At 43.5% G+C, this 64,609-nt stretch overlaps 1 protein-coding gene across 1 annotated transcript; it reads left to right on the forward strand.

Moving 5' to 3' along the window:
* Positions 1-24,229: 24,229 nt before the first annotated feature.
* Positions 24,230-60,070, forward strand: FSD1L (fibronectin type III and SPRY domain containing 1-like). Its single transcript, XM_015414573.1, has 14 exons — positions 24,230-24,402; positions 32,454-32,549; positions 33,945-34,076; positions 37,025-37,126; positions 41,196-41,218; positions 43,921-44,042; positions 47,455-47,664; positions 48,338-48,436; positions 49,947-50,076; positions 52,262-52,294; positions 54,665-54,765; positions 55,176-55,427; positions 56,613-56,701; positions 59,225-60,070. The coding sequence occupies exons 1-14, from the start codon at positions 24,388-24,390 to the stop codon at positions 59,345-59,347; spliced, it is 1,527 nt and encodes a 508-aa protein (XP_015270059.1). The 5' UTR covers positions 24,230-24,387; the 3' UTR covers positions 59,348-60,070.
* The last annotated feature ends 4,539 nt before the right edge of the window (positions 60,071-64,609 follow it).

Here is a 64,609-nt window from a genome sequence, read left to right on the forward strand (position 1 = left end):
GTGAGCTAGCTCACGCTAACTCAGCTTAGAGGGAACATTGCTCAATACTACAGAATTCACATGATCACAAAACCCCAAATCTTACTCTATTCCCCTACCTAACTTTTCTAAATCTGACTGAAGTATATTCCTCTTTTCAAGAGAGACCTGGAAATGATTTATTGCACACGGAAAAGGCCACCAAAATGTTGCCAAAGGTCAGCTCTGTTAAACGAATAACTGATGAGAGGCACAGGTAAGAGTGGCACTGGTGTCTGGAGATTAGTGCTAACCACAGCTTGCCAATTCAGACCTTATGTCAAATGAAGGTAGGAATTTGCTCAGAGACAAGAAAAATATTTTTACAAAGTAGCTTTCCCACAACAGACCCTAAGCCTCAACACTGGCAAAGGGTCTGCCATGAATGCCAACTTCACATTCTATCAGTCACCACACAGACTAAAGACTGTTGTGAGGGAATTTCCTTCATGTCATGAAAACCTTCACCTGCCCACGTTAAGCTTCTGTTAAGAGGATGGGACAATTTTCTCCAGGCCGGCTTGCAATCCTAGTGGGATGTTGCCCTCCCTAACAGTCTAATCATTGTATTCTGAGAAGTAAATCCCACTGAAATAAATTGGACTTACTCTGTAGAAAGTGTATTTAGGATTGCAGCCCACACTGCCCAGCAAACCTTCACCTACCCCCTTGAAAACTTCCTTAAATACTTCCAAGTGAAAAAGAAGTATTATATAATTGCTATAGAACAAAGTTTTAATCCAGTGGTACCTTTAAGACCAACAAAACCTCTGTTTTCTCCCAGAAGAACTCTAGCCCATCTAGAGATGGTATAGGACATAACAGGACACCTGTGTGTCCAGTTGACATTGACAGGAAAGTTGTGGAGAAGCACCTGGCTACACTGGATGAATACAAACACCCTGGGCCAGATGGTGTGCACCCAAGAGTGCTCAACGAACTTTCTAATGAAATTGCAGAGCCTCTGTCCATCATCTTCAAGGCCTCCTGGAGGACTGGGGATGTACCACAAGATTGGAGAAGAGCCAATGTTATCCCAATCTTTAAGAAAGGGAAGAAGGATGACCTGGGAAACTACAGGCCGGTCAGTCTAACTTCTGTTGCTGGGAAGATATTAGAGCAGATTTTAAAGGGATCGATCTGTAAGCATCTGAAGGACCACTTAGTGATCCAGGGAAGTCAGCATGGTTTTGTCCCCAACAAATCTTGTCAGACCAACCTGGTTTCCTTCTTTGATCATGTGACGAGCATAATGGATTGTGAGAACTCTGTTGATGTGATTTCACCTGGATTTCAGTAAAGCTTTTGATAAGGTTCCCCATGACATTCTGATGGGAAAACTGGAAGATTGTGGACTGGACTATAGGACAGTTTGGTGGACAGGGAACTGGTTAGAGGACCGCACCCAAAGAGTAGTGGTCAATGGTGTTTCATCAGATTGGAGGGAGGTGTCCAGTGGGGTGCTGCAAGGCTCGGTTTTGAGCCTGGAACTTTTCAATATTTTTATCAATGATCTGGATGAAGGGGTGGGGATATGTTTCTGGGGAGTAGTGTATGCAAAAGAGATCTTGGGGTGAGAGTGGACTGTAAACTAAATATAAGCAGTCAGTGTGATGCAGTGGCAAAAAAGGCAAATTCAGTCTTGGGTTGTATTAAAAGGGCCATAGCATTGAAATCACAGGAGGTTATATCCCCTCTGTATACTGCTTTGGTCAGGCCACACCTTGAGTACTGTGTGCAGTTCTGGAGGCTTCACTTCAAAAAGGATGTGGACAAAATCGAGAGGGTGCAGAAGAGAGCAACGAGGATGATCAGGGTCTGGAGACTGAGCCCCACGAGGAAAGGCTAAGGGCCTTGGGAATGTTTCGTTTGGAGAAGAGGAGGTTGAGGGGGGACATGATTGCTCTCTTTAAATATTTGAAAGTCTGTCATTTGGAGGAGGGCAAGGAGCTGTTCCAGTTGGCAGCAGAGGATAGGACCCGAAGCAACGGGTTCAAATTACATGCGGAAAGGTATCAGCTGGATATTAGGAAAAACATTTTCACAGTCAGAGTGGTTCAAAGGAGGAATCAGCTGCCTAGGGAGGTGGTTAGCTCCCCTTCACTGACAGCTTTCGAGAAGAGGCTGGACAAATATTTGTCAGAGATGCTTTAGGCTGGTCCTGCATTGGGCAGGGGGTTGGACTAGGCGGTCTGTAATGGTCCCTTCCAACTCTATGATTTTATAATTCTGGTTACAAGCTTTTGTGTGTATAAAATATCAGTCTTGAGGCAGTTCTTAAACAAGTGATTCAGCTTTATTAACAAGAACAATCAACAACACCACCACAGAAGCTAGTTCAATTTATACTCTTTGGGCCTATACAACCACGCCCCTAGGATGTTAAACACCAATCATAACTTGTAGATAACGACCAATGGTTGTTGCTCCCTCCAAAACCAAGCCTAAGCTCTGAATGGCCCACTGTGCAAAGTAGCCAATCAGAACTTGCATTTTAGGATACCAGGCCTCTATGGAGCTATGACTGAAGCATACATAACAGTGTGCATGCACACTTTGTCAGATACATACATGAAGTGTGTATGCACACAAAAGCTTATACCCAGAATGGACTTAAAGGTGCCACTGGACTCAAACTTTGTTTTATTGCTTCAGACCAACATGGCCACCCACCTGAATCATAATTGCTATAGTTATTTTATTGTGGAATATAGGAGTGTGAGACTTTCTAATTCTCCTGGTTCAAGGTGGAAACTATAAGAATCTTCAAAAGCACTACAGCAGAAAAATAAATGGGCAAAAGGATACTTGACACGCTCGAATGCACAGGGAGAAAGAAAAGGTTAAACTCGAATCCAGAAACATAGCCACACTCCCTGGACGAATGATCAAATGATTTTCTGTTTCAATTACAGTTCTGACAGAATGATTTCCATTTTTCAAGCAGGCTCCTTAGCCAACAAAACCACAAGAGTCAGGGCCCAAATAAGATATGCAGAGAAACTGAATGATTTCAATTTTGAGAGGCCACATACCTCTCAAATGATAATTCAGTAATTTTAAGGGTTTTTAAAAATTATTTACCTGTCCCTCATAATCTGAGGTTCTAAACTTTCATCTACTTGGTTTGTGCATAAATCTAGCTTTGCATAAAGTGAAACTAGGCCTAAGGGTTATCATCCAAGCCCTGGCTTGCCACAAACCAGTGGAATGCTGGGAGAAAAAGCCTGCTTGCGGGATGGGTGGGGTATAAATATAATAAATAAATAAATAAATAAAAAGGGAGGGAGAAATGTTGTTGCAGCAACAACACATCATCACTTCTGGTCATGGAACCAGAAGTGACAGCATGCAGCAATAGGGTTGCCAAGTCGTTTCTCAGCCGCAGCGGGGGACTCCCGGGCGCTGCACGCACATCACCTGGAAGTGACGTTACGCCGGGCACGCTGGGGGCGGGGCCACGACCATCGGAGGGAAAACCATAGAGTTTCCTAATGTCACTTCCTGGTGACGCGCACGTCGGGGTGGGGTTCCCCCCGGGGCCCGATCCGCCAGTGGCGGGGAACGGGCCTCTGGGGCGGTGGTTTCCCCGCCCCCAGGGGGGACTTGGCAAGCCTATGCAGCAATGCAACACTTTAGCAATCCCCCAAATGTCTACCGTAGAACCATACAGATTTAGGAGATGCATGATGCCTATTCCTACCCCTGAAAGCACTACTAGGCCACTACCTCAGGAGCAAGATTTCCAGGGACTACTGCTCAGCAATGTAAACACAACAACTTGGAGGGAGAACTGGAGACTGCTTTTTCCCCCCTCCACGAGGCACACAGAAACATCTGAGCATCAGTTCATCTTCAGCTGGGTTGATCTGTGCCACATTCTGGTATGTGATCAAGTGCTTTCTGATTTCTCTTCATTGGCCAGGCTAGACACAGTGGTGATGTGACAGATTTTAAAAGTGGTCCCCTGAGAACTCTGGTGGCATTGGTCTGAGGCTCGGGGGGGGGGGGGGGGGGGAGAGACAGACAGACAGACAGACAGACAGACAGACAGACAGACCTTTAACTTTCCGAAATGAGAAGTGCAGATAGGAAAAATGCTTATTAAGTTTTTGGGTATTGGAGAAGTGAGTTAATAGACTGAAAATGTTTCTAACCAGAGTCTGCATTCATCTACTCTTTCCAAGTGCTTGTAAATGGACCGTCCCATTAATATTGAAGGCTTCAGCCTTGTTCCAACATATTCTTTGCATAATTTTCACATAATAACCTGAGGTTAGCTCAAGCATTCGATGAAGGTTCTAGGACTCAGTCTGAGTCCAAAGTAAGACCTAGAATCACAGTACTAGGATGTCTGATGAATGCTGAAGAAGTCCTTTTACATCCTGTGGATATATCCAGGCAGTGCTGCACAACCAAGCCCTCTCTGCAATATGGGAACATCTGCTTGCATGCTGTCACAATGTGTTAATGTAAGTCAACAGAGACAATCCCTTTGGAATCAATGTGATTCTTCTTCTTGTCTCACACCCCTGTATGCTTCTGCCACACATTAATACTCTGGGGTAGGGGGAGGAGAGTGTGAGCAGGTCTGCCAAGCGCTTTGTGTGAGCAGAGAGTGTGACTTCAAATAAACAGTCTCTTGTGGCTCCGCATTGCAGGGGTTGACCCATAATAAAGGACTAACCAGCAGAGGTCATTTCGGGGGGATTGCGGGGGATCGCAGTTCCCCCGGGTGAGGTACAGGGGGGCAGGGCACATGATGAAGCCCCGCCCCCTGCTTCCGGCCGCCGGCCCTCATTCAGCCAGGAGGAGGCAGGAGAAGAGGGAGGGTAAATTGCTTCCTCCCTGCCTCTCCCCACCCCTGCCTGCCTGGGCCACGGAGGGCCTTCGCGGGGCTTCCTTGCACTCCCGCCAGCCTTGCAGGTCCACTGCCGGGCCCCTTATGGGGCTCGGCAGTGGAGCTGCAAGGCCGGCAGCCGGGACCGTTGGGAGCGGGGTGTGTGGCCTTATGGGGCTCGGCAGTGGAGCTGCAAGGCCGGCAGCCGGGACCGTTGGGAGCGGGGTGTGTGGCCTTATGACACACTTCCGGTGATGTCAGGGGATATGGCCTTATGACACACTTCTGGTGATGTCAGGGGGTGTGCCATATGCTAATGAGTTATGCTAATGAGTTCCCCTAGCTCTTTTTCTACGAAACGACCCCTGCTAACCAGGTTTCAAGTAAGCTTGTCCATCAATACTAATAGTTCTACTCTATTCTGCACTACTCATCTCGAGTACACCCACAAAGCCACCTTGGACTGAATCAGAACCTTTGTGCATCAAGGTCGGCATTGTCTACTCAGACTGGCAGCGGCTCTCCTGGGTCTTCCACATCTCCGGAAGTCTTCCACATCACCTACTACCTGATCCTTACCCAGAGATTGAACCTGGGACCTTCTCCCATCCAAATACTTGCCTTCTGACCTCACACTTCCTCTCACTCATACACACAAAGGAGGAGCACATTTTCTCTATCTTTGAACAATGGATGTAGGGGCACTCTTCCCTGCATCCACAGCCATCCTGGGTAGTTAGAATAGATTCTATCCCTGTCTCTCATCTATACCCTCTAGAATGGAGTTCCATAAAATAAAGAACTCTTATTAGCTTTAAATCTGACAACTGGCTCTATGTAACTTTGTAAGGCTGCTGGCACACTGAGGACCTAAGCTTTGCTGCGTGGAAAGAGTCACTCTGCTTCATTGATAGAGATTCCTGGCTGTCCAAAACCAGAGAATCCAACACCTATGACATAGATTAGTTTGAGAGAGAAAAACTGGCCCAAGGTCACCCCAGCAAGCTTGATGGCCAAGTGGGGACTTCAGCTCAGGTCTCCCAGATCTGTCAACCACTAGACCACACGGGGCCTCCTTTCTGCTGCAGTGTTATGGCAACAATGCCCATCTGGAACTAAAAACTATATATTTCATGCCTGCTGGCAAGACAGTGATTAGTCAGTCAAAAACTATCCTGCATCAGAATGATATGCTTTTTGTCCAAGAGGGTTAATAGCCCCGACTCCACCAGCTGACGGCTGCCAACTTGTGCCACGGAAGATCTGACAAAGCACCCTGCACCGTTGTGCTTTCAAATCGGCACAGCTTAATCTCTTATCATTTCCTTGGTCCGGTAATCGCAGTGTCTGGTGATGATAAAAAAAAACCCAGGAGAATTACAGAGACTCTAACTAAATTGCCCGATTAACCAATCGCTGCCTTGCAAGTGGGCGTGAAATAAATAGCTTTTAGCTAGAGATGGCAATTATTGCCATAACACTGAAGCAGAAAAAAGGGAGGACGTGATTGTGCTCCAAAGAGGTTTCAGAAACACTGAGCAATGCAGAAACAGTTGGCCTGCCTGCATGGAAGATGTTGTGCTTGGTTGTTTGGGGTTTTTTTTTTTTGTGTTGTTGTTTAATGGATGTTTGCAATGTCAAAGTTTCAAAAGCAGCTGTAACTGAGTTGCTTCAAGACAACTGGCGGAGATAGCCACTAGTTTTTGGGGGTTTTTTACATTATTAAGGGAAGACAGAGCTATCACTGGATATTGTTCAGGAGAAACCAAATGGAGCCTCCGTTACAAGTAGCAGAATATCTCTGATAGCTGAATTCTAAGGACAAAGTATAAGACATGGCTATTCCATCTGACCCTGCCTATGAACTCAAGGTATCTGGTCACTGTTGGAGAAAGAATGTTGGACTAATCAGGGGTTCCCAACATGGCGACCACCAACACCTTTCCTGGCATCCACCATGTGTTCTTAGAAAGTGGTGGAGCTAGATGGGACATTGGTCTGGCAGGGCTTCCGACTGGCCACTGGAGATCTGATTGGCTGGGCAGAATTTTTAAAACGTTGCTTTGACAGCAGCTGACACCACAGCCCAAGGCTCTCAACTGTGTTACTAGAGGTAAGCTGCATGTATGCCAAAAAAAAAATATGCTGAAAAAATATGTTCATTTAAAAAGGCAGCTTAAGTTTGAAATGTTGAAGTGTTAATATTAGAGGTTTACCTAACCTCAGGGCGGCTTACATAAAAGAATAAAAACGCAGAAGTAAGCAATTTAGACAATCCTAAAACCATATAAAACACTCCAACATTAAAAGGTGCTAGACATTATATAATACTAATATCATTAGGTTATTAGATGATGCCGGCAACCTTCAGTGGGTTATCCTAGTGGTTGGCCCATAGATCTAACCTTTGTTCAGCTGGCATAGGCTGTTTCTTCTGACTCCAGGGGACAGGGTTCTCTGCCATTCCAGCTACTGGGGGCGGCTCTTAGTTGAAAGCCTGGTGGAAGAGCTCTGTCTTGCAGGCCCTGCGGAACTGCATGAGGTCCCACAGGGCCCTGATCTCTTCTGGGATCTCATTCCACCAGAGCGGAGTTGCCACCGAGAAAGCCCTGGCCCTGGTTATAGCCAGCCTGGCATCCTTGAGACCGGGGAGAGCCCATCGATTTTGGGACCCTGATCAATGACTGGTCTAAGGACTGTAGAAATAAACTGAACTGAACTGGGACCCTGATCACAGTGGTCTCTGGGGAACATGTAGGGAATGTAGGTCCCTGACCATAAAGAGCTTTAAAGGTAAGAACCAGCACCTTGAAGTGAATTCGGTATGCTATTGGCAGCCAGTGCAACACTTTCAGTACAATGCTCTCACATTGGGAGGCCCATTAGAAGCCTGGCCGCAGCATTTTGCACTAGCTGTAGTTTCTGTATTTGGGACAAGAGCAGCCCCATGTAGAGAACATTACAGTAGTCCAGCCTCGAGGTGACCATCACATGGATCACTGTTGCCAAGTCACTGCGTTCAAGGAAAGGAGCCAACTGCCTGATCAGCCGAAGATGGTAAAAGGCAGACTTGGCAGTGGCTGCTACCTGGGCCTCCATGGTTAAGGAGGCATCCAAGAGCACTCCCAAGCTCCTAACCTCCGGCGTTGGCACCAACAGAGCCCCACTGAAGGCTGGGAGTGGGATCCCTACCCTCAGCCCCCACCAACTCAGACACAGGACCTCTGTCTTTGTCAGATTCAATTTCAGTCGGCTCAGCCTAAGTCATGCAGCCATGTCTTGTAACACCCAGTTCCGGTTTAGAGTCAGACAGGCCGCCAAACAACAGATAGAGCTGGGTGTCATCTGCATACTGGTAACAGTATAATACTGGGGTGCATATAGATATTAAATAGCATCGGGGACAGCACTGCCCCTTGAGGCACTCCACGATCCAGTGGGTGCCTTTGGGATAGCTGTTCCCCCAGCGCCACCCTTTGTCCCCATGGTAGTTTCCAGGTTTCACAATCGTGTCAACAGGGGCAGTCAGAGGATATGGGGTGCCCTAGGCAAGGGTGCTTAGGGCACCCTCCCAGGGAAGGAGGAAGGCAGTTGCCTGCCCTGCTCTCACACAAACACACACCTGTTCTATGGGAACCGGGTAGACGCTGCCCACCCTCCTTGCCCCATCAGTGAGGTGAGGCCCAGTGGTGGGGCTGGATCCACGCCTCCCCCCCATACCAAGGAGAAATGGGGGAAGATGCTGCCCATCCTCCTCATCGCTGGCAGCTGGTGCATGCCCTCCTCATCCCTTGCACCCTTTCATGTTGAAAAGGTTACCTCAGAGAGGTGAGATAGTGACGCATCAAAGACACTTACCGACAAATCCGTCACCTCCGTCGTGAATTCACTAGGCAGCCTTAGGCAACCCACTCTCGACTTCAGGCCTTTCATCTGCAATAATAGTACTGTCTGTCAATCTTGTAGGATTTCAAGATACCTGAGGTGCTTTGAATGTTCTATCTATATACTAATAGCGAAGTTGCCCCCGTGAGTGCGGATCGCTAAATCCACGCTCCGGGGGCACTTGGGGGGGAGGGGGAGGTTTGTGCACACGTGGGGCGGTCCCCACGTGTGCACAAAAATCCAAAAAGTTGAAAAAAATTTCGGGGGGATGTTTAAATCCCCCCGAAAGTGACAGAGCGTCCCCTGTGCATGCGCAGGGAACGCTCTGTAGCTGGCCTCGCCGCCTCCTCCTCCTCGGAGCCGGGCGGGCGGGGAGGACTGGCCTCGCCGCCGCTGAGCCTGGCAAAGGGGGGGGGAGGACCGGCCTCTCCGCCTCAGAGCCGGGGGGAGGACTGGCCTCGCCGCCGCCGCCTCGGGGAGATCGAGCGGGGGGGATGGAGGAGACGGCCCCGCGAGTATCGCGGGTCCCCCTCTTGTACATTACATAAATGCGAAGTACCATCATTAAAATGACCTGGAGGCCCAGGCTCATCAGATCTCAGAAGCTAAGCCGGGCTGACACTGGTTAGTACTTGGATGGGAGGCCACCAAGGAAGTCCAGGGTTGCCACGCAGAGGCAGGCAATGGCAAACCTTGTCTGGACATCTCTCACTTTGAAAACCCCACAGGGTTGCTGTAGGTTGGCTGCAACTTGACGGCCCTTTCCACCACCCCTACTACCATTATTGCCAGGTCCCTGCTGGGGGCTGGGGATTTTCCACACCCAGCTCCTGTTCCCTGCCAGCGCTCAGCTGCATGGCAGGAGGAAATGCCCAGGCAAAATGGGGGTGGGGGTGGGGTGTGTGATTGATATCCTTAGCATGATGATGGTTCAGCCTAGAAGTGATGTCATCGCACTGCCTGGTGCGCTATCATTTGCCCCAAGCTCTATGGTTAAACCACGGACTTTTGGACAAATGCTAGAGCTCCCCCTCAGCACAATGATGTTACTTCCAGGTTGTGCCAGAAGTGATGTCATTGCCCCAGGGATGCCAATCGCACCCGCTCACAATCCAGCAATCCCCACCTCCCACATCTCCCGCCATGCCTGGCAACCCTAGGCTAGCATCCTTTTGTGCTTGGATGACCACAATCCAACACAGACTTAAGCATGCTTGGTTAAATCAAACATCTGCTTTATTCTGTACTGAACTGCAGCCAAACACAGACCTGGGGTCATTTCTAACATGCACTTCCATACTTGGTTCAATGCCATTCACTTTCTGCCAACCTAGCCTGCCTCACAGGGTTGTTGTGAGGACAGAAAGGGACACGCCACTGGGGAGAAGAGGACACAAGACAGACATAATAAAAAAAACAGAACATAATTCTTTACAATGCTATTGAGCAGATGTTTAACACTTGCCGCTCTAATAGAAAAGAAGTTATTTCAGACTAATTAATTCTAAAGAGCACAGCTGCACGTGGTTGAAGGGTCAATTGCTCTGAAAGAGGCTATGTTCATAGTCCAGCTAAGACTGAATGGCAGATCTGCAGGGACAAGCCACAAGTGTGAATGAGGCAAGGAGCCTTTATGCATTAAAATGTAAAACAGCAGGTTAGCAAGACACTGGGCAGGAAGCATTAAAGCATTCTGCACATAACGCCTCCAATGGCAAATGTACGGGCAGGGCGGCTCAGAAAGTGCTAACAAAGTTACCCGCCAAAGGCTTGCCTTAGGCTTCATTATCCTTTCTGCATTAGATAGGATTGCCAGGCTTGACCTGGCAACCAGCAGGAGACCGGGTGGCATTGGGGGGGGGGGGGGAGCTGTCAGTGACCAAAGAAACCTGGAAGTGAAGTCACGCCTCTCTAGGAATCAGCAGAAACTCTCTTATACACACACACACACAATTTTATTTTTCTTCCACCAGTGGGAAGTGGCAGCTGGAGGGAGCCCTTGCCCCCTCTGGAGAACTGGCAACCCCATGAGGCTGAGCAAAGATGTATTAACTGGGTCTGGAGGACATCTGGGACCTGGTACAGTTCCGCAGGGCCTGCAAGACAGAGCTCTTCCGCCAGGCCTTTGAGGGGGAGCCGCCGCCGCCATTATTCCATCACTGAGATTCCAGCCATCTACCTCACTGGGGGAAAATTGGCTGCCAGTATGGGACGTCGTGCATCTTGGTCATTTTATGTAAATTATTAGAGCACCAAATTTTATTATGTAGGTAATATTGTTTTACTGTCGTTTTACTGTCTGCACGGTGTACTGTTTTATATTTTAATCTCGGCATGGCTGTCTGTTAGCCGCCCTGAGCCGCTGGGTAGGGCGGGATACAAGTCCCAAATAAAAAAATAAAATAAAATAAATAAAAATCTTGGTTCCCTGTTTTCTTTCTTTCTTTCTTTCTTTCTTCCTTCCTTCCTTCCTTCCTTCCTTCCTTCCCTTCCCTTCCCTTCCCTTCCCTTCCCTTCCCTTCCCTTCCTTTCCTTCTTTCGTGAGTACTTTGTGTGTGCCTGTGTGCCTGGAAGTCATGGTGACTTCTGGCAACCCCTAGTGGGGCTAGGATGTTTCAGAGAGCTGGCTTGCTATTGCCTGCCTCTGTGTCCTGGCCCTGGTATTCCTTGGAGGTCTGCCTTCCAGGTACTTGCCAGGGTCGGCCCTGCTTCGCTTCCAAGATCTGACGAGATCAGGCTTGCCTGGACTATCCATGCCCCGGGCATGGTTCCCTGTTTTCATTGCATCTCTTTGTGGGAAGTGGGGAGCTGAGCCACGACCATTGCTCCAGCTAACACCTTACGGCCTCAGGCCTCACAACGGAGCGCGAGAGCTTTCACGTTCACTAGAACTCTTTGTCAATCTGGGTGTTCAGTACCAAATGCAAAAACAAAAATAAAAATCTGGGGAGAAGAGAAGCTGTCTATGGCAAAAGAGGCAGAAAGGGCATTTTAAAATGGACAACAAAAGCTGCAATCCTCGGAACACTTTCCTGGCAGCGAGCCTCATTGAATAAAACGGGCCTTCCTTCCAAGCAGACCTGCTTATTATGGTTGCTCCCCAAATGTGCCGTTCCAGGACACAAAATGTGCACTTCCAAAACTCGAGACGTGGAAAAGATGTATGATGTCAGCTTGAATATGACACTCCTCTGCTTTGGTGCTGTCAAATTCCCAGTGCTGAGGATTTTCTCCCTCCCTATATAGGCTTCTAAATGTCACGGCAATGTGCCTCTAAGCACCAAAGGAATAAACAGAAAAGGGAGCGGTTCGCGTTACTGAGGGACGGAGAGACTGTGTTAGGACATTTTAGGACACGTACGTGTAGAATGGAATCACACAGCACAGCGACAGCTGATACAGGAAGAGAACAACAGAAGGGATTCGCGGGTGTATTTTGAGCACTGTGTGTGTGAAAATACCCTGAGTCATCCATGCAGTATTAAAAGACGCCTCATCCAAACTGAAATACGTTACCCACTAGCTCTTTCAGGCTTTTGAGCAAAGCAGGACAGACACATGCTGAGTATTTGTGCTGCGGCACCTTGGAAAGAAACTGGCTACGTGTACAAGCAGCTTCTCCAAAGTAACCACAGATTAAAGGTGGCCAGCATATAGGAATTGTGCTAGCCCAGCTGTGCCCCCTGCTGCCCTGGCACTTCCATGTATACTACGTTCTGGAGAGTCATTAAATAAGCCCTTCTTTAGCCCATGCCTCCCAATTTAAGAGAGGGTAGGTCCCTGTCAATATTTGCTTCCCATTGGCTGTTGTCCATGACCTGACCCCAGTGCCAGACCGAGGAGAGTTCAGAGCACCCAGAATAGATAAGATACTGCTCGTTGATTGGCCCAACCCAGAATCAGGAGATAGTTCATTATTCTCCATTTGATAGCTCCATGGGGGCATGACCCGCCCCTCACTGTCCTTGACTAGCTCTGTGAAGGTACCTTTCTTTGCATACCTTAATCCATACAGCCAAGGCTACGCTGCTTTGAGATGTGGCACTGAAATCATAGCCTGCCCCCTGCTGGCTATGGCTGAGATTCTCCAGAATTCACCAGGTCTCCTCCCTTCCTCTGATCATTCCATTCCCCTTCTTTCCTTGGCATGCTTTGAGCTGAATACTGGCACGCCATGATTCCTCGCTTATAGCCCTGCCAAAAAAAAAGGATTCAATCAGCAGCTACATAAAGCATTATCCAGAAAATAATTCTGCTCCCTGCCAATAAAAGATTGACCTTTATATAACACATAGACATTCTTAAGCGTTATCTGCATTGCAAACATGCATTATTTTATACCACTGTAATTGTTATGGCTTCCCACAAAGAATTCAGGGGGCTGTAGTCTGGTGAAGTGCTGAGAGCTGCTTTCCCCCCCAGCCTCCTCATCTCAGAACTCCAATTCCCAGAGACCTGTTGGAAGAGGAAATGACTGTTGAGACAATTCTAGTCTGTAGTTCAGGTGTGCACTAGGGTTGTTTTCTCACTGGATAATGCATGAGTTCAATGAAAAAATACAGCCTGGACAGTACCACTGTTGAGTGGGGTCTAGCTGTCCGGGACTTGAACTGTCTCCTTTCCTGCTTTTCCAATTTCTGATTCCTGTGGATAATTTCTGCACTGACCCAATCTCATCTGCCAGCCTTAAACTATGCCCTCCCTGTCTGAGCAACAGCACTGGCCAGTTTGGAAATGGGAGAGCTGGCTATTACTGTGGAGGGAAAACTTGGGCGTCTATCCCCCTTTTGGGTCTCTGCAGCTCTGCAAAGCCTTTCCTTGATTCTCATGCTGCTTGAGGGCTTCTTGACATGGGGGGGCCTTGTACTTCAGTCCCTGCCTGTCTTTGCTGTGTATGCAAGCAAAGCCTTAGATCCTACCTAGTCGGAGGCAGGCATAGCCTCAGTGAATGAGAGAACTTCTGTGCGTATGTAGAATCAGAATACTTTATCAACGTGAATGAAACAGTGCAATGATTGGAAGAAAAATGGAAATGTGCATGCCAATTAGAAGTTCTTCTTTAGTGGGAAAACAGGCTCACCATTCTGGTTGGACAAGATCCCTGTTTTTGTTGTTGTTGTTCAGTCACACAGTCGAGTCAACTGAGTTACCCTTTTCCCTCACTGCTGCTGCCCAGTAAGATAATGTCAAAGAGCGAGGTGTCACTATTTGGCTTTTGGCTTATTCTGTTATATTCTATTGGTTGTATTACAGTTTTTTTCATATTAAATAAAGTGTTTGGGGGGGGGAATTAAATACTGAGGTGTCAGAGTAACTGTCAGATGTCTCTGACTGTTCTTGAATGTTGAAAGAATTCTGTTTGGATTCAGAATACTTACTAAATTTAAAATGGATGTTGAAACTAGCACATTTGAGGGAGGTGTTCAGTCATCCATTTACTGTAGGAATATTTTTAATATGGGGACCATTTAAAATCATACCCCCCCCCCATCTGCAGTCAGAAGCAGAAAAAACAACTATACCACCCCAGGATTGTGATACCATTTTGCTTTCCATCTAAACAAGGCCTCACTTCTAATTTCATGACTCTCAGATAACAGATCAACAAGGTCTTGCTCGGCGCAGAAAGCAAATCCATCACGAGTCCCTATGCAAGGGGTCCTATATCACCTGGGACTGTCCCATGATTGCCATTGCCAGCTACACAGTCCTAATTTAGCTAGACAAGAAGGAGTTACCACAAATGTTGAAGTCCAGAGCATTATGCTACAGGCCACCTCCACTAGGAAGTCTGCTTGAAGAAGTGTTTGGACAGTATAGCAGTATAATCCCCATTCTGTTGCTGGAGCTCTATGCAAATTGCACTGAATTGACTGGTTACTGTCCTTTATTATGATTAATGCAGCAATCTCATAGTGCCCTCTGCTGGACATCTTCTGTAGAGTCAATAACTATTTAGAAAGGATACTAGTCACTCAATAATATCAAGTATTATACTGTTAACCCTAACATGCTCCTAAATTGTATTTAGGCTGTTTAAAATTAGTTTTACTATAGGCATTACTGAGATGCTGCTGTTATTCTTCACTGAACAGCCCTTTGTAAAGTGTCACTGGTGAATGACAGAAAAGGGTCTTTCTAAGCACAATTGAAGTGCACTTGAGGACAGAAAGTAAGTACTGGAAGTATCTAGAATGGGCAGCTTCTCTCCTCATAGATGCTGATGAGGGGCACCTCTAAGATGGGGGGAGGGATCAAGAACGGCTATGAATCCCCAGTATTTTCATCAAATTTCTGGTAGGGCAACGGCCCCTTCCATCCTGAGTTCCCCAGAAAACGTATTGTCAAGAAGGATGTTTCTCAACAAAGACAGAGGTGAGTCCTCTGACTGACAGATACGATCACCTGCCATTCCCTCTCAGAACTCGTTGTCTTGATTCAATACACTTTGGCAATACGGCAAGAGGAGTTTAAAAAGTAAAGAAATGATGTTCATCCCTTTGGCACTTGATGGAGCCATGATTTCCTTTACAAGCCACCTTATCATTTGAGAAACACCAGGTTTCCCCCCTTTGTGAATAAATACGACTTATCTAAGGCACCGTCTCATCAAAATTCTTTCAAATTTCCTAAATATATAAACGTCCCAGTTAAGTAAATGGGACAAATCTAAATGTACATTTCACTTACTTCCTCATTGGATAGAATGAGACTATTGAATTTTAGTGGGTCATACCCTAACTGACTGAAATCTAGAATCTGAGAGTGGAGGGGGAAATAATACTAGGAGCTTTGTGCTCAGCTAAGCTAGTGTCAGGGCAATTTAGTGTTTGCTGACAGGAACACATACTCTTGTGCAGAAAGAAGAAAGGTCATCCCAGTTGATCACTTATCACCTGAGCGCTGCTTATAAAAAGACAAAGCAGTCACAGGCATTAACATGTTGGCACATCCGCAAAGGCTGGGAGGCATTTTACAAGAGTTACAGCCGTCCAAGGAGAAGTAACTTCTTATGTGACAAATGCACAGAGACAGACGGAATTTTCCCTAAGGGTTTCGCTGCAGCACAAGTGTTAAGTCGTAGTTCAAGCCTTGGAAATTACCAGGGACCTAACAAGCAAACCTGAGCCAGAATCAGGTAGGCAAAACGGTAAAGACCATTCTTTAAAAAGTATTACTTAATGAATTGTTTCATTTAGTGGCCTTCAACCTCTTCTGACTTAGGCCCCGCTAAGCAGGAAGCATTTGAGAGGAAGTCATGTGACATCAGACTCTTGTGACAGAAAGAGGGAGAGCCAGTGTTATGACCTCATTGGTGTCAAAGCCAGGACCTTGGGCAGCAGATCAGAAAGAGGAACAAGAAACGCAAACAAGGCACCAGGAGGTATAAGGGTTAGGACCATGGATAGAACCTCTCCACCACTGAGTAACCTCGCCTCCTTGTCCTGCTGCTCTTCTCAGCATGCATTCAGAGAGTCAGGAAGTATGGCACCCTTGAGCTCTCAATGTAGCTGTGTCTTCCAAATGTCAGCCAAAAAAAAAGGTTCTGTAGGAGCTTGTGACCCAGCAGGAGCAAATCCACAACCCATCTAAGGGTCCCTGCCTGTTGGGTTTCAATAATTTTGGGCACACAAAGGTTTCATTATGTGGTGTTTCTCATTCAGTTGTCAAGGTATCCTGAATCAGAAACTTTACTAAAAGGTAGCTTGACTACTGCTGTTGATGCACAGCTGACCAGAAGAAGAAGTGGGTTTTCATACCCCGCTTTTCTCTAGCCTAAGGAGTCTCAGTTTACAATTTCCCTCCCTTCTTTCCCCCACAACAGGCAGGTAGGTGGGGCTGAGAGAGTTCTGAGAGAACTGAGAGAGTTCTGAGAGGAGTCACCCAGCTGGCTTCATGTGGAGGAGGAGGGAATCAAACCTGCCTCTCCAGATTAGAGTCCGCCACTCTTCCCCACCACACCACGTTGAATATTGCTAGGAGGAACACACTGTGAATTTACCCAAGATTATGGTGGCCAGAAAGTCTGCCATTGCGCTGTGTTAATTGACAGGTTGCCAAAACACTCCCCAGAGTCACACTTAGAACTTCAATGGCAGATGTACAAGGTTTGTTGGCAGATAAATCAATTAGGAAATGGTTCCCTGGAGGAATGATTTTTTTAAGGGAAGACAATATAGTACCAAATATTATCGGTGTGAATCGAACATTTCAGAGCTTTTCTTTATCACTGGAGAAGTTTTGTGAAGCTTGCACATGAGTAGTTGCAGATCCAATAAAAGGCAGCATCCCCCCTGATTCGGGAGCAATTCTAACTGATTCAGCACAAAAATATATATATTTAGGTCTTCCACTTTACAAGAGGCTGAGGAACAGGCCTGCAGTGCAAGAATAGGATTTAGAGTGGTTTGAGCTGTTAACTGGACAGTAGATAATCCTGGTTGCATAACAGCTTTAGGAAATCCTGTATTCTAATTGGTCGAAACATTTTATTCTAAAGCTTAGTCCCAAAGCATCAGCTGCAGCCTGTTTGTTTATTGGGGCAAGCCACCAAGAACAGAAGCAACCCTCCAGGAATATTAGCATGGGAACATCTAGGATGTCTGTGAATAGCTTTGATATTTCCCCTTAGGGTGGAAGGTAATATGTGGACAGAAATTATTTTACTGATTACACAAAAAGTATAAACACTGTTCTTCTGTGAGCCAGTGTGAGGTAACAGAATACCAGACTAGAACTGCAGAGACCCCAGTTCAAATCCCCATTCTGCCATGTAGCTCATGGGGGGACGACTGTGGGCCAGACACACGCTCTCAGCCTAACCTCTTTCACAAGATTGTTGTGAAAATAAAATGGAGAGATCTTTGTATGCCAGGAGCAACTTGAAGGATGGTGGGATAAGGATGGCGTAACTTCTGCTCTATCGCCCCCTATGGGCTGTGTTGGGTGCTCTATCGCCCCCTATGGGCTGTTTTGGGTAATAGTTTTCTGTGTAACAGTAAGCAATCATGCCTTCGGGCCTTTGACACTACTGACTAGCCAATAGAATTGCTTGAAGAAAAGAACTTAAGCTAATAATAATTCCATTTTTAGCTGCTAACAAAATATACACATAAGGGTTGAAGTGGGCCTCCAGGTGTGGTACACAAGGGGGGGGGGACACCTGAAGTGACAAAGCAGAATCAACACAAACTGGAGATGTCCCCTCTGTGTGAGTAGAAACCTTCTCACTTGCACAATGACACCTTTTGATCCAAGACTTGATCCAGACTAAACTTTCCGTCAGCTGAAAGGAGCCATCCTGTCTCCCTCCCACCCACTGGAGTCTGGTGATTTCCATGCAATGCTACTCCAGAGGGATAGGAGACTCTACGGAATCACGTAGGGGGGGGGTCCTGCAGCAGGAAGGGGGAAATCAGTGGAAATTGCCAAGTTAGCCTGGACCTAACCCTAAGCCAGTATGTGTGTGAAACACTCAAGGAAAAACACTCCTGGAGGGGCTTTTTTATCATCTTCTGGGCATGGAACATGGGTCACTGGAGGTGTGGGGGGGAGGTATTTGTGAACTTCCTGCATTGTGCAGGGGGTTGGACTAGATGACGCTTCCAAATCTATGATTATACACACACACCATTTATATAAGCTTCAAGTGTTCATACCACTTCGCATCTGTTAGAAGCCCGGGTAACTACTAAAAGCACACTCCTTTCAGGTAAGTCCATCATATTTCCTACCACGGAGCACTCTGGGAGTTAAGGCTGAGAGAACTGTGCTTTGACTAATGGCACAATCCCATTCATTATTTTTAAAATGTTTATTTTAAAAATGTACACCCCAAGGCAGCGTACCAAGTTTTATGAAACAAAAGGAAAATAATAATACTCAAAATATGAGAAAATTTTAAAATACAGAGGGAGAGCACTAGCCACAGCCCCCTCCAAAGTAAACATATCAACCACCTGTCAAGCATACTGGGCCTTGTCAGGTCGACCCACACAAATTCTCTGCCATATGGCTCTGCATATGTCTAGCTGAAGGCTTATCCACCAACCAACCAACCAGCCTGCTCTCCTTGACAGATAATTCTCCTCACCCTGCTCTCACTAGAGGGCAACCAAATCCACAAACTAGGCATTATACCTAAACAAAAGGGAAACAGGAGGTAACTCCAGATGGGTAGCAGACTTTCCTACCCCTTCCAGAAATTAATTACTTCGGTATATCTCTCAAACTTCCTACTGTTATCTGCTTATCTTGTTTCATCCTGTAACTAAGTTTTACTAGGCCTGTCAAACAACAGTTGGGAGTGTCTCGCTCATACTGAGCAAACTGATCACCCTTTGGACTGAATCTTGTTTCCAACTAACCTTTCTTTGTTATGTCCCCTCCCTTTTCTGTTGTGTATATAAATCAGCCTAATGGGTTTACACTCCAGTGCATCTGATGTCACAGAGCTCTTATTCACCAGAGTTTATGCTGAAATAAATGTTGTTAGTTTGTAGGCTGATGGAAGGTCAAGGTAGGGCATTTGTTCCATCCCAAAGGGATTGTAAGGCCTCCCACATAGGGAAGCCAGCCTCCAGGTGGGACCTGGGGCCCCCCCAGAAGCACATGAGATCATAGGCCTCTCCCTCACAAAGTCTTTGCCAAGCAATCTCAGCAACAGTGGTTATTAGAAGCAGGGTTTCTTCTTCTTCTGCAGTTCACAGCTCTTAAAATGGACCCAGATGCTCTTCTTCTTCTTCGGAGAGCCAGTTTGGTGTAGTGGTTAAGTGTGCGGACTCTAATCTGGGAGAACCGGGTTTGATTCCCCATTCCTCCACTTGCACCTGCTGATGTGACCTTGGGTCAGTCACCAGCTCTGGCACAGCTGTCCTTGAAAAAGAGCAGTTTGTGTCAGAGCTCTCTCAGCCCCACCCCACCTCACAGGGTGTCTGTTGTGGGGAGGGGAAGGGAAAGGAGTTTGTAAGCCGCTCTGAGACACCTTTGGGTAGTGAAGGGCGCGGTATAAATCCAGTCTCTTCTCTTCTCTCTTCTTCTTGCTCTCCATGGTGCTGCCAGAGGATGGGGGGGGCAACACATAGAAAAATCCCCCCCATGCTCATATGCTGCTGCCATAACTCGTGTTTCTTTTATGAATATGGTATCAGAAGTCAGTGCTTGCACACACTTAAACCTGTGCAAGGATGGAGGGTTAATTGTGCCTCAGTTCCCTCAGGCAACCTAAGGAGCTCCAAAGACCAAATTCCTCCTCTCCCTGGTGGGCTCAGCATCTCTCCCTCCAAAGGAACCACAGAGGGCACCAGGATCTGCAGTGAATGTTGAGGGGTCTTCGTCCTCTTGTCCCTTCCCCCTCTTCTTCTTCTTCACAGGCAGAGAGAGAAGGCCTGAGGGGATCCTCTAGATGGGAGGAGACCCTTGAAGCATGCTGGAAGATCTCCCCCTTTTAAGAAAAGCCTTTCCATACAGGAAAGGTACCACTCCAGTGGGAAGGTAACAGCATTCCGTGCGCCTTGGTGTTTAGTCATGCCGGCCACATGACCACGGAAATGTCTTCGGACAGCGCTGGCTCTTCGGCTTTGAAACGGAGATGAGCACCGCAACCCTAGAGTCGGATTCGACTGGCTTTCGAGCAAGGGAACCTTTACCTTTACAGCTGCATCATGAGATGTCCCTGAAGCAGCAGTTCTTCTGCAGGACTCCACAGTTGTACAAACTGGAACAGAGAGGCTCTTAGCAGCTGTCTAAAGAGGCAGCTCCAGAGAACCTCTTTTTGATCTCTTCTCCCCTCCCCACACAAGATTTTCATACATGGATCCCTATTTACAGAGATATTACAGAAATGCTATAAATCCCTGCTATTTTCTTCAGCAGAAACTCTCCCTGAGGCAGTTATCCCTGGAACTTCCTCTGAATCCTTGGAGAGTGCAGAAGTCCTAATTATTAATATTGCTGATCAACACTTCTAAAGCAAAGGAAGCTGAATGCTTTGGCTGCCATTTCTCTCTGTAATTTGCGGATGCAGTTTGCATTCTGGTGACAGGACAACCAGCATGGGCTTCTTGCTCCCTCTCAGCCTAACCACACAGGGTTGTTGTTGCTGTATGAAGAAGAGGAGATTGGATTTAATACCCCACGCTTCACTTGAAGTCTCCAAGTGGCTTTTGGAGTCTCCGAGTGGCTTACAATCGCCTTCCTCTCCCCACAACAGACACCCTGTGAGGTAGGTGGGGCTGAGAGAGCTCTGAGAGAGCTGTGACTGACCCAAGGTCACCCAGCAGGTGTGTGTGCAGGAGTGGGGAATCAAACCCAGTTCTCCAGATTAGAGTCTGCTGCTCTTAACCACTACACCAGGATAAAATGGAAGAAGGGAAATCATGTTGTAAGCCACTTTGGCTGCACTGGAGAGAAAAGTGGGCTCTGAGTATCTAAGTAAATAAAACCAACATATGAGAACTGCAGGTATGGGATAACTTTCTCTTTCTTGTGTCAGGGAAAAGAACCCTCCTATATCATTACAGAGATTGGGGGGGGGGACTGATGGAGGATGACAGCAGTTGAGCATGCCCATGTATTCTTTTTCAGATTGGGAATTTAGACACTGAGATCAACAGGAATTAATTTTAGATCTATATTTCCATGTTGAAATTTTTATATAATGCCAGCTTTATTTTTGCATTTGCTTTCAGAGTTATAAATAAAAGCCACTAAAACTGTCTGCATGCTTTGCTAGTACATATTTCTGGCACTGAACATTAACATAACCCACATCTGAGCCTCTGAGGACTGTCATATGGTCACACACGCACACAAAACCTTGAGAGGGATGTAGAGATGTGGCAGATGTGGTACAAGTGACTGCTAGCTGGCCATTTTGGAAGAGAGGAGTATAGGGCACTGGCTAGCCACGCCCCACTCTTTTCTGAAAGTGCCCACTGACAAAGCTGTACAGTAGTGGCAGGCACCTATATAGCTCCTTTGCTATCACACACATGCCTCATGAGGGGTGTAGCATCTAATTCTAACCATGCTTGCTCAGAAACAGTTTCCGTTGTTTTCATGGGTATTTCCTGTTCTAAGTGCTGCTTTCCCCCAAGTAACCTTGTGTAGAACTGCAAGCTGGATCCAGTAAATATTTAGTCAGAAGTAAGCACATGAAATTCAACAAGGCTTGCTCTCTCCGAAGAATGCATCGGTCTCCAACCTTAGCTGTATCCTACGCTTTCACACATGATGGCCGTAACAGCACGCTTGGAGCCCTGCCCTGGATGTAGCTGTCCTACTCGGAATAGGGATGCCAACCTCCAGGTGGGATCTGGGGATGGATCCCCGGAATTACAGGTCATCTCCAGACTACAGAGATCAATTCCCCTGGAAAAAATGGACGCCTTGGAGGGTGGACTCTGCGGCATTGTGCCCCACTGAAGTCCTTGTCCTCCCCAGGCTCACAAGAAACATAAGAGATGCCAATGTTGGATCAGGCCAAAGGCCCATCCAGCCCAACACTCTGTATCACACAGTGGCCAGAAATACCAGGTGCCATCAGGAGGTCCACCAGTGGGGCCAGGACATTAGAAGCCCTCCCACTGTTGACCCCCCCACACACACACCAGGCTCCATCCCCAAATCTCCAGTTTACCAACCTAAAGCTGGCAACCCTACCACCCATTCCCTGCTGGTGACGGAGAGTAGAGGGGAGGAACCTGGCAACTCTGACTCAGAAACCCCACTGGCACTGATGGTTTTGGGAGCGAAGCCTGAGGTGAGCAGAGCTTGGGGAGGGGAGAGGCTTCAATGGGGTATAAATGCCATAGAGTCCACCTTCCAAAGTGGCTGTTTTCTGCAGATGAACTGATCTCTGTCACCGGGCGATCAGTTGTAATCCCAGACGATCTCCGTACCCACTGGTCTACTCATAAGAAGGGCCTGGTCTGACTCTTGAGCAATGCTCCCTCTAAGCTGTGTAGTCTTGTGAGAAAAAAATTCTGCTTTGTGAGCGACTGGCATTAAAGTCGTGAGCGAGCAATTTGGCTACTGCATAGATTAGTTTGCTCTGGAGCCATCCTTCCTGAGCTAAGACAAGAATGTGTGAGCCGGAGGCTAAAAAACTGTGAGCTAGCTCACACGGACTCAGCTTAGAGGGAACACTGCTCTTGAGCAACTGTGCATAAGATCGCCACCTTTATTGGGTGCAATGCACATGGAAGCCAGTGGGATTTACTCAGCTGCACAATTTCAAACACCTGTGCTACTCACAGAGGGTTGCCATCTCCAGGCTGGAAAATTCTTGGAGATTCTAGGGAAACTGTTGCCTTGAGATCAGCTGTAATTCTGGGAAAGCACCCCACCTGGAGGTTGGGAAGCCCAATTCTAAGTAAGCTCCCCACCCCCAAATATGCATTCTTCATTCAGGACTACTGCTTAACCAGAGGCAAAGAGAAATCAGCACCGCCTCCTTTTTAACCAACGAAGCTGGATGGAGTCCAGATAATTGGCCAGGTGGGAGGGGGCAGGGTCAAAGCCTAACTGCAAATGAAACAACTGCGGCTGGTGCTCTCTGGGGCAGCTCGTGAACGTAGTTAGTGTCTTGACCACTCTGTGTGATAATCGTTAACACATTTTACATTCTATCTGAAACCTGTTTATTAAAACCCTGCAAGAAAATCCCACTGGGTGACCATGTTGCAGGAAAACAACAACAACAACAACAAAACCTACACAAAGTCAGGTGGGGTGGCCGTCTTGGTCTGTAGCAGCAGAACAAAGCTTGAGCCCAGTAGCACCTTTAAGACCAACAAAGTTTTATTAGGGTATACGCTTTCATGTGCCAGCCCACTTCTTCTGTTATCTGAAGAAGTGTGCTTGCACAGGAAAGCTTATACGCTGAATAAAACTTTGTTGGCCTTAAAAACCTAAACAAATAAGCCTCACAACAACTTTAAAAGTTTTAATTTGAGTGGGGGGTGGTTAAGATATTTATATCCCACTCTGTGGCGGGGGGGGGGGGGGGGATAGGCTGGTATTAATGCCACAGTTCCAAATGGATCGCCGCATTTAGTCTGCAGCAACAAAATACAGGATTCCGTGCGCCTTGGTTTTTAGTCATGCCGGCCACATGACCACGGAAACGTCTTCGGACAGCGCGGGCTCTTCGGCTTTGAAACGGAGATGAGCACCGCAACCCTAGAGTCGGACTCGACTGGCTTTCGAGCAAGGGAAACCTTTACCTTTACCTAACAAAATACAACAACAGCCCAACGGCCCTTACGAGACCAACCACCTTTTTGTTGTGCATCAACGGTACCGTCCGCTCCCGGCCACGAGACCGCAGGCTTACTCCAGCCGCAGAGCCGCCGTAGCCAGCCTGGACCACTGCGACGCGCGCGCGCGCGCGCACGGGAGGGGGTGTTCTTGGAGGGTGGGCGTGGCTTCCTGACGCACGCTCGCGGTCTCTTCGGGCCGCCCCCGCCGCGGCTGAGTGGCTGGGGCGGCGCCTCCTAAGCATTAACCGTTAGGCGGACGGAGTGGGCGCGGTGCTCCGTCCTGTCCGTTGTGGCCTCCTGCGGGAGCGCGCGTGCACGCTCGCGCCTCGCCCTCCTTCTTCTCTCTCTTTGTGTCCTTACCTGTCTCGGGCCGGTCTCGTCATGGAAGCGCAGAAAGTAAGTCGGGCGGTGAAGGGAATGGCGGGGGAGGATGGGGGAGGCTGCGGTGCGCCCCAGTCTTTGTGGGAGCTCTTTTCTCTCGGGGCGGAGGAATAAAGAGGGAAAGGTGAGAGTCCCGAGAGAGAGGCGAAGGAGTCGGGCCGAAGCCGTCTCCGAGGGCACGGCTGAAGAAGACTGTCGCTGTGGGAGAGCCGTGTCTGCTTTTGTGGCCCTCTTTTCGGGGGGGACGGACTGTTACTAATTCCAGAATCTCTTGTTTTAGGGAGGGCCCCCCAGAAGGCTGGGAGCCCCCCTGGGGAGCGGCGAGAGAGACCCATAGAGCTTCTGGGGGGGCACCTTTGAGCGCTTCATTGTGGCCTTTGAGTTGCTGGTGTGGTGCTCGCGGCGGGGCGGGGCTGCTGCACAACACACAGGAATCTGTTTTATACGAAGTCGGGCCTTTGCTCAGTGTTCAGTACGCATAAAGCTGCCTGGTACCCAGTCAGACTGGCCAGCCAGCATCATTCATTTATTAAGATTTGTGCCCTCCCTGCAAGTGGGCTCAGGGCGGGTGACAGCAATGGAAATACAAAATAATCAAAACAATTTAACAATAAATAGATAAAGCAGTTAAAATAGCAGGTAATACAGTACTAGAAAATATGTTAGGTTCTAGCCATACTGAATGATTAAAAACAACCAGGCCATAGAACCAGGAGTGGTGATAGATCTCCTTAAAGGTGTTCCAAATCCAATTGGGTGAGTGGGGAGCCCAGCAAGGGAGGCCAAATGATTGGGTGTCTGCCACCTCAACCGAAGACCTGGTGGAACAGCTTTGCTTTGCAGGCCCTGTGAAACTGCATTTTAGGATATTAGTTGATACCGCATCCCAAGGAGAGCTATTTCTGCTTCATATCACCTGTTACCTGGCCTTTTTCAACCTGAGACCCGCTGCCTACAAAGCAAATGTTTAGCCACAGCCCCTCCCTTTAGGAGCACCTGAAGTTGCCTTGTGCCAAGTCAATTGGTTTCTCAAGGCATTCTTGTGTGCTCTGGCTATCAGTTGCTTTCCAGGGTTTCAGACAGAGGTTTTTCACATCACCTGCTACCTGGGACCTTCTGTGGGCAAGTAGACGCTGTACTGTGGACCTACAGTCTCCAGTGTCCTCTGGCTGGCAGCTGGTTGGCAAAGCCTCTCTGATAGAGTTTTTCCTCATCTCTGAGCAGCTGAACCATGGGACCTTTTGCATGCAAAGCAGATGGTCTGCTGTTGAGTCATTGTCTCTATCGTATTGTGTCCTAAGCAAATTGTGACTAGTGTGCTGCCCCAAACAATGACAAGCCAGGGTTTGCAAACCAGGGTTTTGAGGCAATGCTAACTATAGTTTATGTATTTGGATGTCACAGAAAACAAGGGAAGGGAAGATGAGCACATGAACTTATACTGAGTCATGCCGTTGCCTCCTCTGACTGGTGATTACTTTCTTTTGTCTCAGCAAAAGGTATTTCACATCAGCTACTATCTGATCTGTTAACTGAAGGGATTAAACCTGGGACCTTCTGCATGCAAAGTAGATGCTCTGCCAATGAACCATGCACCCGTCCCCAAGAATCTGCCCTTCTCTGGTGTTTCTTTGGTTTGTTGGCTCTATAGGTAGTACCTCCTTTCCTTTGGCGTACAATGGGAGTTCTGTTGTCACTGGGACTAAGGTTGCCATCTCCACCTTGGAGAATTTCTGGAGATTTGTGGGCAGACCCTGTGGAGTTTGGAGAGGGGAGGGGCCTCAGCAGGGATTATGTCATATAGTCCACCCTCTGAAACTGCCATTTTTCTAGGGGAACGGATCCTTTTTTAGTCTGCAGAACAGCTGTGATTCTGAGAGAACTCTAACCCCCCCCCCACCTGATGTTGTCAACCCTACCTGGGATTGGCCTTGACTCTAGTGAAATGGGGTCAGAAGCTCTGTGTATTAAACATTGGAGTAATACTCTTGTAGGTGACAATCTCTAGGAAGTTCAAATGTATATTAAATCTCACTTTCGCATACTGAGCATAGCTGTTTTTGTATAAAGGCCTTTAGTAGTTGGAGAGATGGTGTGGGGGCTTCTGGAGTAGAGAAGGGAAAGGCATGAGCCAGTATGTATTTCCTTGGTTTTAGTAGATTCGGGTGGGGTAGCTGTGCTAGTCTGAAGTAGCAGAACGAAGTTTGAGTCCAGTGGCACCTTTAAGACCAACAAAGTTTTATTGACGGTATAAGCTTTCATGTGCAAACACACTTGTAGGGTTGAATTATTTTTGTTATGTTCTTGGTTACTTTGAGTACACATCAAAAGGTGGAGTACAAATATTCTCTATAATTTGAAGTGTTTTTTCTACTGTATGGTTTAAAGTATTGTGTTGTGAAAGACCTAGTTTGGATTTCATTGCATGCTTTGAGGTTTTATTGTGGTATGAAAACCATTGTTCCTATATACACCAGCAAGTTCATGAGAAGACTAATGTACATTTTGTAGTAAGCAAAACAAGCCATTAATATTTCTAACCTGTAAAAGGAGAATTGAAAGATCATTCAGGTTCTGAGAGACTAAATTTTAGCTGTCTCCAAGAGGAGTGAAAAGTGGTGTATGGGGTGGTGGTGGGAGAATAGTTAAGCAGTTCGAGACCTGAGTGCTGCATGACGGAGTGAGGTCCTGTCTCTGGTCCCAGCTCCTGCCAGCCTAGCAGTTTGAATGCAAGACATTGCAAGTAGATAAATAGGTACCACTTCGGTGGGAAGGTAACAGTGTTCCATGTGCCTTGGCGTTTAGTCATGCCCACGGAAATGTCCTTGGACAGTGCTGGCTCTTCGTCTTGGAAATGGAGATGAGCACCGCATCCCTAGAGTCTGATTCGACTGGCTTTCGAGCAAGGGAAACCTTGACCTTTACCTTACTGCTGCTAATGGTCTCACCTCACTGCTTCCTGCCATACTGCCAGTCCACCAGCTAAGATCTTTCTCACAAGCCCGGCTCTCTGTGTCCTCACCTTCAAAAGAAAGGCATGAGGTAATCAGCACTTCAGTCAGTGGTGAAAAATTCAGAGACCGGGCTTTTTCAGTAGGGGAACCTCACCTGTGAAATGCCCTTCCTGTTGAGGCTTACCTCCTACCTACCCTACTCTCTTAGACTCTGGGACAAAACATGTTTTTACTCAGGCTTTTAATTAAAGGGTTGATCTTCCACCATCATTTCTGTAGTCTGCTCATAGCCTGAACTGTTTTGAGACCCCTTTTCAGCTGGTCTGTATTTTATGTTTTATGCTCTGGCTGCGTTTTTATTGTTGGGTTTTCTTAAATTGTTAACTAATATGGCATTTTATGTTTTTTATTAAGTTTTAGTTTGAGAGTGCCCTCAAGCAAGTTCTTTGGGGAGACGGCATAGAGTTTTTCCAAATAAATCTCTTCAGAATAGCTCCTCCAGTAGATGGTTCACTTGACTCTTTTAATAACGTATATACACACAACTATGTAGCTTTGGTTTTATTTTTTCCTAATCAAGTGTGTGCTTTCAGAAGAATAAATGAGAGGTTAGTTCCGCCTGGTGCACATCAGTAAAAGTACTACAGTTTAATTATTAGTGGCTACCAGAAACATTAGTTGTGAACATTCTCTTGCAGGAATTAATATTAAAGGTTATTGCACAAGCACTGTTTGGATGTGTAAATGGTAATATTTGCTTTCTACCAATAGTATATCGCATTTCCATACAAAGAATGATATGAAAATTTGCTTCACCCTTTAAATAACATGTGCTTTGTGGTGTTACCTTGTTAGGAGAGAATGTTGTTTGGTTATACAAAAAGCTCAAACTTGTAATTTTGTGTTGGTTCAAGAAAATAATACCTGATACTTTAGGGTGAACAGTGGTAATCTGCTAATCCGTTTGTATTTGTCCAACTGTAATTTAAAAAGGAACAAATTATCTTTATAGTCTCTTCTTACCATGTTGCACCTTTTGCTGGTGTTTCATCTAAGAGGCTGTATAGAAAGATAACTGATAGATATGGCACTGTTATGTAGGTGGCCCTGTTATGTAGATGCTGAAAGTTGATTAGATAAAGTAGGTATACAGTGTATACAGTGAGAGACATAGAGGCCTACATCTGCAAAATGCTGTTAGTTGGTGCTTGCCTAGGAAAATAGTATCTTGATAAAGTAGGGCAGCATGCTAGGCTGTAGAAGAGACTTATCAATAATTAAGTGTGTGGTAAGTTGAGCAGGCTTAAGTGTCTACGTCTAGGAGGGGAAATATGTTACCATCAGTTCAGAGGAAGAGAATGTTGTTTAGGAATTGCACAGAGAAAAGCGCAATCTCTTACTCAATTCAGATAGCAATTTAAGCTGTATTATCTCAGGCAGTGTCTCTCCAAAAATGGAGTTTAATTGTGCTTAGTGTGCTAATATGTCAGGTTCCTGGTTAGTTCTTAGTCTGGTTTTTTTAATTGTAAACTGCTTCCAGTTACGTGGAAGAGTGGTATAGAAATGTAATAATCAAATCAGATGGACTATTTTTGGATGCTAGTATTTTCAATTACATAACAGCTAAGGAAGAATCTGCCCCCCCTTAAATCTTTGTTTAAAGAAAATGAAGACGAGTTCCTTTTGTGCCTTTCGAATGTTCAATTAATATTGGGGGGAGGGGGAGATTGAGTGAGGAGAGAGCACCCTTCTGGTCTCTACTTCTAATCTCCATTTCGTATCTGATGTTCTTAGTGGCACCTAAACATCTGAGTTGTGTACAGGATGTCTGGTCACAGGGCTACAGGTTGTAATCCGCCTTGAGTCCCAGTGAAAAACATGGACCATAAATGAAGTAAATAAAATAAATAAATGCATTTAGGCTCTGTTCAGAACATCAGATAAACACATGGAGGTTAGAAGTGGAGAAACAGTGTTGAGACGTGTTATTAAATGCTGGTATTATAGAAGAAATGAAATAAATATATAAGAAAGCATTTGTTTCTGGAAACAAAATGGTCAGCTTTTAACAAACAATGCATATAATTATGGATATCCGTTTAAGAGTATAGTTTCAAAGGCATATAGGAACTGATCATCCCAAGAGATCAAGGAGCTGGATAGATTCTGCTAATTCTCACAGCAGTTCCAAAAACCCATCACTGGCACACTATTCTCCTGTCCTTCCCCCAAATAATGTCTTTTATAGGCTCCAGCCTTCACATCCTAAAGTAGGTGAGGATGTACTGTTTTAATGTTAATTAATTTGAGCATTGTTGTAGGAAGTTTGTGCCAATTAATAGGGCACACATAACAGTTAAAAACTGGCTCAAGAAAAATCAGATATGCTCCATTTTCATACCTTTATATTTTCTACACGTATTCGAAACTACTTACGACATTGGAGTTCAGTGTGGCATAAAATATACATATGTATATTTGTCTATTGTAGAATGTCTGCTTGCGTTTGATTGCATTTGATGCATTTTGACTTGTAGCTGAAGTTCAGTTCTATTCTAATACTTTGTTTATGGTGAGATAGTTGGTAAGGAAAATAACATAGGGTAGTATGTTTATTTTAGGAGTGGCTGTGTAAGGAACTGTCTTGGCACTTTTTGAATAGAAACCTTTGCTCTCAAATTAGTATGTGTTCTCTATAAGTGGATATAAAATTATTTTCATATGGTAAGAATAAATGAAATCTGGTAAATTCAGGAAAGAAGATGTTTGAGAGTTCTGACTTAAACTAACAGTTACACTTATAGGTTTTGCTCTAGGCTATCAGATGCATTGTTCATCTGGAGTTGTAGTAAAAACAACTTGTTAGCTCGGCTCCGGACTTAATACTGGTCATATAGAATATAGAATCTGAAAGCGTGAAGTGGTTCTAAACACAGTGCTCTTCGCATGAAAGTTCTCCATGGAGTTTAAGAATGAAATATTGGGGGGAAAACTTGAGAGGTGATACATTTTACTTACACATACATGGATGTTTGCTATAAAATGTAACTGGTTGTTGATGTAATCTTAGCCTGAGATAAATCCTTAATCTTTACGTCAGTGAAAATTGGTAACTTGGTAAGAGTATAGAAATCCAGAGTCCAGGAATCTGGCATTACTGGGTCGACAAAGGACTAGGACAAGTTTTCCTTGGATGATCAGGTGTTAAGTATTTTGTTATTGCTTATTCAAATTTGTGGGATTCGTTTATATTATAGGATATACATACATGTAAAATGGCACTAATGGCAGACCAATGTAGGGTTATGTCCATAGCTCAGAAACTGAATATGAGCAGGGACATTCCTAATACTTCTGCCTCAATTCAGAATTATGGTTTCCAGGGCATGGCTGGGAAGGTGCTCTAGAGATAAGCAGTATCTTGGTTTCCCAAATCTAGGTTTTTTCCTGATGCCTATGTCCTTTTCATGTTTGACACCTGTGAATATTTGTTCCCCATTAAGTGTGAACAAGCCAGCTAGATTGGGAATGTAAGATATTGGTGATACAGTATGTGTAAACTTACAGGGTTCCTTGTCTTTAGCTTTTCTGCTTTCATGTGCTTGGGTGTTATAGTGACAACACTGATATTTGTTTTAAAATATTTGCTTTACACATGAATGCAAGCGGAAATTTAGGTAAACACATATCTGCCAGTTGTGGTACAGACAGAGCTCTTTAAAAGGACTCCACAGCAAATCCTGTTAAGTAGCATATTGTAGTAAAACTAACGTTCACTGAACTGTAAATGGAACAAGTTCACACTGCCCCTGAGGCTTAGGAAACCCTCAGGAACAGAGTAGGATGTAGAAACTAGGAGCAGTACAATAACTACTCTACGCTTTCCATAAAGATAGAGTCAGGCAGGTAGCCGTGTTGGTCTGAAGCAAGAGAACAACATTTGAGTCCAGTGGCACCTTTAAGATCAACAAAGTTTAATTCTAGGTGTAAGCTTTCATATGCACACACACAAAAGCTTACACCTAGAATGAAACTTTGTTGGTCCTAAAAGTGCCACTGGACTCAAACTTGGTTCTACTCCATGCTTGTTTTTAACATGGGAGAGAACTTCTGATGTTTTCTCCCACACTACCTCCCATTCTGTTTTGTATGGGTTCCTCAACTCTCAGACAGCTTTTGGATTTGCTCAAGGGAAGGGAGGAAAGGGAAAGATGCGTTTGTATACTCATTTAGAATTAGAACCAGTGAATAGAATATTTCCTAAAATGTTGTCATTTGTAACCATTATAGATTTTCTAACGGACCACAGGTATTTTATATGTGAAGGTAAAACACCAGCCCTTCTGTTTTTTCACTGCAGACTCGTCTGTTCACACTTTATGATATTGCTCAGAATCTAGGGAAGGGTTCCTCTTATTTCCACCAATTTCTCATACCAGCTGTTATCTCCTGTGTGATGTCCCATAATATTTGGGAGGGTGTTCTGGCCTGTAGAAGCAATTTTCACAGGGGCATAGAAGGCTGCTGTAAAAGTGGGGAGTGCATTTTGAGTGCAAATCTTCCTGCAGTATTCTGAATCACTTCTGGACAACAAAAGGCAGCCCATCTTGATTTTGGTATAAATCCTCATCAGACCTAAGCTTGGTCATTAAGACACAAATGGCATTCAGTATATTGCTGTCCTGTAGTTGATAAAATACAAACTCTTACCATCTTGATTAGAAGAAGGAGATTGGATTTATACCCCGCCCTTCACTACCCGAAGGATTCTCAGAGCGCTTCCCTTCCCCTCCCCACAACAGTCACCCTGTGAGGTTGGTGGGGCTGAGAGAGCTCTCAAGAACTGTCCTTGAGAGAACAGCTCTGAAAGAATTTATGACTGAACCAGGGTAACACCAGCAGCTGCATGTGGAGGAGTGGGGAATCAAATTCTCCCAGATTAGAGTCCATGCTCTTAACCACTACATCAAACTGGTTCTGCATCTATGTAGCTTGAATAGTTGATCAGTCAAGTGGTTTGTAATAAAGGAATTAATTGTCTAAAAATGACTGACTGAAATTCTATGTTGTATTTAAGTAAACTAAAATCTTCATTAACTTCTCTAATTCTAGGAAGCTCTGCAGAGGATTATTTCCACCCTGGCACACAAAAATGATGAAATCCAAAACTTCATTGAAACACTAAATCACACATTGAAAGGTGTCCAGGTATGTGGTAATGCTTGCAAAAATTGCTGTGTACATTTCAAAGGGGCTTGTCTAAACTTGTTCCACTTCACTTTTGAAGTAATAAAGGCCAAGGGTCAAAGTAGTTGAAACTGTGCCAGCCTCATTTGTTCTAGTTTGCCCTGTTTGCATATAAAAATGGGAGTGAATCTTCTTTAACATTAAGAAGGGCAGGTAGGTGAGAAGATGACCCCTCCCCCAGCAGTTGATCCTTTTAGGTACTTCAGTTATATCCTTGTGCGGGAGATGGACGGGGGGTGGCTCAACCCCCCTCATTCATGAATACCTTCTGTTCTAAATACAGACTCCATACTCAAGCTTCATTTATGTATCTGCCCCACTTGTGTATAATGTGCTTTAAATTTTTATGAAGTGTCATTATGGCTCTGAACAGTGTTACTGTCCCTCCAGAATAACTGGTTTGCCACTGGTGAGATAGGAGGCTGGGTTAGATGGGCCACTGCTCTGATCCAGCAAGGCTCTTCCCATATTCTTAACCATCATGCAGTCATAGAAATCAGTGCCATGGCCAAGTATTTCAGAGGAATAGCTTCAGTTTTTATGCAGTATTGCCTAGCTGCAGCTTCACCCTAAAGCTTCTAATCTGGCTATAAAGTTTTCAGTTGCCCAGCATTTTGGTAATACTGTTGATAAGTTGGCAGTTTCTGTCATGAAACGCAGTCAGTACAATAGAGAATTCTTCTGTTGTGAGTGAAGTTTCTCATTTGGAGGGGGAGGGCTACTAACCCCACATTGGTGTTCCAATGAATTTAAGGAATTTATGGTTGCTGTTGAGAGGTGACTATGTTGGGCTTGAATTTGGCAACTTGACGTCAGGTTTCTGCTCAGCGGTGAAGATTAGTGCTATACGTCAAAACCCATCTCACAGGATGGTTCTGAGAAAGAAGTGTGATAAGCCCCCATGTACAATGTCCAGAGGTCCTTGAAGGAATGGAAGGGTGGAAATCTGAATGTGAGACAAATTAGAATGTGTTTTGCCTTTTAGGCATTCTCTGTGTGCTAACTTCATGTGTCCATATTGTCTTTTTATAACTAGTTTCTATAATCATATGGAAGAGTGACGTCAAAACCAGTAGTCTTGTTGTCTTGCCTTGTTGACGATGACTGCTTTATGAACTATTGATGACCTTCGTATTTGAGTAGGTCTAACTGAAGCAGCAACATAAGTCATATTTATAATATGATCATCAGTGTTGGTTTATGATAAATGTCTCATAATATTCCAATTATGCTTAGGAAACTCAGTATGCTACAGAGTCGAAATCATGACTATGTGATGGTTACAGTTAAGTTGGGTTTGGTGATATGCGTGTTAACTTTATGTATTGGTTTGCTCAACTCAAATTCTGTTCACAGGCTAATGCTTCTGGTGTAATTGGTGAGCTGGATGAGGAGTTTGATGGTTTGTATTCAATACTAGATGAGATGAAGGAGAGCATGACTACCAGTATCAAACAAGCAGAGGCTCATAAAACTCAAGAACTTCAGGTAATAAGGCATGTGGTGATTCAGTAATAATACCCTAGAGTTCTTGTAGTATAAGAAAATCTGGAACAGATTAAATAACTACAAATTCCTGTGGGTGTAAATTTGTTTTGAAAAATGGGTTTCTGCAAGCTTAGACAAGTATGGTATTTTTGCCTAGGCTTTATTTGCTGTATTTCTAGTACTTTTATATATGGAATGACACTGATCTAGCATCTACTGCATAAATAGCAAAAGTAAAATTTTTCTGAACTGTACAATAGTGTATGTGTATCAGATTTCCAGAAGAAATCCATCTAAAATAATTATTTAGAATGCCTCCAGTGGCTTTGCAAAATAGTGTATCAACGTTTTTTAAGAAATGAAAAGTTTAAAATGTACAGTATGATTATCGGCTGAACATTTTCATTTTAAAATACACATCTGATTGTCTTGAATTTTCCAGCTTAACAATGACAAATGCGCTGCCTCTGAAAAGAAGCAGTATACACCCTTGAAAAGTTCTCAGAGTATCTGATTACTTCTGAAAGGACCTTCTTACCCAGATTGCCTGATGCATTCCTGAGAACAGTTTGAATATTGACATGCTAATTAGTATAAGACCCTTCAGTTCTGTTCTGGAATTCCTGTAGCACTCCAAAGTAAATGAAAAATACTTGAAGGGTCTTCTGATACGCCTTCCCTGGTAAGCTCTTGGGGCTGCTGTTTCTTCAGTACTAATGTTAAGTGCTTGAAGAACAAACTGAAAACATTGACATTTGGATTTGGCCGATGTGCTTCACAGGCAAGGTTTGTGAGCTTCATGTGGGCAACAGTAATTTGTAACTCTTTGGTCACTGGGCTACAGTGTTCAAGACTCTAATCATTTCTTCCTTTGTAACTGGATGGGGTATCATTTGCTGTGCTTACAAATTGAGGATAAATGTTAATACACTGTGATTATTTGTTAAATATTTACAGAAAATAATGCATTCAAGTACCAAATACTAACTGAACTATTTATGCCTATATAGCTTTGTTGTCTACCAAGCATTAGCATGTTAGTTAGATACCATGGAAGTCAGTAAGTTTGTAAGGCTTAGACAATTCATATTTCATATATTGAAGGAAATAACTATACCCCAACTTCAACACTGCATTTTCGATTGAGTAAACACCTGTACTCAAATCTGATGTGTTATATTTAATGACTTCAACCCTGTGCGTGCTTGCTTTGAACACAAACTACATATGTATAACTACACAGGTTGGTAGTTATCCTACATGTCATGGATAAGAGCAGAAGGGGCAGAGATTTACTGAGACCAGTGTTTGTGGTGCAGCTGAGGTTAGGAACTTTCAACTTGTCCAGATAGGCATGGTTTTTGCAGCCGGGAATGAAAACATGGCATCTCTTTGATATACTGGAACTTCTCTGTTGGCTGAGTAGGTTCTGGCAGGCTGTTGCTGCCAGACTCCAAGACCCAGATTGGCTAAGATTTTTACACACCTGAGAGGGAGACCTGAAAATGAACTGTTCCTTCTTATTTGTGTATTTATTTATTTAAATTTGTTAATTGCCCAATCCCTGCAATGCATTGCTCAGGTGATGTACATCATTCATAAAAACATTAAGATAAAATAATTAAAACATTAATAACATACTTCAGGCAAAAAGATGGTTATATTAATTGGTCCCATTTCAGACTGCTTGTGTTTGTGTTTGACTGTGGGGACAGTGGGACCATGCAAAGTTCAACCTCCTCTTTATGCATGCGCCCATTTGAATCACCCAACAGGGAGTGGAGATCAAACATTTAGGTATTGTAAGTTCCGAGTTAGGTTAGAAATTATTCTCTTTTTTATTAGTAAGAACCATTGTCCTCTAGCCTGTATTTTTACTAGAATTATGCCAGTAGATTAAAGCCTGTATTTAAGAGAAGCAACTGCTATATTCCTATCCATGTTCCTTGCTGTGGCTAATATTACCAAAGCAGCTCTGCTTTGATTCTCTTCTTGGTACCAAACCACTGGGATAGACAATGATCAGGAGGTGGTGGCAGCCTACCAAAGGGAAGGCTCTAACCCCTACTTAAGAGGGGGCTGGGGAACAGCAGGGGATCCTTACTAGGGAGAGTGGGCGTCCCTCAACCAAAAAAACCCCACCCCAGTTTCTGAGCCAGGACTGGGCCTTGCTTGCTTGCCCAAGGGTTGTTTTGCCTGAGCCAGGAGTGTGGGTGGCCTTTCAGGAATGGTGCAGAAGAGTTAATATTCCATATCTCCTCTTCCACACTCCTGGCTTGTGGAGAGTTCAGCCTGATTTTGCCTACTTAGCTAGCTTTGGCTTGAGTTCCCTAGGCCAAAAACACCTACCATTTTGTTTATTATTATTACAGTCCGAGGTCAGCAGTCAGGAATAAAACACCTACCATTTTGGAATTTGTTTTTTTTTCTTTTCAGCGTTCCTAATAGAGGCCATAAAACTACATCAATGATGTCTAGAAGAGAGACTTCAGCTTCTTACTTAAAACAGTGTGGCTCTAATGCAAGAACTAGTCAGAAGCTCAAGCTTCCCTCCTAATGCTGCCATCTTGTTCTTGAATGAGCATGGACATGGTGTCCTTCTATACTGAAAATCATGTAACTGGTAGATGAGAATATGGAGCCAACAATCATGCAAATAGCTTAACTAGGGCTAGATGTGTGTTTCCCATGCTCACAGTTCTACTTTGGGAGTGAGACGTGGAATTTGACATTGCCAACAACTTGCAGCCTCACATTTGCCTTCAGGCTTGTCATCTTCTGAAATCTTGTAGTTTGGAGAACTAGAGGAGGATTGTTGATCAAACTTACTGCTTTTGCAGCCTTAGTTGGCAGATGGAAAGAAAAGGAAAATACCTGCTAAAATATGTTCTCTAATAGTTAACAAATTACTATGGGCTGGTGTGCTGAATTGTATTATTTTCTTCTAGAGTCAACTTAGTCAATGTAGTAAAGCCCTTGAGAACTCTGAAGAATTGCTAGAATTCGCTACACGGTCACTGGACATAAAGGACACTGAGGACTTTTCAAAGGTATAACCGCTATCTAATGTGAACCAAATGATGCCCAGATATTATTAACAGCATGTTGCATATGTCTGAAAATGTATAGTAAGGCATTGTGGTAGGAGGACCATTAAGACCATCTGTAATTGTTCAGTTACAACACTGAATTAGTTTCAGTGGGTACCCCTGTTGGTCCGCAGTAAGACAGCTAGCTTTGAGTCCAGTAGCACCTTAGAAACTAACAACGTTTTTTGGATATGAACTTTTGAGAGGCAAAGTTCCCTTCATTAAATACCTGTTGAGTTAGTATTTGCCAGTGCTCATGCACCAAATATCTTGTACTTGGAGCAATGAAATCATTAGTATTAGAGGGCCCATATGTAGGATGATAAATCTACTGCTGACTGGGGAAATCTGAGACTTCTGTCTTCACTTACTCTCAATTGATTTTAAATTGGCAAAACAGTCTGTCAGACTAGTTAGTCTCATGACTAGTTTCCCAGCGCTTTGTTTCCCCAGGTTGTTTGTACCACCAGTGCTAATCCAAGTTCAAAACCCTGTTACTTGTACTTGTCTGCTAAGCATAACTTCCTTTGTTGGAAAGGCAGCTGAGTGTTTCAATCAATGATGGAGGTGGCTTTAAAACTAATACTTGGAGGTATGCTCGGAGAGAGTTCCTAATGCTTGCTTGTGGCTGAGGAATTTGGTCTGTGTGTTATGAATACTCTGAAGTTAAACTGAGATTTGTTATTCTGGAGAAGTTTACTTGGGACTTCCACTAGGGGTCATTTCTGTGAAATTAATCCAAAAGCAAACCTTGCTGAGATGCCCCTTCCTAGTTATTGACTCCAGCCGACACCTTGCTGCCCGGATTACTCTCTTGCCATCCAGTCTCCCAGTCAGATTACACTATTATTTTACTACTCCCTGAACCTACTAATGAATCTTGACACACATTCTATTTATTGCCCTATTCTAATATGCTTGCCAAATGGTCACAGATCAAAATAGTTTGGCTCTGCAAAATGCAGTACCTTGAGCATCAGTTTGAAAACCTGCTGTTTCATCACTCTCTGTTTTGATGGGTGTTATTGCCGAAATTATACTTGCTAGCTGATGAGGCTTGTTTGGCTTTCATAATGAGGATGCATTCTAGTGATGGCCATGTGCTTACTCATAACTTCAGAAGATCTGAAAATGGCTCTGTTCAAACTGGGGAGGAGGAGGGCAGAATCTTGATGACAGCTGTTTTTATGTTCAGAATAAATATTACCATAAATATGGATTATGTTCCCTGTTGACTGACTGCTGCCCTGTAGCCCAGAAATGTTTCTGTTAAAATGGTTGGATAGTAAATTTACCATGAGAAGTGTAGTGCTACAATTAATAGTTAACTGCTGAAGGAACAGAATTCACATTGGTGTAGGAGACTGCTTTCGCTTTGAGCTGAATTTATTATTTATTCAGTATTCTTTGATCTCTTTCCTATTAATATGCAATGGGCAGCATTAGATCGGGTGGGGGGGGATCCAGAGATGATTTGTCATTGTCTAGTAACCTGTTCTTTTTTGTAAGGGCATAGACAGTTTTGTTTGGGAAAATAAGGAACGTGTAACCTGAGCTTATCCTTGGTAGACCAGGAATCTAGTTGCTTTTCTTCTGTCGGGTTTATGGGTGACTTTGGGGCAAGTTATTGTTGGCAACTGCAAAGGGTAGAGGCTACCGCAAACAAAATTAGAACATTTTGCTTACACTGAAGCGGCTTCTGTTCTGCCTTTGTCATGTGTATTGTGGGGCCAAACTAATGCAGTGCTGGAGTTTGGTATGGGGAACACACAAACCTATTTGTCCTCTAAAGGGTCAGTGTGCAGGACCATAGGGAAGTTGGTTTAAGTGCCCCCAGTATTATTTGCCTGGTTTGAAATAGGCCTGCAGAACTGCTATTTACCCTGCTGGGAGTAGACATATAGAAGCTGAATGAGGACCTTTGTGCCCGCCCTATTATGGCAAATAGTAGCCCCTCAGGGCTTTTCAGGTCAGGAAAATGGTGCAAGGGGAGGCTTAGAACCACCACCACTACCCCCGCTGTCCTGGTCCCATTTGATGTCCTGAGCACAGGCTATTTAAAAGAAAGACGCTTGGGAGTTCACAACACAACTCACTATCTTTTCTGGCTTTAAATGCTGGTTTCATTGCTCCATGCTAAAATTCTCCCATGAGTAGGAATGTTGTCTGCATCCAAAAATACAGTTAGAAGAGCTCAGACATAAGCAGTTTTTCTCAGCAGATACTCATTTTATTTGCAGGCTTCCCCTTTTTCACCTGGGTAAGGAATTTACCTAGTAGGCCAAGTCCCAGTTACCAGACCATGATAAGATTTTCCCTTCCCACCCTTACTGCACCTCCCGAAGGGTATGAAAACCTTTAACTGCTTTTTTCAGTAGGAATGGACAAAATAAATAGGTTGCAGTCTTATGAAAACTTCTCTTTAAGCTGTTTTAAAAGGTCATTATTTTAAAATTCTTAGCCATCCTGTCCTGCTTTGGTTGTAGCTTAGAGTAATCTCTGGCAGGTAAGATTCTACTGATAACTGAACATCCAGAAAGGAGATTCTTAAACCTCCCTTTAGTCTCCTGGTTAGCATAGGCCACGTTAGACATGTGTTGATGTCCAGGCAGCCACAAAACCACATTGATATAACAATAAAACTTTTAACTTCTACTCAATGCCTAACATCTCTGATTACAAAAGAGAATTTTGAACAAGCAAAGGTGTATTCATAGCATTTTGAGTGAAGAGGGTAGAAGGAAGTAAATGCATTCATGCTACCCTTAAAGTTAATTTGGCGTTAATGTGAAAAAGGTAGGCCAATATTATCTGAAATTAATTCCAGATTATTTCATAGCTAGAAATTGAACATCCTGTGACCCTACATTTTTCATCTGCTCTCCTTTTCCATCTGGCTTCTTCTCCCCATTCCCTTAATACCACCAAAGGAATTCATTTTCTGTTTAGACACCATTCCTTTAGTTAATATTGCATTCCCAGTTGGGGAGACCTTTCTGTGTCACTACCCAAGCCATAAACACTTCAATGGTTTCTGCACATAACTGACTTTTCACAGCTAACCAGTGTTCTGTAGCTGCTTTACTTTTCTTTAAGAGGCAATTTTTAAGCTATTTTTACAGAGTGCAAATCATACACTTTCACCCCAAACTGAATTTTATACAAGTTATCTGTAGGCCAAGGTAATTTCACCACTGCTGTTGTAGAAAAGTCTGTGCATTTAGGAATATTGCAGTTTTGGTGGTGGGATTTTGTGAAACTTCTGGTCAAGTTTTAAAAAATCATATTTTTGCTAATGAGTAGAGGAACGTCTTGGAAAAGGTGTATTTGATCAAAGCTGCACTAGCATGGCAAAAAAAGCCCTCAGTAGAAAATATTGAATAGTGCAATTTTTTTGTTCAACTTCTGTGTTGTTCATTCATTATGACCTGTGGTCTGGACAAATTCTGTCTGTCCTACTTCTGGATTGTGAGTATGCTCAGCAGAGTATAAAGTAATTTTGGATTGATCATTACCTTGTAACTTACAAGCATTCTACTCTATCTAGATCTAAGTGAAAGATGTCTTTCTGCATCTGTAAGTTGTACTTTAATTAGGAACTTTTGAGGGGGGAAATGCTCTAAAAATGGAGCAAAAGTGGTGTTAGGCAGATGGCAAACTCTGTCACAAATATGTTCACTAATTAAATTGTTAGTGCAAGAGTAAACTGGGATATTCCTGAGTTGAGCCGATCTCTTTTTACATTACAAATATAGATTCTCAGTGCAGACATTTGAGGAGAAGCCATGTGGAATTGATTGGGATGGGCTTGAAGAAATATAATGCTTTACTGCTTATGACTGCATTTCTGTCACTTTGTATTAACACAGGCTTATGGGCCAAATCTTCAATGAGAAAACTCTGGTTTGGTTTTGAACAGAGTTGGATGTCTGTGGGATTCATACTCTTAACTTTCTTGCATGTTACTGCAGATGAAATTTGCATGAAACCATTAACTACCTTCTTTTTCTTCTCCCTGAAATGCTTCAAGGCTGCCAGACAGATCAAAGATAGGTACAGTACAAACTTCTTGCTTCTAACTATTTCTAATTTTTTCTTAAAGGAAATTGAGGATTGTAGTTTTAAGGCGTCACTGTTCAGATTGTTCTTACTCAGGTTTCATGCGACTGACAGAAGACTGAGTTTTGCATGGTGACCAGGCACAACACTCTGGCTTCCTCCTTCCTAGTTCATTGGCTTTCATTTTCATACAGTAAGAAAGAAGGGTGGGCACAGCTTAAATAGTAGTGGGGTTAGATGTTTGACAATAGGGCTAGGAGTATTTCTTACCATAGGTACAGTTTCAAATAGCTTGGAAGTAGCACAGGAGTCTCTAGTACAGATGCTAGAGTTTCAGGTTGGCTTTATATGTAACATTAACTTCATGCACAGGGGAAATGAAAGTTACTGGAACACTTCCACATGACCTTGAGAGCTGATATGTAGTGCACATAAAATACTCTGGTTGTTAGAAAAATCTGAAAATGGGACATTGTAAATCTCTTCCTGTGCTGGGGTGAATATTGAAAGGGATCCCAGAATATTTGAGGTGCTTAAGCTTTGTTCATTGTTTATACAGGCCAAGGCATTCCTATTAGTAGAAATGATTGAAAATTGATTATTTTGGCATATTATGCTCAGCGTGCCCCTCAAGAGTCGGTACATTGTGAGCTAAGCTGCACATGAGCAAAAGCCTAGTATTCTGAACACTTCATATAGTGAAATTATTTGGAGGGGGTTTCATTAGTAGTTGGGAACATGTCTCAATACTTAGAGAATGCAGTCTTTTCCCAGTTTGTATAAGGCAGTACTGTGCTGCCCAGCTTGCAGACTTTCATGTCCACTTGTATATTCAGAAGGAAGCAGCCATATATGGATGGAACTTTAAATAAGAGCAGGTACTGGCTAACAGGGGGATGCTGGTAAACCATCTATAGTGGCAAGTGATCTGCACCTGGTCTGTAGTGTTTAGAATATGACATACAGTTCTACCATCCAGGTATGCATGCATGCCTTTACAAGGCACAAACCCAGCATAGGTCACATGCTGCTAAAAAGCTGGTTAGTCTCTCTGTAGGAATGCTTCTGAATGTGTGCTCCAGCCTTAAGATGCTGGCTGGAGAGAACTAGGAAAAGAACTGCAGAGAACAGCCCCAACACAGGATGGTTGAGAAGCCTTTGAGGAGAAGCTTTCAGCCTGAGCCCAGGAAAGACTAGTGCTAGTATTGGACTCCCCAGCAGCAGTTGTTCTGAAGCATGTTTTGCATGAGAAGGTGGAGTCTACAAGAGCCTATCTACCTTACCCTCTTCTGAAGTTGCTTGCTTTCCTCCATCCCTCCTTCTCTGCCACTTTGAGTTTAGTACAGAATGTTAAGTTGACTTGGGGCCAGCCTCTCACTTCAGTGAGGCTTGTACATACCACTTCATGATCAACCGACACTCATCTTCTGTAGCAAAACAAACAAAAAAACCCAAGTTCTATGGTACTGTAAGTCTTAGCATAGCAGCTACTTCTCCTGAATTCTTCTTGCTTCACTTTAAAAAAATAGTCTTGCTTGTTTGATTTATGATCAATAAAAGGAAGTATAAATCTTGCCAGCACCTGAATCATCTTGGTTTTAATTAGCCTGAATATGAAGCAAGTGAAGAATGGAAGTTCAGGTGTATAACTTGGACTCCAGGTGCTGTGGTTAAATGATTTACCCAAGACTAAGGGTGTGTAGCTTCTATAGCTCAGTAGAAAACTGTACTTACTTGGAATAATGCAGTAGCAATTGCACCAAAGAATAGATGCTTTCGAATTACGGTGCTGGAGAAGACTCTTGAGAAGAGTCCCTTGGACTGCAAGGAGATCAAATCAGTAAATCCTAAAAGAAATCAACCTTGACTGTTCCCTGGAAGGCCAGATACTGAAGCTGAAGCACAAATACTTTGGCCACCAAATGAGGAGGGAGCATTCACTGGAGAAGACCCTGATGCTGGGAAAGATTGAAGGTCAAAGAAGACGGGGACGGCAAAGGATGAGATGATTGGACAGTGTTATCAATGCAATGAACATAAAATTAAGCAAACTCCAGAGGATGACAGAAGACAGGAGGGCCTTGTGTGATGTGGTCCATGGGGTTGCAAAGAGTCGGACTCAACTGTGCAACTGAACAACAACAACAACAAAATTTGAATCACGATTTTAAATCTCTGAGAGATCATCTTGGGTACCCAGAAAAGGTACTCATGCCGCCACTACTACTGCATTCCTTAGTGCTGATGTAAAAATATTGGCACTATAATGCTTGATTTCTCATGTTCTCTGAAATGGATCTGTTATAAAAACAGAAGCTTATTCTTCTATACATTGTCCTTGTTGGCTAGCACATGAGGAAGAAAGATCACTGTTGTCCTTCCCATCCAGTTCAACCCCCTTCATGTCTGTATTACAGATGGGAACGCTGAAGGCTGTGATAAGTTGCCAAAATATTTCAAACAGCTTTACTACATTTACTTTTGATAGACTTCTACTACACAGTGACTAGTGGTGTATGACCAGTAGAAATGTCCACCTTAATATCAAAGTTCTGGGCACTGAGGTTATGACTAAAAAGCTTCCTGAGGCAGCATCCGTGTTACAGATCATTGAGTATTAGATGAATGTAATGAGTTTGCAGCAAGACCATTGGCTTTTTTTGGGTAAATTATGTGTTTTGCCTTCTGCTCTTTAGAGTTACAATGGCTCCAGCATTTCGTCTCTCTTTGAAACCCAAAGTGAGTGACAACATGACACACTTGATGGTGGACTTCTCTCAGGAAAGGCAAATGCTCCAAGCTCTCAAGTTCTTGCCAGGTAAGCATATTCTGTAGAGTAATTCAACCATATTATGTATAGAGCGAGGAATTTAGCTGAAGCAACCAACTCAATAATGAGGGTGAAGTGGTGCCAAATGTTTTTATTCAGAGGCTTTTATTACCAAGTCTCAAGTCCCCCTGTTAAATTGCATGGACCCATTTTAGTTTGCTTGTCAGCCGCTCTAGTCTTTAAAGAGCCTTCTTACTGCTGCCTTCCACAGACAGTTTCCAAATGACACTTTGGTGGCCTGTGTTTGCTCCTGCATGAGTGAATCTTTGTATTTGAGAAGCAAATTCAAAGTGTCAGGAGATCAAATTTGATTCACATCTCGTGGATGACAAATGCTTGGAATATCTTGGTATGGAGTTATTTTGAATAGTGCTGAAATTTTATATCAGTTCTGACTGATCACTGGAAATAAGTTGGTCTTAGCAATTCTGATGAAAGTCAAATGAGTTGTCTCTAGATCTTTCTCTACTTTTGATGATTCCAGCTAGACTTGACCCTTGTAAACAAGTCAAACACAGATGTTCAGTGTGGAGTCACTGGCATGTACTTTTGACATCCCTTCATTGTTGTTGCTGTCCCCTGTCCCAATAATGCTAGGATTAGTCATTTGCTCTCCACTTGTGGACACCAAGTTTGAATTTGATTGTGGCTGCTTCTCTCTGAGACTTCCTAATTAAGAATAAAAGCTTTACCATTGTGATGTTCTTTGATGCAATATACAACTAGTCAAATTCTCCTACGACTTAATTTTACATGAGGAATGTAAATGGGAAATCCTGTTACAATGGTAAAGGTAGTCATTAGAAGTATTGTGTTTCTATGTGTGTAAGAATGAAGGTGTGCTGTACTTAGGGGCAGGGATGTCCCAGGAAAACCTGTACCATGTTTTGATACTACCGCAGAGTCACCTTTCTGCTTAGACCCCTTCCCTAGGGGGGATAGGACTTTACTAGGAATTGAATGTTTCTTCTGGCCTTGGTTCCAGTTCTCCTTCAGGCCTATATTGTCCAGCCTCCCTCCATGCCTCAGGACTGGACATGGAGAAATGGAGGGAGGAGTAGGAACCATTCACTGTTGAGGAGGCAGAGCCTTGAGTGAGTGTGTATAAGATCCTGCACAAAGAGGGAAAGTGTTCACTCCCTGAAGCTGGGTAGCAGTGCGGCTGCTTTTGGAGGGAGCTTATCCCAAAGTGAGGGTGAGCTACACATGAAGGGTATCAGGCAGGGGTCGTTTAGTAGAAAAAGAGCTAGGGGAACTCATTAGCATAACTCGTTAGCATATGCCACACCCCCTGACATCACCGGAAGTGTGTCATAAGGCCACACACCCCTGACATCACCGGAAGTGTGCCCTGATCATCACCGGAAGCCTCAAAAGCAAATTTGCAGTTTTCCAGTCCTACTCCATGCAATCAGTGTGCATGATGACCGATCACCTTATTCTTGTGCTCCTCGCTTTTAATGCTAACATTTCCACAGCTACTTTCAGCTCTACCCAGGGCCGGCCTGAGGGGTTTCTGCACCCTAGGTGAGGCTGGCCCGTGGCGCCCTGCTCTGATGCCAACCTCCCGGTGGGGCCTGGAGACCTCCCAGCTGGCTGCCTGTCTCACACCCGCCCATGGGCCCCGAGCCTCTCTGTTCCCCCCTTCCCGACTCCCTCTGCCCCTCCCTCCCCTCGTCGTGCATTTCCACCTCCTCCGGGCCTTTGCGCCGAGAGAGTCCCAGTCCGGCTCCTGCAAACGGGGGATCTGCAGGGCAGGCGGCGGAGGCTTCAGTCCGGGAGGTGCAAAGGCCTGGATGCTCCCTGTTCCTAGCTCCATCCGCTTGGGCTTCTTCTTGGGGGAGGGGTTAAAGGGGGGCAGGAGTCTGCACTCCTAGAGAGAACCGAGACGTTGGCAGTGCAGTGGGGAAGGGGGTGGGGTCTCCTCAGTGCAGGCAGCAGTCCCCGTAGGGCAGCGATGTGGGGGGGGGTGTTTTGCAAGGCTGCAAAAGGGGCTCCAGAGAGGCTCAGGGGAGGGGGGGTGTGGTGGAGGGTGAGCAGAGCAGCACTTTTGGGGCAGCTGACTCGGCCCTTTGCTTTCGGTGGGGCAGGGTGGAACCAATGCCGCCCTCTCAGCTGTGGAGACTTGTGAGCAAAAATCCTGCTTTGTGTGTGCTCCCGGCATGAAAGTTGTGAGCGAGCGATTGGGCTCCTGCATAAATCAGTTTGCTCTGGAGCCACATCCTTCCTGAACGGAGATCAACATGTGTGAGCCGGAGTGTTCCCTCTAAGCTGAGTTAGTGTGAGCTAGCTCAGTTTATTAGCCTCCGGCTCACACATTTTTGTCTTAGCTAAGGAAAGATGGCTCCAGAACAAACTAATTTATGTAGTAGCGAAATCACTCACTCACAACTTTAATGCCAGTAACTCACAAGAGCAGAATTTTTGCTCACAAGACTCCACAGCTTAGAGGGAACATTGGTGGCAGCCACTTAAGTCTCTTATCTGCTCCAGGGCTGAAGAGCAAAGGTGTGTGTGAGGCTGGATGCCTCTTCAGATGGGACTCCCCATCCAGTGCAAGGCCCTGCTCCTTCCTATGTCATATAGTTTGCCCAGAAAAGGCTCTGGATGAATTAAACCCATGCCCACGAGCACTCGTTGGGTAAAGGACTTGCTTTAGAACACCAAACATGCACATGTATGAAACATCTAAACAAGGTAGAGTGATTGATATTTAACACTTGCATTGGCTTTCATCCAGGAAGGCCTGATACATAAGAACTAACACAAAGAATATAGTTTTCCTTTGCTAAGTCCTAAACGATTATACATTAGGTGTTCTGTTCCTATAACAATTCCCTAGCAGTCTAAAGCTATCTATTAAAACCCTTAGCATCTGACACAGCTAACTGCCATCTCTTTCTTCCTAGCTCAACTGAAATTCTCTCCCTGCCCACTCCCCCCATAGAACTGTATTTGTATTGGGTCATGCAGCTATGAATAAATTAACACTTTTGTCACTGAGGGCCTGCTGTACCCGGTGATGCTTCTGGTTTCCTGCATTGTGTGGTCTGGGCAGATACAGTATTTGTAAGCAGTCCACAGTTGAAAGCTGATGATAAAATTACATATATCAGAACTGGTGTGTTTGTTGGTATTGTGAATCTGCAGTCCTGTACACACTAAGAAGCTAGTTTTGCTTAACCTAGTTCAGTTTAATTCTGAGCTCATTTGTTGAATAGAGTATAAGAAATCAGATGGTTAACTGTACACTTTTATTTTTTGTGAACTCCATTTGTAAAAAAGTCTGGCTTTTATATCCAAGTCTTCATTCATCTTTGGTAAGATTGAAATGGTCAATACAAGTGGTGGTCTGGTTTATCAGTGCTCTCAAGGTTGTTTTTTGTCATTCTTTCAACAGTTCCTAGAGCTCCAGAAATAATTCTAGAAGATTGTCTTGTAGCTGACAACTCTGTAACAATATCATGGCAAATGCCAGAAGAAGACAACAAAATTGATCACTATATACTAGAATACAGAAAAACCAATTTTGATGGACTTCCTCGAGTAAAAGATGAGAGGTGCTGGGAGTCCATAGACTACATTAAGGGCACAGAATACACATTATCAGGTATGTTTGAGGAGTGGGGGTCCTCTTTAGGATGACTTGACCTATGAAATGCCTATGACAAATTCCTTCAAAATCATTTCTAGTATATAAATGTCCAATTGACTTGTATGACTATTCTGAAATGCTTTTAATGGGCAGCCAAGACAATCAAGAATAAACATTTTCTTTTTGAAGTTAAAGTTTCTATAACAAAGGCAGTAAAAAGGGCTGCAGGCAAGGTTGGGATGTCTCATATTCAGGTGAGTGTGCAGGAAAATATTAGTGGTAAATACTTTTTTAGAAAATCTTCTCTCCAACCCAGTGGTCTGGTCTGATGAGAACTGAGCATGCTTATTGTTCTAGGTGAGAGCAGTCGAGTCCTTTAAAATGAAGGGAAGACGAGTATGGAAGTTTATGTGTTCAAGCCTCAAAGAGTTTATGGCATTCTGGAAGAGGAGGTGGACAATCCCCCCCCCTCTTTCAAATGGTTTATCCCCCTCCTCCAGTTCCTCCTGTTGTCATTACTTGTTCTACTTAATTCTAGGCAATCTTCTGTTTGTCTGATGAAGGGATCTTTGACTCTGAAAACTTAAACCCAAAAAAATCCTGTTGGTCTCTAAGGTGCTGCTGGACTGGAATCTAGCTTGTGCATGCTTACCTGTCTTATCTGTCTGATGACTTCTCCCTATTCCAGGTCTGAGGTTTGATTCAAAGTACATGAACTTCCGTGTCAGAGCTTGCAACAAGGCTGTGGCAGGAGACTATTCTGACCCGGTGACTTTAGAGACCAAAGGTAAAACTGCATTATAGATAACCCCTATGTTATAGTGGCTAAAGTGCTGATGGCAGGACAGGTAGCTTGTGAAGTATCGTGCCTCTGTTTTGCAGCACTTACAGTCCACTTTTCTCAAGAAGACTTATGTATTTAATCAAGTGAGAGTGGAATTCCTAGAGGAGGGATTCATTCTCGTGTCCATCTTGTCATATTACAAATGCCCAGATTTTTGCCAGACCATATTGGATATGAGAATACTAAAGAATAATAACTTAATCTGACAGGTCCATGCACAAGTTAAGTCTGGAATCATCTATGAAGCTTTGGGTTATATTTGAGGGAATAAAAAAATGAAATGCTAGGAAGCTATCCCAGTAGCAGCTTCTATTTTCACAATCTGGTTTAGTGGTGGTTGATTTGTACATTTGGAGCCGCATGTATCACCGCATGATACTCGTCCAAGATTAGAACTTCTGCAGTGCATTTTTAGGAGGCTGCTATGCTGTGTTTGCATCTGCTGTCTCTGGCTTTACTGTGGAAAAATGTGTTGGTCTAGCATTAGCTGAGTATTGTTAGAAGGCTGCTGCGTATCTTGGATATAACTTGCAGGCTTTTCATCCAAAAGCAGTCTTGTATCAGTATCTTATTCTCACTTGAGTCACAGGTGATCACTTTTAATTGAACTCTAAAATTATTTTGTATCTCGTAATGAAGGATTCCTGCATGACTGGATATTTGCTTTTACAGTTTCCCAGGTCTGCTTTCCTCAAGTGTCTTGTTGGCCTTTCCTAGAGAAATTCCAAAGCCTGTACACTGAAATACTTTTTAAAAAACCTCAGTATGTGAATAGTCTGTTTAATGTGACAGCTATTGTTTAGCTTCCAAAGCTATTCTGCTTAGTTGGCAGTGGATGGATTAAATTTAGACAAAAACACATTCCACTGAGCAGCGGTGACTCAGTTCTGATTGGCTGCATGGAACGCCTCTGACCTCTGAAAGTGTGGGTGCTTACATCATTGGCATTCAGCTTCTGTGGCAATGGAAGTTAGAAAATGTACTGAACACATCTCTTATAGTAAATTTAATATTGGGGAAGATCATGATAGACTCAAAGTTTGTCCTGCTGCTTCAGACCAACCCACCTGAATCTTCCTACTGAATGTTTGGCTTTCACAGTGAACAGCTGCATGCTAGTACGTGATTTCTTGTAATCTGCATTGTCTTCTGCTCTGATTACTGAACAGATTGGCATGCTTACTTTGCTCAGTTTTGAGAGGAAACATGGTTGCCATAGATCTCTAATTCATAACTTGAGAAGCCCGTGATTACCAGGATACTCCAGAGCTCTGAGGCCAGATAGGCAGATCTGATAAAAAAGAAACCACAAGCCCGGATTTTATAAACTGTTTGAGTTAAAAATGGAAAACGTGTCATAGCAGGTTCTGTTTTAGGCTTATGCATAAAGTAGGCTTTGCACTAAAGGAAAGGGCATGAATAACCATTTGATCCACATCTTATCTTTGATCAGCTCTTATTTTCAATCTGGACGGTTCCTCATCTCATATTAACTTGAAAGTTGAAGATTCCTACGTTGAATGGGATTCTACAGGAGGCAAAGGCCAGGAGAACAAAATAAAAGGAAAAGAGAACAAAGGCAGGTAAGGAAAACTGTTGTTTACTTAGACCTGGCTTGTACCTCTGCCTTTTTTATGCCTGAGAAGCAAATAATGGATTTTGTGGGAAGTTAACATAAGCTTTAAAAATGTACTGCCTTAAACTTGATAAATCCATCAGCTCCTTAACACTAAACATTGAGGCAGTTCATGAAGTAAACAAATGGGGAGTTTTGGGAAATCAGGTAATATAATGCTAGTTTACCTAGATGGCGACATTAAAAATTGGCCCTGGTTTACTGAGGCTAGTCACACACACTAAATAATCCACTTTCGATGCACTTTCCAACTGGATTTTGCCAGTTCACGCAGTAAAATCCAGTTGGAAAGCGCACTAAAAGTGGATTATACACTTTCCAACTGGATTTTGCCAGTTCACGCAGTAAAATCCAGTTGGAAAGCGCACTAAAAGTGGATTATTTAGTATCTGTGGCCACAGCCTGAATACTGGTATTGTAACTTTGCTTTTCATAAGATTACGAAAGCTTACCCCTTATGTGCTTCAGTCACACGCCTTGTGCATAAGAGACACTCCTTGAAAGCAGCATTTCCTATCAACTACAGGAGGAAGGAGGTGCCTGAAGGGAGATCTTTTTCAAAGGATTCATTGAACATTTCTTTGTCGGATTGATTCTTGACTGTAAGGAATAATTCCCTTATCAGTTTTTGCATCTGAAAAGCTGGGCTTTTCTGAGTGTGTTAGAAAAAATGACACTGGTAGCACTCAGATACCTTAAATATGCTTTTAAACCCAGAATACTTCTGGATTTTAGTGTCTGGCTTTCAAAGAAAAAGGCCAGGCTGTGAGCTCCCACGTGTCAGATTACAAAATTAGGTCAAAAAGGCACAAAACTCACAGAGGTATAATTGTTCTGCGTTCTCATTTCCACTCCACCATGAAGCTCACTTGATGACTGTGTGCCAGTCACTCTTTATCTCAGCGTAACCTACCTGCAGGCAGGGTTCCCGTTAAGCTGAGTTAGTGTGAGCTAGCTCACTGTTTTTTAGCCTCTGGCTCACACATTTTTGCCTTGGCTCAGGAAGGATGGCTCCGGAGCAAACTAATGTATGCAGCAGCCAAATCGCTCGCTCACAACTTTCATGCTGGTAGCTCACAAAGTAGAATATTTGCTCACAAGACTCCACAGCGTAGAGGGAACATTGCCTGCAGGATGGTGGTTGGGCAAAATGGTGGACTTGAGAGCCTCACTATGCTAAGTTCTTTGGAGGAAGGATAGGATGAAAATGAAGTATTGGGCACACTTATCATCTTACACCCTAGGGATTGCATTGTCTGGTGTGAGTAAAGGGGTGGAGCACAGGTGTATTTCCTTCCTCCCTTATAATGCCTTCCCTTCATTCAAGTCAATAAAGAAAATAAAACTCTGCTGCCGTGGAGGAGGGTCTGTTGTCAGAAGGACCATTGCTGGAGTGAAGAAGAATCATGGTTGAAACAATTGAATGTTCTCAGATTATGCTTGCTGGCACCACTTAAGAACAGCTGGAGGATGTGTGGTGGTTTGACTATCAACCTATGCCTTGATATTCAAAGAAGCCTATTCAGATTTTACACTGCAAGTATATTCTTCATAGGCTTCTTTAAAGAGCTCTGTGAAGCTCCAGCTGAATTCTTTCACACGTTGAGGTTGGCCCTGTAAAAGGTACTTGATCTCTAAGCAAATGATGCACCAGTCTGCGGTGCCGGTCTTGCATTCCCGAAACCATGTATTTTTGCTAAGAGGAACACTCCCTGGTTTTCATTGTTGAAATACCTTGATTGTGTTGATTTTTTTAAAAGTCCTCTGCAGGACAAGGCTCCAAGCCTGGCAGCAGTGTAGAGTCCTGATCTCTGGAGTAGCTGGCTTGGATAATCCATGCCCCCCAGTTACACAAAATAAATTTGGCCACAAATTGAATGAAGATCATCTTTTAAAATCAAAATTTGTTTGATAAATGCTACAAACGTTATCAGAGATTGCTTACTGCGTGCAGTACTTTCCAATCCCAATTTTATTTGTGAGCAAGTGTTTTTTGAGACTGTATATGACATGCTGTGGCTAAATGTCAGCAAGGAAATAGTTTTAAAGTGGCTTAAAGATTACAAAATTAGTGCTTTTTAGATCAAATGTTTCTCCTTAGTCACTTTTAACTGCTTATTTTTGTCTGACAGTGGCCAGATTACCCTCCTGAAGAACAATACAAGGTGATAATATGCCTCTTTTTAGCCCTAGGGTTTAGCCTCCACCCTTACTATTCTTCAATAGTTTTCTTGCAATTCTTGCTGTCTAGACTTAGCACACGTCAATTCCACTGCCTTTACCAGTCAACGAATGTTCCACTCTGTGTAAATTCCTTAATTTGCCAACATGTATATGAATGAACTGCCTTTCTGCAAATGTTTACAAGGCAGTATACAGCTTTGAACAGATGCCAAAATTAAAGTCACTAACATTAAAATACAGAACTGCATAGATAGTTGTCAGTAAACTTATGGTAATGGTTGGTATATGCAAAAACCAAAACCAGCACTTTAAAGGTATCTCTATTGAACAATATTAGTTTTTGTATGCTAAATCCCATTTCTTCAGATGCATGGGACATTATGATGGGATGATAATGCCCAATTTTCTGATTTTGAGTAGGTATTAGAAAGCTTTTAAGTTTCCTTAAAACTTTTTATACAGAGTTTTTCCTCACCAAGTTGATTTCTTGGCTATTCACATGAATCAGGCACACTTTCAAAATGAATATATACTGTCTAAAGAACTTCTGTGTGATGTTGCTTCAATATGCAAAGACCCCAGAAAGGGTCTGAACAAATGAAATGGGAAGTGTTTATGATAACACTAGCAGTGTGATACAATACAGAGAACATGTAAGTTGATCAAATAGCTTTGAATGTTTACATTATCATGCATACTGGTAAAGGCTGTTGAATACAAAAGTCTGTCTTGGTGGAGGGATCTTGGCACACTTACCTGAAAATTAGCATGTTGGCATCTAGGTTAATAACATCTGAATCTGGAAAGTTGTAGTATGTGCCTTTTTCTGTGAACCACATGCAGTGTGTTTTTAGTACCCATGTTACTTTTTTGTAAAGTAGCAGCAAACCTATTGTTGCTTTTAGGGTAGAAAGCAGAAGGCGGCAGGTTTCAGAACAATGGTAGTCTTGGAGCACGATCAAATGCTGTTGTGTATACATTTCTTTTCCCTTGAATTAATGCTTTAATTTCTTGGCTTTAATTTCTTGGCTTTGCTGTCTTTTTTTTCATGCTTTCACTTATTTCTTTTTTTCCTTTTGGTAAGTAACTAAAGTTACATTTAACTTGAACAAAAGCACCTGTCAAAGCTGTGTAGTCAAATATTTCAAGAGCCATAAAAGGATTTCACAAGGGAGGATATCTCATTTCCCCTTGCATCCCCCCCCTCCCCCTGCACTTTTTCTTTTCTCCCTTCCACCAACCAACCCATGTTTATCAGCTGCTATCCCCAGTTCTTCAGCTTTTCCTCCATCCCTCTGTTGGCAGCCTCTCCCCTTTTCTCCTACAACATCTATTTCTGTTCTCCCCCACTTCTCCTTTTCTTTCTGCTGTTTCCTTGCTTCCTTCCTACCCTCCTTTCTGTCTTTTACCTTTTTCATTCTCTCCTTCCAACTTTGACAGAAACCAAGGTTTAGAAGGCTCCGCTGTATTGTGATGGTTGCCCAGCAACCTCTAAAATGGCCATTGAGATTGTTGAATACAGTCACATGAGATCTTGGTGGGCATTCATCAGTTAAAGCCACGGACATAGTTTGTATTTTGGGTTTTTTAACCACCGTGTATATTTTCCCTGAGGGCTTCTTTGAGGTTTGTTGAAAAATCCCCTTTGTCTGTCCCTGGTCCCAGTGTGTGGATTTTTGAGCCACAGTTTAGGGCCTGGTTCAGAATTACATGTTGTTCTGAAAACAGCAGTAAAACTATGACTTAAAACTATTTTATGTAAATAAGCCAAATACCCTTTTTCCTGGCAAAGGTACTAAATTACTTACACGGTACTCAGATTTTCTACCGGAAACCTCTTTGAGTGTTCTTACTATGGTCATTGTAATGCCAAAAGCTGTAATATTACACCACAGTGGCAAGGAGAGTTATTGATGCCTTGTTGGGATTGGGAAGAGGCCTGACTGATTGAACCAGATCAGACTGTGGTTTTCCTTTTAATGCTTATTAAATGCTTGTTAAAGTACAGTTTTTCAGAATTACTCTCCATTCCTGCCCTGCCATATTCTTTACAGTATTCAGTAATTATCTAAATTTGTCTTCTTGTCTTATTGTAGTTTATCTGTTATCTTGGTAGCTTTGTGTGTGTGTGTGTGTGTGTGTGTTTTGAATATTTAGAGACTTTAGTATAGCCAGATGAGCAAAGCCCTCTAACAGCATGTGAGCCATGCATGGTCATAAGAGCTTGTGTGCAACTTAAAATTTTTAATTTTTATCAGAACTAACTTGTTCTCAGTAGTCATATGCTGTAGTCGTTACCACTTGAATATTGTGGAGCAGTACAAATAATGTAATTTCTTGTCACTTTACAGAAGTGGAACTCCATCTCCAAAACGGTCATCTGTTAGTTCACGCTCTCCATTGATAAGAGGCAGCAGAGATCGGTTTACTGGGGAATCGTATACAGTCCTGGGTAAGGTTTCCTAGGTATGGCTTTTTAGTCCAGTGGCTGTAAGCACTGAGATCAGGGATTTTCACTGGTGCCCACCATCTGCCATTTGTACTCAGCTGTGTATCTCTTCGCCCTGACCTGGATGGCCCAAGCTACCTGGTTCTCACCAGATCTCAGAAGCTAAGCAGAACCGGCCCTGGCTAGTCCTTGGATGGGAGACCACGAAGGAGGTCAACGATGGCTATGCAGAAGCAGGCCATGGCAAACCACCTCTGAATGTCTCTTGCCTTGAAACACCCTACAGGATCGTCATACGTTGACTGCAACTTGACAGCACTTTCCACTGCCACATGTCTCTTTTTGTGTAGCCTTCACCTCAAAGCAACCAAAACGTATTTAGAGTTAAGAGAAATTTCTGTGTTTTGTTACAGGAGACACTGCTATTGAGAGTGGACAGCACTACTGGGAAGTGAAAGCCCAGAAAGACTGTAAATCCTATAGCATGGGAGTGACGTATAAAAATTTGGGGAAATTTGACCAGCTGGGCAAAACTAATACAAGCTGGTGTGTGCACATCAATAACTGGCTTCAGACAACTTTTGCAGCCAAACACAATAATAAAGCAAAGGTACTAGATGTTGTAGTTCCAGACAGGATAGGAGTCTACTGTGACTTTGATGGAGGTAACTTTTAGTCTATAAAAATATTTATTGAGAGAATGGAAATAATGTATTGCCATGAACAAATTTTGGAAATGTTGCAATGGATTAACTTCTGAATGCCTTTTCAGAGAAAGGGGAGAACATTGTACGGAGGGAAGATGGACTTGGGTACTTGGGTTAATCTTGTTTCTTCTAGTGCTGCAATGTCTTAAGTTTTAACCAAAGTTAAACCTAAATGTCTGAGAGAGGTGTCTCTCCACCCCTGAAATGTTAATCCTTTGAGTAGCTGTTCTTGATGCTCTTCACATCAGCTATACATTCCATAATTCCTCCGATAGGATTTGCTGAAAAATAGCTGCCAAGAAGTATACAAGGATAATAGTCCCAGCATGATAACAGAAACAAAGTAAAGCTATTAGATGTACTAAGCTGTAACTTGGGATAGATTAGGGTACTGCTGTGAAGTTTTTAAAGCTCAATGTCCTAAACACTTTTAAACCATTTCAGATATAGACCCTAGAGATTAGGTAAACCTAGTTTGATTGAATTAGGTTGCCAGAACAATGGCTAGTGATACAGCCCTGGCTGGTGCTAACTAGGCTGTACTACATTTTCCTTGTTATCTTGCCATTGAGAACAGTATAGAGAGTGAATAGAAATGTGCTTTTTGTATTTGATACTAGGACCAGTCAGTGAAATTGACTGAAGATTTTAGGGCTTTAGGATATGTATGTGTAACACCTAATCAGGTTATGGAATTAATTGCTGCAAGGTGGATAGGTCATTACTGTTGATCAGTCGTGACAGTGAAGAGCTTAATTCAGAGGAAGCATAGTTCTGTTTACCAGATGCTGAGGTCATATCAGAATGTCTATCTCAATTGTCTTGTTTGTAAGCTCTGGCCATATGGTCAGCTATTGTTGGAAGTAGGAGGGAGGACTCAGCTGACCTGTTGTTTGTTTCAACAAAATAATTACTGAAAGCTAATTTAGGAATTCGTCCCATATATTTCAAGCAATGTTCTTGCTTTTCTCTGCTACACACTTTTCTTTTGGCTACAGTGGCTGTCATAAAATATTCCATTGTAGGGCTTACATTTCTTAGTTCATAAATAATAAATCCAAACATATAGAATGTGTAGTCTTGAAAAGGCAAAAATCTGTAAAGTAACATTCTTAAAATGTTAACCTTCCTTTCTCTCTCTAGGTCAGCTTTCATTCTATAATGCAAGCTCAAAGCAACTGTTGTATACCTTCAAAACAAAATTTACCCAACCACTATTACCAGGCTTCATGGTTAGTACCTCCTTTTTTACCTTTTCACACATCTCACTTTACAGGGCTATTTCTGTATTGTTGAATTATGCTATTAAGTATAATCATTATCAGAATATAGAAAAGATTGCCAACCTAATGTCATAGTTATTTTGGGATATAGTTCTTTGTCAGTGGAGCAGTTGTTTGAGAGGGCAGGCAAACCATTGAGGTTGGGAATGGGCACAGTTCAAGCTCTTAAAAGACCCACTTTCATTTTTAAAAACCAAGCTATTAAGTCTTGTTTGTGGAAGTATTTGCATAATTTAGATTGTATAACTTGACTTCCCTGGGGTGCAGGACTTGAGGATGTACACATCAACTTGGTTAGTTTCAGTCATGTGAACTTTGGTTTGTGCAACTAACTCTGGTTGACCAGAAATGACAAACCCTGGTCTGTTGGCTTCGTGCCCAGTAGGCAGGGCATCCTCTGTGGTCAGGTGACTCAAGTGACTATTAAAGGTGATTTACTAAAGTGCCAACTAGAAACCTTTCATTTGGAATCCTAGTTGGGTGCTAGGCAGCAAACTGGGATTTGATCAAGCCAGTTTATTGTGATACCTCAGCGCAGTCAGTTATTCCTTAAAAGCAAGTATTAAAAGGAAGTGGATATACTGCAGATTTCCATGTCCTTAAACATTCTGAGACCTAGATCTGCTTATTACTGAGCTATGTGTGCTATTCACATTTGAAGAAACTCTCAAAGCAAGTCCTGTGTAACACTCCTGGATACTTTTTTGTCTGTGAAGTTTAATTTATCATCTTAATCTTGATGAAGTTAATATTTTAAGAAGGCTCTAGAACTTGGTCCATGCCACTTTATGTTAATAATGCTTAAAAGGTAACTTGAAAACTGAAGAGGCCAAAAGCTTGCACATTTTATCCATCACTTTTCTCAGTGAAAATGACAGTGAAAAACTGGTTTGATTCTTTCCTTTCAAAATGGTGGCGCATAAGTTTCTTTTGTTTGAATAAGCACTCATTGACTCAAAACAAGTATTCAAGGATGCAGAATTTAGACACTGATTCCCTAGTATGCCAGCATTATCTGTCTGATTAGTGTGCACAGGAATGAGCAATTTCTCTAAGATTTCAGGCACAGTATTTTAAGCAGGCAGAAACTTCAAGCTAAATTGCTTGTTTGAACTCCAACCAGATATTTACTAGCTTGAAATTTCCTTCTAGCTCTGGCCACCCTCACTACAAAATCAGTTATTTTATTCCTACCCCTAAGAAAATCGGTATTCTGTGAAAAGAGTTGTGGATTCTCAGCATCCCTACAAAATTACAGAACAAATATACAGAATCATCAGATGTAAAGCATGTTGCATTTGCTCTTGAACAGTGATCTCCAGTATGGCACTGTAGGCATCATGCTGCCCACCCGTGAGTTCTTGGTGCCCATTTGCTTCTTCCCCAAAGCATAGTCAGCCCTGGCTTCCCTGCACCTTAAAGGAGTAGAAAAGAGCAAGAGTCCAGTAGCACCTTAAAGACTAACAAAATATGTGGGAAGGTATGAGCCTGCCACATATTTTGTTAGTCTTTAAGTGCTCCTGGTCTCTTGCTCTTTTCTACTGTTATAGACAGACTAACATGGCTACCCATCTTGATCTGTCCTCATTAAAGGAGGAGAACCCAGAACCGACTGACTTTGTAGTAGGACAGTGCTTGACTTGTAGCTTGCCAGCATATTCTGGTTGGCCCCAACCCTCCATGGCAGCCATTTTCTGGTGGCGGCCATTCCATGTTCTTAAAATTATAGAAGCACCCACAGGCTCAACAAGATTTATTTATTTATTTATTTATTCCGTTAGATTTCTTGACCGATCTTCCCTGCTTACGTGGGGCTCAGGGTGGTTTACAACGGAATTCAATTCATTATAAAAACAATTAAAACCATAAAAAATCAATATTAGAAACATTCAAACATAAGTATTTGAAAACATTTTAAGAACAAGATGGCATATCTAGCATTCAGTTATGTGAGGTGATCGGCAGATGTAAGGAACCGTCGCTGACCTCAACCAAAGGCCTGGTGGAATATCTCTGCCTTACATGCCCTGTGAAACTTTTAACAGGTCAGACAGGGCATGGATGTCATTCAGCAGGGAGTTCCACCAGGCTGGGCCAGGGCCGAAAAGACCCTGGCCCTGGTAGAGGTCAGCTGGATATCCTTGGGGCTGGGAACCAACAGAAGATTCTTATCTGCTGATCTTAATGCCCTTCGGGGGACATATCTGGAGAGGTGGTCCTAGAGGTATGTAGGTCCTCGACCGTAAAGGGCTTTAAAGGTAAGCACCAAAACCTTGAATCTGATCTGGTGCTCCACTGGCAACCAATGATTGGAGACTTCTGCTTTAGAATGTATGTGGATTTCCTCCATTGTTTCTGTTGTGTTATGTTAAGATGTGATGTATTCTAACATGGCGTGTGCTTCACATTACTTTGTGGAAATGCATGCAGGGATGAATAGTCATATTTCAAATATTGGCCTTAATTTTCTAGGTCTGGTGTGGTGGTCTCACAGTGACAACAGGACTGCAGGTGCCAACAGCTGTGAAAACGCTACAGAAGAGTGAAAATGGATTGAGTGGTTCAGCTAGTAGCCTAACCAATGTCGCCCAGTGATGTTGCTGCTATAGGTTAACTAATGTTTTGCTGCAAGTGAAATTAAGGAGAGCTTGCAAGCAATGGTTTTATGTGTTCCTGCTGCTTCTAAAGCCTGAGCACTAATTTGTGCAGAATACTTGGGCCTGAGTGGAATATTGGCAGGAGCATACTGTGACAGTGTAATAGGAAATAGACTGATCTTTTTTTAAAAAAAGAAAAGAAAAAAAGAGGGGCATAGAGGTAACTACAAGTATGTGACTATTTCTATTAGACTGAACTTGATTACTTGTGGCTGCTTCATCTTTTCAGTATGATAAGGATAAGTATGATCTTAGTCTAAAATCTGCATTGCTTTCCTTCTCTTGTCAATTTCTAGCACTTGTCCCTTTGACCTTGACAAAAAGTAGATAAACTGGGGATCCTACACAAAAGCTTTAAAAATGAGAACCTTCTGGACCCAATTTGAACCTACAGATTTTGACAGAGTGGGGAAAGATACATATACTTACATTTGGTCACTGTTCTTTCATTCAGGGTAGATAGTATACCATCAGGCATCATGGCTTACTTTAACAAGGTTTACCAAGTCTGTGTAGATAATGCATTCTAAACCTATTTTGGGTGCTGTGTCAACAAGCCATGCAGAATATGAAATGGGTTATCACCTGGTTATGAAAGATTATAGTATTGCTGACCAGTTTAGCACAGGAAAGTTTTGAAGTATTTCTGCTTCTCCCCCCCCCCCCCCCCAAACCTGGTCTGTAATTAGAGGGTAAAGAAACTTCTGTGCCCTGTATCTCTGGGTGGGGGGTCTCTCTAGTGTTTGTGTATGGACAGAGATCATGACAAATTTAAGATTGTACCCTTATTTGGCATAAGCTTATACTCTGAATCCATTGGCATTTCGGTAGGGTATGTCCTGAAATTCTGCCTAATAGAATTGGAGTCCATAATAAGCTCCTAGCTGCATGAAATACCTTAACTTGAGAACTTAATATGTTATGTATTGAATTATATAAGTCCTCTGTGATCTTGGCTAGATAAAAAGTGGATTGTACATTCCCATTTTGAATGTCTCCATAACTCCTCCCTTCCTCCCATGGTGTTAGAAAAGATTATTAAGGCCATGCACTGAAACTTAAGGTTGTATGCTAATGTGCTGCCAGCCTCCCTAATATTTTAGCTTGGCTCACTTCTTCAGTATGTAGGACTTAGTATTTGATTTTTTAAATTTATTTTTCTGTCGGTTTGTTGGCTGACTTGACAACTTTACAAAAGTGAACAAAGCAAACTGCTTTTGGAACTCTCATCTATTTTTGAGAAATTAATTTTCCCTTCATAGAAAAGTTACACTACAATTTGGATGCCTTTTTAAAAAAAATTGTACAGTTCAGTGGAATTTCCTGTATGGGCTTTAATTTATTTCAAGATTTTCCTCTTGCAAAAGGTTTCTTTGGCAGCATATAAAACTAAATATTCTCACGTCAACAGAATTCAAGCTATTAGCCCCTTTCAAAGCCAAGCTTAAATATGGATTCTAAGAAGGAACCAACCCCCCCCCCATCTCATGCAGCAAGACTCCTACACTTTAGTGATGCCACTCTATTTGTGGCTCAGCCTCTTTACACTCTTGTTGTGGGGGAAAATGAGGATGTTCTGAGTGACCGATTCTCTTCATGCCCGTTGAATTAAATGCCAGCTACCATTTGAGAGGGAAGCAGATTGTAGTACTTCTAAAATGTCTTACTGATGTGTTGAATATTGTAAATAAGCTAATTAATCTGTATCCAGATATTCCTAACACTGGAATGACATTTAGGTATAAAGTACTAGCTTTGTTTTGCTCTTCTTTGCTGTAAACAGTTGACATGTGCCCTGCTGGTAACAACAGCATTGCTGCATAAGGAAAGAGTCTGCAAGCAACTTGAGTGTGGTTTTCAAAGCTGAATAGACGTCATCCTTCTGAATTAATTACATATGCAAGGTGCTTCCAATTATGCAGACTTTTTTGTGAGTTTTCCAAAACTCATCTGATTTGCAACTGTTATTCCAGATGCACCCTTAGTGTTGATCTAGAAGTAGAGAGATGGGTTTTTCTACCATTATAGGAAGGATCATTACTGTGAACTAGCCTGAGGCCCAGGTGCTTAGTTCTCTTGCTGCTTAACAGGGTAGTCCCATATCAGAGGAAATGCCTTAAGCACTTTAGATCTTTTTTTCCCTTTATACCTTGGAGTTAACAATCCTCCATCTGTTAGTTCTCTGGCAAGCATGCAGATTAGTGCAATTGAGCAACATGGTCACTCAACTGGAATGCTTTTTGTTGGCTCTTCAGGTGGAGACATGTTTATGTAGTCTAACAAACAAGGTGTAGTGTTTTCCCAGTGTGTACATAATTTTCTTGGCTTGCCCACTGTAAAATTTAAAGTATTTTTGTATTTGAAGCTAATGAAGACTTCTGTTTGTATATTTGCGGAGGGGGGGCACTAAATGTGTGTGTTTAGTTCATGGAAATCATGGAATTTTCACTTCGTGTAACATAATTATGTAACTAAGAAAACTCTGTTCCCTTTTATGGAATACAGTAGCAAATTGAATATTCTATTGTACTGAAATACAAGACTTTGTATGACCTTCCTGGAAGCTGTAAGAAGCAGCACATTTGAAAGAGCAGCTGAAAAACCAGGCCATACAAAGAATACCATGAAAGGGATTTCAAGGCTTGTTTTTTTTACTGTTGGCATAGGATAAAAATCCAGATTATTCCAGTCATTATCAAGCCATTCTGCTTTCTGAAGGTTGCAGAAATGTCCTTTAAATATAGGATTATCTTCTGTATGTGTTATGTCTCACTAGGACTGAGTTCTGTTTTGGGTGTGTAAAATAGCCATTGCCTGCCTTTGAGTCAAGCCCATAGTCTGGTTAACATTTGGCACTAATTATGTTACCTGGTGTGGTATTTCAGCTGGGCTTCTCGGTGTGATGGTTACACTTAACTGATGTAGTTTCACACTTTTCCTCAGCATCGAAATGAAATCTTTTGAAAGCTTACTGACTTGAATAGGAAACCTAAACCTCTGTTCCTAAGTACTGTACAATGGGCTTTTCCTACATCTCTCCATCATAAGCCAGCTCTTCTGTTTTCACCACTAGGAAAGTTCCGTTTGTTTAGTTATCAGCACCAGTAACGATTTGTGCATGTGCCTTTAAAACAAACAGCTCCATGTCATTCCTTTACTCATGACATTAGATGTTGAGAGACTAGAATGCATTCTCGCACCAATCCTAAACAAGGAAACTGGCACATTGACAGTACCTCAGGTATTCAGTAACCGGTTGTTCATTCTTTATCATTGTGAGTATCCTAAGACAACAGTCCTACCTGCCATAGCAACATTGTACCACTGGGGTGCCTTAGAGCCCATGGAGTGTTTTTATTTGCTGTGTCTCTAATTCAAACATGTCTCTCAGAGGTTTTGTACTAAATAAACATTTGAAAAACTACCTTGTTTGCTGTCTGACTTCTTCAGGATCGGATACACTTGGATGACGGGTAAATTAACATTTCTTAACATGTTTCATTTACTTCATTTAAGTCCCACCTTTTCTGCCCAATGATGACCCAAAGTACTTTGCAACATTCTCCTCTTCATTCTGTCCTCATATAAACCCTGTGAGAGAGGCTGTGAAGATAGGCTCATTGAGGAAGACTCAGCATGGGTTCTGTAAGGGAAGATCTTGTCTCACTAACCTGTTAAGTGTTTTTGAGGGGGTGAAGAAACGTGGAGACGGGTGACCCAATAGATGTTGTTTACCTTGACTTACAGAAAGCTTTTGATAAAGTTCCTCATCAAAGGCTCCTAAGTAAGCTCAGTAGTCACAGGATAAAAGAACAAGTCCTATTGTGGATCAAAAGCTGGCTAATTAATAGGAAACAGAGTGGGAAACAAGACGTGAAGGGTCCTGCTTGGCTCACCCAGAGAGAAGTAACAAGGACGCTGGAAAGCCTCAGGGCAAACGGGAGCTGGGAGGAGGCAGGGAAGTTTTCGTGGGTGAACAGCACCCATAGACAGTTTTAGGCGCCTGCCTCGAGCGCCCCCTCGTGGGGGGTGCCAGACTGGCCTGCCGCCCCGCCCCTCTCACCCAGGTCTCTCCAAAAGCCCTGCTGGCTCTCGCCAGGCTCTGCACTTCAGGAGCTGCGCAATCCCAGCACTTGGGCACCACGACGCAGCAGCACATCTCGCCGCTCGCCCTGCCTCCATCTTCTCCTCTCTCAGCAATCGGGGAATCAGGAAAGGAAAGCCTCTCTCACACACCCCGCGCACGCGGAGCTCCCTTTAAAAAGCGGCCTTGATGGAGTCAGAGTAGCCGCACCCCTGCGATCCTGCTCGCCCCTCGCCGCCAGACCCCCTCCCACGCTGCGCCTGTGGCTTCTTTGCCCGGCAGAGAGGCTGCTCTGCTGCGGGGTAGAGCTTGGCTTGGCTTTCGCGCGCCCCATGCTGAGACACGAATCATCTGGCTTGTTTTTTCCAGCGCTCATGGGGCCGAGCAAGATCTCCATGGGGGGGGGGTCTGGAGGAGGGGGATGAGTGCCAGGAAAAGCAGTTCTTCCTGAGTGGCAGCAGCACCTCGAAATAGACCCTCCCTGGCAGCAGCTTCGGCCCTCCTAGGAGGAAAGTTTTCAGTTACATCCTCCGGAAGTGCCTTGGAAGGCTATTGTTGACCAACTGCGTTTTTATTTTTCTAAAGAGTTTTCTAAGAAAGGGGGGGAAACTTGTGTGTCTGCTAAAATAGATTCTTGACAGAGGCTCCCTCAGAGTCACAGCTGTACATGTTGGATGACAGAATTTCTCTGCTTACTGCAACCTGGATGCTGTCCAGTATACAGCATGAATGTTTTGACAGTTCCCAGGGCTTGTTTTATGTCCCTGTGTGTGGTTTTGTGTGCATCCACGCATGTGCAAAAAACCCAGAGCTGTTGGGTTGTTGTTGTTTTTTACTGTGCTAAAAAATAGCAGAATGTTACATTTGAGTCTTAAGAAAAACAGCAAAAGAATCACTGTGTGGTCAGGTGATGCACATTTTAAAACACTGGAGAACATCGCTTGCTGTCTCCTTCGGCATCAATGCTGGTGAGCATTTGGAAAGCAGCAGACAGTTATTAACTATGCACCACTATCAGGAAGCATCGTCATGTGAATGAGTCACTGTAACACATTTTATGCAGAAGAAGAAGAGACATGCTATTAACTCTGTTTCTGGGAGAGAATTATTAGGATT

Source organism: Gekko japonicus, unplaced genomic scaffold (genome assembly GCF_001447785.1).
Source record: "Gekko japonicus isolate JY-2015 unplaced genomic scaffold, Gekko_japonicus_V1.1 scaffold656, whole genome shotgun sequence".
Lineage (NCBI taxonomy): Eukaryota > Metazoa > Chordata > Lepidosauria > Squamata > Gekkonidae > Gekko > Gekko japonicus.

Bases quoted from the DNA above. Each gene is read 5' to 3' on its own strand.
- FSD1L (XM_015414573.1), top strand. The intron at 32,550-33,944 runs GTATGTGGTAAT...TTCTGTTCACAG, and splicing joins ACACATTGAAAGGTGTCCAG to GCTAATGCTTCTGGTGTAAT. The intron at 44,043-47,454 runs GTAAGCATATTC...TTCTTTCAACAG, and splicing joins AGCTCTCAAGTTCTTGCCAG to TTCCTAGAGCTCCAGAAATA.